Here is a 72,089-nt window from a genome sequence, read left to right as displayed (position 1 = left end):
GGACCTCTTAAGATGATAAAATCTCTTTACTCAAAGCAAAGGAACTCATACAAAAGAAGAATGGGTTATCCATTTCTTGTTATGTAATTTTTCAACAGTTCTGCTTCCTCTTTGTCATGACATATGGGGACAGGTCCTCCAGGTGAGAGAGATTCAATGGCTCAAGTTTGTAAGATGCATGAGTGCATTTTATCTATGAGGTCACAATGTGGAAAACTGCTGTTTCAAGGCACTAATCATAGGTGAATGAATAAGAGTGGTACTTTCTTCATACTTAAAGAGATAAGATGTCTTCTAATTAAGGAATTTATTTCATTTATGATAATATCCATCGCAGAGTCCAGTAATTTCCCTGTATTTTATTTTTTAAGACAAGGGATGAAATAAGAAGTATATTAATACTTCATCCAAAAAAAACGTTGGTAACTCATAAATTAATTTTCTAGATAGAGTAACCTTGCTTCTTTAAAATCCCAAACTTAGAAAAGTATCTGCCACCTTGGATGGCAATCTTTCTAAAATGAATTATATATGTAAATGATTTACCAAGGAATTTCAATTCTTTGAGAATGTAAAGGCAGCATTTTCCCCTCAGCCATGACTTTCAGTGGTGCTATGTCAAATGAGTTTTTCCGTTCTCCTAATGATGTCTTAGGCAGAGTCTATAATTTCTGATTACTTTCAGTTATTAGAACCTAGCTAAATTCAAAGCTCCCTCTGTACCTGACACAGGCTAGGTTTGGGGGCCAAGAGCCAGGAGTGGGGTCTGGGCCATGGTTTGCTTATTCATTCTTTCTGCCACCCTAGCATGTTGATTTGGTAGATGGTAGAGGGGGATGCTGGCCCCACTGCTGGGTCCAGCTGCTCTCTGGTGGGAAGGTAGAGGAAGGACAAGGGAAGTACCACTGAAACACTGTTGTGCTCACAGCACTTAATAAGCAGCAGTTGTTATGATAATAAAATGTTTTTCAGGAACTGATGTTTGAATGTATATAGCTGGATATTTATCCAAGTGCAAGTGAACAGATGGGTTTGACATGCTATTTTATAGAACTCAGAATGGCGGCCCTCTGGCTTGCCTTTGGTTTGGTCTAATAGTTGGTGACTTAGACTGATGGGGTAGACTCCTCATAGGTGGCTTCTCCCCTTTAGTTGGGTGGTGTTCAGCTCCATCTCAGTCCCCTCTGTCACTGAAGACCACTCAGAGCAATAGTCTAAGCTCCCTCTCTGCCTCTCTAGTAGTCCACACGTCCAACCCTTTCTCAGGATGGACCACCCCATCATTTGACTTGGGGGGTCTCCTGGGAAGCCCCACAGCTCTTACCCTTTCTCTGGGTTCCATACTCCTTCATGTGGAGCCATGGGTATGACTAGGATACTTCTCCCTTCTCTCAGGGGGCAGAGAGAGTTTGGTTGGGGTGGAGCTGTCCCCTACTTCTTCCAGGCCACTACCACGGTTCAAGACTTGCTGGTACAGAGTACTCCACTGGGCACTCCTGACCAAAAACTGACGACAGCTCCCTTGTGCTTGTATGCCCCCAATTCCAGAGAATTCACATCAAGTACTCTTAAGAATCCTCTCACCACCCTCTGTTCTAACTTGTTAAGCCTCCAGCCAGGGGATCAGAAGCAAGTCTCTTGCAAGTACTGCAATTTCTATAAATAATTATCCTGGGGAAAAGGAGAGAATTAAGTTAAAGAAAAGATAAAGGAGTCAGAGTTTGCTTAAGTCCTCTTCTGGAATACATTTGACTGGATCAAGAAGTGGAATAGAACCACAGTCCTCAGGGAAAGAACTAGAATGTTGTTTCAGTTCTCTTAGAAAGAGTAACTCCTAAAAAATTCACTATACAGAAGAAAAAGAGACACTTGTGATCTTCAGATTTCCACTATTTATCATAAGGTATGTGCTGTGGTTTTCTCTTTCATCGTCTCTTAGCCCTAGAGAAGAAAGTTCTTTATGCATCATGTCGTATGACACAGGAAAATATTGCCTCATGGCCCAAAGAGAACCTTCAACTGCCTTGACTTGTCAGGCATTAGTATGTCAGGATTGATGGAGTGTTCCTCAGGGGGAAATTAATGAATATGCATTCGTGACTAAAGCTTTTCATTAGTGCCCTCTCTCTCTCTCTCTCTCTGTGTGTGTGTGTGTGTGTGTGTGTGTGTCTGTCTGTCTGTCTGTCTGTCTGTCTGTGTATGGTGGTGGTTTAAAAACTTTGACTTATAGTTTGGTCAATGACTCAAGTCTAGTTAGAAAGCTAAATAACAGAACTTTCCATTGAAGAGATGGCCTAACAAACCAAAGTTAATGCAAGCATTTTATATCAACTACTAAATATATATACCTCTCTCAGTATAGGATGGCACCCCAAAAATGTTGCTGACATTATTAGTCCACATGGATACTCTTATCTTATACTTTCTTAGAGAAAAAGGCTTTTTACTCTTGTATGTATGTACTAGGAAAATTTTACTTCCATGAGTAAATATCCACAATTTTGGTGGATTAAAGTATTAACCAATGTATTGCCTTTTGGAGATTAATTAAATACTGGTTAGTATGTTGATATTATTTGCTGGCAATCTCATTAACCTCAGATATCCCTTCTGAAAGTTTAATGTTCTTTGTTTATATATAATGTGACACATCTGCAAAATACAGGTAGAAATTCAGATGTGATCACATCTCAGGTTTTATTCTTTATCATAACAGAGTAAATCAGGGCAGTAGAATTCTTCTGCTGAAGCCAAACTTTGGCTGCAAAGGACTTCTGACCACTTAATCAGAAGATATGACTTCCAACACATATTAATCTAGATGTAAATTTGTACAATAAACTAGAAATTTAATGCCAGCAAAAGGATTTTTTGTGCAGCGGGTCCAACCAATGGTTTTTCTTTTTAATTGAAGTGCAGTTGATTTACAATATTATAATAGTTTCAGGTGTACAACAAAGTAATTCAATATTTTTACAACCAGTGGGGTTTGATGAGGGTTTTCCTTCATGCCTGTAATGCTAATCACTCCTTCAACTTGACTTCTTCAAGACCTGTTTCAAGTCTCACCTCTTCTATGAAATGGAAATTAGAAATTCAAAATTGGAAGCTGTAATAATCATGGTTATGATAAAACTTTATCCACAACTAAATAGTAATCTTAAAATAATGCAGGGCAGAGGGCAGAGCTAAGGCTGGAAACTGGAGTGAGGCTGAATTTAAGGCACTTCCCATTGAGTGGAAACTGAAATATACTATTAAATGGGTGTAAATCTTCACAACCTTCTGGTTTGCAAGGCAGGTGAAAGCATACAGGGTTAGTGCTATTTGCAAAATCCTAAATCAGAATCAGTCCCATAGTCTCACACAGTTAATAAGAATAGATACTTGACTGCTATTATATCTAATCCCCCTTGTGGAAGCAGTATGAGAGCACAATGGTTAAGAAGAGCACAGAAAGTAGAGCCAGGCATTCGGACCATCAAATTCCCACACCCCTCCCCCACCACCATTGGCTGTGGAGCCTGCAGCATATCACTTCTATCTGTGAACTTCAATTTCTTCATCTATGAAAGAGGGGCAGGAATGATATATACCTCCTACAAAAGTCAGTTAACGACTAATGCCTCATCCTTGGGGAAGTTAAACAAGATAGCATGTACAGGTATGGGTAGAGTGCTTGGCTCTGTGTCTGTTTGCTGTGCTACTCTTGCTTTGAATGCTTTCCTTCCAGCTTCCAAATTCTCTCTCCATACCTACTTCAATCTCACTGCTATAAAACTACCCCTGACTTTCCCAGCTTCTCCACAAGGATGTTTCCATTCATGTGGGTGTGCTTCTTGCCTGCCTAATTTGGTTAGAGGCATCATAAAGACAGAAATACTATCAAGTCCCTTATTTTATGACTTTTCACAAGCATTTACTAAAGACTTGTTGACTTAAGTCCTTAAACGAGGTAGCAGTTATAGTATTGAGTGTCTACACGATGCCTCTTAAATCATAATGTGAACACATAAAGTTCTAGAAAATTATAAATACTAAGGAATCAAGAAGCAAATGATTTTTATTCAAGGGAAGATTATTTATTTACAAAGGCATAAAAATAGATGACACCCTGTGTAGATAATTATGAGATTTGTGTGAACTTGGCTTTCAGAGAAATGGCGTGTGATGTTCTACTTTTTAATTTGCAATTCAGTTATCCAAAAGCCCAGACAGATCTGGGTAAGTAGAGAGAAGCAAGGTAAAATGAAGTGAAAATAGCCTGCAATGGCCTGCTTATTCAGCTGTGAAGATATGCAGTAAAATGGATACTTTAAATAAAATGTATGCATTCATTATAACAAAAATGAGTATGTTCAATTAAAACATGGGCCTTTAGAGCACTACACCAAGAATTAAGAAGGTTAAAAAGCATCAAGATAGTCAAGACAAACTAGATATGATCATCTGAGTCATTTCTATTTCATCATGGCTGTCTACAGAGTTCTCCAGTGAGTAGAACTTATTGAAAATCAGATCTACCTCTGATAAGACAAGGGAACCAGAATAGGTGAATCTTTCATTTGCATGGTGAAACATAAAGAGTCTACACTATAAGTCAGAAAACACAAGCTGTCAGTCTGCTTTTGATCCCACAGAAGAAGAGGAAAGAAGGAGACTGAGGCAGAAAAAAACATTAGAAGACATAATGGCTGAACAATGTGGAAAATTTTCAACCCAATAGTTCAAGAATCTCAACAAACGTCAAGTAGAATAAACATAGCAGTAACTATATCTAGGCACATCACTGTCAACATGCTGAATGCCAAACCTTAACATCAGCTGGTGGGGATGGCAGGAGGATTACATTAGAGGTAGGAGAATAAAAATTACCGCTGACTTCTCATAAGACCCAATGAAGCCAGAAGTAAATGGGATGACATTTTTACTGTGCTGGTGTTTAGTGAGGGGGGGCTGGAGGGACTGTCAACCTAAAATTCTCTAACTAGCAGAAATATCTTTCAAAAATGAAGGGGGGGAGAGATAAATTAGGAGTCTGGGATCAGCAGATACAACTACTATATATAAAATATTTAGATAAACAACAAGGTCCTCCTGTATAGCATAGGGAACTATATTCAATATCTTGTAATAAACTATAATGGAAAAGAACATGAAAATATATATATGTATAACCAGATCACTTTGCTTTATACTAGAAACTAACACAACATTGTAAATTATACTTCAATTTTTTTAAATTCTTAAAAAAAAAAGAAATCTAATTCTTCAAAAAAAATGAAGGTGAAAAAAGAGGTTTAAAAAAAAAAAGTGATTTTATTGCCAGCAGGTCTGTACTACAATAAACATTAAAGAATGTTCTTCAGGCTGCGGGAACTAATATCAGTTGGAAACTCAAATCTACACAAAGGAATGAAGAACACCAGAAATGATACATTTAGAAACTTCTTTTGGTTGTTTTTAAAATTTTTACTTACAGGTTAATTGACTATTTAGAGCAAAAATAAAACAATGTGCTTTGGAGTTTATACTGTATGCTGAAGATGTATAACAACAAAAGCACAAAGAGAGGGTAGTAGGTGGATGCATATGGTTTAAGATTTTATCTGGGAGGGGCTTCCCTGGTGGCGCAGTGCTTAAGAATCCGCCTGCCAATGCAGGGGACGCAGGTTCGAGCCCTGGTCCAGGAAGATCCCACATGCCACGGAGCAACTAAGCCTGTGCGCCACAACTATTGAGCCTGTGCTCTAGAGCCCGTGAGCCACAACTACTGAGCCTGCGTGCTGCAACTACTGAAGCCTGCGCGCCTAGAGCCTGTGCTCCACAACAAGAGGAGCCACCACAATGAGGATCCCGCGCACCACAACGAAGAGTAGCCCCCGCTCGCCACACCTTGAGAAAGCCCACACGCAGCAACAAAGACACAACGCAGCCAAAAATCATTTAATTAATTTATTTTTTTTAAAAAAAGATTTTATCTGGGAATTGGTATAATGGGCTGTGATAAGTTAAGGATGTATATGGTAATCCCTAGGACAACCATTAAAAAAATAAATAAAACAAAGAGGTATAACTTAAAAAGCCAACAGAAAGGGGAAAATGGAATACCAAAAAACTCAATCCAAAAAAATTCAAGGACTGAGATTAGAAAAGAAACAAAAACAGATGGAGCAATTAGAAAACAAAAGCAAATAATGCCCCAGGCCAAGTGTAATGGTTCTTGGGGGTAGCTCAGTTCCTGTGAGAAAAGACCTTACAAATCTGTTATATTCACTAAATCACATAAGCATAGCTGCACACAAAATCAATAGTGATATCTATGATAACTTATACATATTAAATTAATATGAATGCGTCCTTAAGAATTCCCACTGACTATACTGCACTCGAGAAATTTTTAGGACCTTGTTTCCTAGCAGTTTCAACAAGAAGCTTGGAAATCTGCCTTGTGTCAGATAATACATCTTAGAAATAAGAACAATTTCCCCAATCATTGAGGTATTTCTGATTCTATGACTGGGAGTTCCAGTGGCTGCTTGAGACAAAAAGCTTTGGGTATCACCTTTTATTTAAGCTGCCAGGCTTAGCGTTTCTGATGTTCCAGCCTCCTGAAGGGGGCAGAGGAAGATATTAAACTTGGGAGCCAAACAGACCTGCAGCTAGGGTGTCGAACAGTCCCCTGCATGAACTCAGGTCACCCAGCAGTGGGGCTGGAAAGACAGACAATGGGCCAGGTGCAAATGTCCTCAGTGAATGTGGGAGAGTGACCTGAAGGTTGACAGATGGCAGGACTGAGGACCAGGTCACGGGTGTTGTAGACATAAGTAACGTGAGCCTCACAGCAGGGGCTTGTTTATGGTAGAAAGAGTTCCAGAGGGCACACTGGAAGAACTTAAGTGGAAGGGGAGCCGGGGGAGGGAGGGGGGGGTCTGGGTACAGTGAAATCAGATTGTGGGAGATGATGGGTGAATGGAGGAGGCATTCTGTTCCAATGAGGGAACAGAATTCTCTGTTCCTTCTGATTTTCCTTCTGCATTTCTCACATTCTTTAGAAATTGCCCTTCTGCCTGAGCTGTGCTAAGGGGAGCCCAACACGTTCTTTTGTTGTTGTTGTTTACAGCAGAGCAAGACAAAGGGGGCAGGCCACATCCAACGGGATAAAACTGAGACTCATGTGTGGGCTTGCTCCAGGTTGGGAGGTATCATTTCTACAGCTCTTCTCTGTCAAAACACTTAGAGGGCTTCTGGTTTCATATAACGAGGCAAATTCTTCCGTTACAGATAACGTCTCGGATTTAATCCCGTCACTGCTATCGTAATGTGAACACGAACAACTTAACATCCACATGCTTTGTAATCTCCATCTATAAACCATGGAATAGGAGAATGACAACGTTCCCAACTGGTGGGGAGTCTACGACACAAAGTCATTACAAACACTTTTGTGTCATGTGTGATAAAACAGAATTAGAAATCCATTTCTCCAGCTTTTAAAAACAATGTGTAATGAAGTCAATGCACCATTTTACAATGACTAATAAAATCTAATTTAAATACAAACTTTAGTAATTTATAAAATTGAGAGAAATGCCAAGGACTTACTAAGCTTTTTTTTACTTTAGTCCAAACACACGAACCCTGTTTTCTTGTTCTCTCATGACCTGTTGATAGTCATAAAAGCCAAGCTATTACCTACATCAAAAATGTTGTACATTTCTTATAGTGTCCGGAGGTGATTTTTTACTCCATCATCTTGGTAGTGTATCTAAAGAGGCATTAAATAGAAGGATTATTCTCTCCTTCATCTGCTTTGTAACTCTGAATTTCTTGTTTTTCCGGTGGAATTTAGGAAGCTTCACTTTTTTAACCTCGCAATAGCCATCAGATTAAAGAAAAGCATATATTCAACACCTAATTTTTTTTGAGTAGAACTTTCATTTTGGTACTGGAGTATAAGTTGGACTTTTATGACTTGCTGAAGGTGCTCTCAGTTTCCATTGCAGAGTTGTCCCTATAACAAGCTCTGGAAACATCTTGTTTCAGACTGCCTCATACCAGAAGCCAATCAAGCAGGAAAAGGCGAGTCCAGTTATGTGATTACTTCCCATATCCAATGTTTTGATGCTTTCGTTTTGCTTTAAGTATGGCCAATTCCAAATGCCTCTGGACTCATGAGCAAAATCAAAATAAATACACACACTGACGCAGAACAGTGGGCAACCTCTCTCACACTCAGATATAACACAACTCAATCAGACTCAGCTGTCTTCATGGCAACGGTCCTCAAAGAAGGGCTCTGTACAAAGCTTTTGAGGTTGAGAAACCCAGGGCTACGTGGAATAATTTGCTCTTACTTTTTTTTTTTTTTTTTTTTTTGGCTGTGTTGGGTCTTCGTTGCTGTGCGCGGGCTTTCTCTAATTGTGGCAAGCGGGGGCTACTCTTCGTTGCGGTGCATGGGCTTTTCATTCAGGTGGCTTCTCTTGTTGCGGAGCATGGGCTCTAGGCTCCCAGGCTTCAGTAGTTGTGGCACTCAGGCTCAATAGTTGTGGCTCGTGGGCTCTACAGTGCAGGCTCAGTAGTTGTGACGCACGGGCTTAGTTGCTCCGTGGCAATGTGGGATCTCCCCGGACCAAGGCTCGAACCCGTGTCCCCTGCATTGGCAGGCGGATTCTTAACCACTGCGCCACCAGGGAAGCGCCTCATGGTAGCTCTTGATTATGAAAAGTGCAATCCAAAAGACAGTACTCTGAGGACTTGGCAGAGAAGTTCTATGCCCATCCCTGAAATGTGCCAGAACACCCTGCACTCTGCCAACTGTGATTACACTTGGCATTAATTGAAGATGCTGAGAGCTATAAGCCTTCCTGAGTTTAGCCACCTGGAGCAGATTAAAATCTGGGTCCCGCCGGTGAGGAGGTTTGAGGGATTGGGAATACAAGGCTGTTTTAATCTTTTCCAAGTCAGGCTGTTTAGAAATATCCATACATCAAATGTTCATGGATCTCATACAATTTCCTTCTCACAGGAGAATTCAATCACCAGTAACACTAAGTGGGATTAACTTGTGGTGGAGAGCCATCTGGAGAGAGAGAATTCACCTTCCCCTGTAAATATGTTCAGAGATTTACCACCATGGTTTTGAAGAAGTTGCTGAAGGTGCTCAAAGCTACAAATGATGTTTCCTCTGAAAGCCTTGTTCAGTTGACCCAGTGAAATTAAAATGCAACTGAAGGAAAATCTAGTCCTTCCTTTGTGCTTCAATATTCCTCCGCCGCAGGAGGGTGATACCAGGATTTCAAGGACTGGCTTGAGGTCTTGCAAAGATATGACGAAAAGCCAGTGGAAACTGTCCTGAAACTGTATTGCCTAGATAAAGAGAAAGGCTCATGAAAAGGAAAGTGAGCAGAGGGAGGGACTAACAGGGAAATTACTAGGAGTCAGAATTCAGCTCTCTGGATCATGCTAGAGATAAGGGCTGCTCCCTTGAAGAACCCAGAAACGAACATAGATTAGTCTTAGAAAGTAGAGGACCCAGAGAAGCACAGAAGGCAGAGAAAGCCTTCATATTTTTATGGGAGAAAATGAATTAGCATAGTCAGAGGATAGAGAGAAGATGGCCCAGGAGGTCAAAGGCCAACCTCAAGTTCCCTGGGCCAACCCAGGTCATCTGAAATGATGCCAGTCTTCAGAGCCGTAAGAATGTCAGTCCTCTGGAAGAGGAGCTGAACCTCAGTGAAAAAAGTAAGTGCCAGCCATACCAATCTGACCTCAAAACCTCTGTGATACGGGGGCAAAATCAGATCAGGAAAATAACAGATTATTTAAAAATTGGTTTTATTAAATACTTACTATCTTCACTATTAAAATTACTGACAAACTAGACACATAGTATCTTCTTCAATTTGTAAGTCTATTATGATACAAACAATAGTGAAGCCATTAAAATTATGATACATTGATTCTGAACAATATCCATAAGCCTCTAGACTCATTTGGTGAGGCTAGCATAAGTTTGATATTTAAACCAGGCCATGGCACCGTGAGAAAGGAAAATTATAAAGTCAACTCAGTTTTGAAGATAAACGTGAAAATCATAAGTTAAATATTGGCAAACTGTCTAAAAATGTGTAAAAAAAATACATAATGACTAAGTTGGGTTGATCTCAAGATTTCAGTGATGGCTTAACATTAGTAGAAAGTCTATTAATGTAATGCTCTACATTAACATAGTAAAAGAGGACATATGGTCATCTCACTAGATACTGGAAAGCCAATGAATAAATTTCAACACTCATTCATGACAAAAACTCTTAGTAAACTAGGAATAGAAGGGAACATCTACATCCTAGTAAAGATTACCAAAAATCTACAATAAATATCATGCATACTGGAGAAATGTTAGAAGCATTTCCTTTAGAGTCAGGAACAAAAAAAGGATGCCTGCTTTCACTACATCTATTCGAAGTTTATTGGAAGTCCAAGCCAGCACAATAAGAAATAAAAGATATAAGAACTGGAAAGAAAGAAAGATGATCTAATGATAAGATTGTTTTCATAAAAAATTCAAGAAACTCTTCAAGACAAACTGTGGAATATAAGAGGAGGATTTGTCAATCTTACTGGATAAAATATCAATGTACTAAAACAGCATTCAAATACACCAGCAACAAATAATTAGAAATTAGAACATGAAATGAAACACACACAATAGCAACAAAAGTTACAAGTTTTCTACGAATAAATCTAACAAAAGATGGGCAAATCCTTTCTCAATAATAACATAAAACTGAAGAAAAATATAAAATAAAACCTAAATAAATGAAAAGCTACATTACTTTAATAAATATTATCAAAAATAGAAATTGCTCTTTAACTTGTAAATTCAATAATTCAACGCAATTTCAACCAACACTTCAATAGAGGTTTTTTTATTCTCCTTTTTTGGCCGCGCTGCGCGGCATGGGGGATCTTAGTTCCCTGACCAGGGATTAAACCCATGCCCCCTGCAGTGGAAGTGCAGAGTCTCAACCACTGGACCACCAGGGAAGCCCCATCAATAAAGTTGTTTTTATGCAACTAAATTTCACATGTAAGGTGAAATTTATTTCATTTGGATGAATGAAGAGCCAAGAAAAGCCAATACATTTTTGAAGAAGGGAGAATTATATTTGCCAGATAGTAAGGTTTAATATAAAATTATAGTATTAAAACAGTGTGGTATTGGTACAGGGATAGACAAAGAGGCTAATGGAACAGACTTTTAAATAAATAGTTTAATAAATGGACATTTAATAAATGGCTCTGACAATTGTCTCTCCATGTAGAAAAAGACAAAATTAGACCCTTACCTCACACTATACACAAAAATTAATTTCAGGTGGACTAAAAACTTAAAAGTGAAAATAAAAACTGTAAGCTTTAGAAGATAACACAAGAGAATATCATTATTATGTAAAATCCATTAAAAGAAATAAAATAGATTTTAAAAATCCATACAGGTAAAATGTTAAAACAGGGCTTCCCTGGTGGAACAGTGGTTAAGAATCTGCCTGCCAATGCAGGGGACACGGGTTCGAGCCCTGGTCCGGGAAGATCCCACATGCCACAGAGCAACTAAGCCCGTGCACCACAACTATTGAGCCTGCACTCTAGAGCCCATGAGTCACAACCACTGAAGTTCGTGCGCCTAGAGCCCGTGCTCCGCAACAAGAAAAGCCACCGCAATGAGAAGCCCGTGCACCGCAACGAAGAGTAGCCCCCGCTCGCTGCAACTAGAAAAAGCCTGCATGCAGCAACGAAGACAGAACACAGCCAAAAATAAATAAAAACCAAAAATTTTTAAATGAATAAAATCTATCTTTAAAAAATGAAACAAAATAAAATAAAATGTTAAAACAAAATATTGAGTAAGAAAAGCAAGTTGGAAAGAATGCATACATTTTGATGATAATAGTGTGTACTGTTTGTACAAAATTATAAACACACACATATGGGAACAAACACAGTAAAAGAACATAAGCAAACTGTAAAGGTAGATAAATCTGACTACTTAAAAATTAAAACTTCTGTACAAAAGATATCATGAGCAAAGTAAAAATCAAATTCACATAATGGGAGAAAATAATTAAAACCCATACAATCATCAAATAATTGGTATGCATAATAATAAAGAATTCCAACACAGCTGTAACAAAAAGAGAAACATCTAAAAGAAAAAGAGACAAGAATGCATACAATTCACAAAAATTGTGAATTGGTGGCTATTAAGCATCTGAAAAGAATCTCAACCCCATTAACAATCAGGGAAATGAAAATTAGAAATCAGTGAAACCCTATTGTGCATCCATCATATTGGCAAGAATTAGTAAATCTCATAACATCAAATATTGGGGAAGATGTGGGGAAATGGACTCATGTACATTGTAGGTACCACCACTTTGAAGAGCAATTGATGAAGTCCAAGGAAAGCTGAAGATGCATTATTCTTTGATCCAGTAGTTCCACTTCTACATGTCTATTCTAAAGTAATCTTGGGTGAACAAGGAGGTTTGTACAAAGTCGTTCATTTGTAGCATGGTAACATGGTTTGTAACAGCTGAAGAATGAAAACATCCTACTGTCTCTAAGTAGAATAATGGATATCCTCAGGTTTGTCAATACAATGCATTCTACACAGCAGTTAAAATGAATGAAGTAGATCTAAACCTGTCTGTCTGTCTATCTACGGCAATAAATCTTTAAAAACCAAAATACTGAATAATAAAATCAAGTTGTAAAAACATACTGACAGATTTTAAAACACAGTAAACAACACTTAAACTGTTTTAGAATACAGTCATCTGTATCCTATCAGTGATTCCCCCCAGGGGACATTTGGCAATGTCACAACTGGAGGAGGATGCTACTGGCATCTAGTGGGTAGAAGCCAGAAATGCTGCTAAACATCCTGCAAGGCATTGCCCAACCATCCCCTCACCCTCAATAAAGAATTATTTGACTCCAAATGTCTAAAGGACTGAGTTTGAGAAATCTTGCTCTAGAGCCATCCTATCCAAATTATATAAATGAGAATGGGGGATTGAGGCAGGAGTATATTCTTAAAAAAAAAAAGAAAGAAAGAAAGAGAGAGTATAGTTCAGGGAAAAGGGAAGTAATTAAAACATATCAACTACAGTATGTGTGAAAAAGACGGAAAGAATACACATCAAAACATTCTCAGTAATGATTTCTGAGATAGTGTTCAAGAATTGTGTTGTGTATACTTCTATTTTCTAATTTATCTAAAAGGAATACGAAGCATTGGTGAAATTAAAAATCATTTGAAGAGAAAAATTTAAAAAAAATCTTTCACCAAAAAAGTTTTCTTCCAAAATTTTATGCTTCAGATCAATTTCATAGCGCATATTTTTACATTATTTTTCTTAAGTATTAACTATTTTGTGTTCTACTTTTTCCCACTGGCATTATTTCATATAGATCATTCCATAAACCCAGATAATCTTTATATTTGAAGTTTTAATGGCTATATGATGTTTCATTGTATTACTTTGTCAAGAGTTACTTAGCCATTTCCTAGCTGCTAATGATTTTGGATCCTTCTATTATTATGAAAAGCATAAACATCTTTGCAAAAATCGAGTGTTTCTCTTTATTGAATTCTTTCCCTGGGATTTGCTCCCGGGAGTGGATTTGCCACATGGAAGGATATAATGAATTCTGTGATGCTTGGTACATGTTGTCAGATTTCTTTCCAGAAAAATTATTCCACTATTTCTACAGGCAATGCATGAGTATACTTGAGTCTCCAAAGCACTGTTAACTTTGGTTTAAAAAAAAAAAAACAAAACCTATTATTAATTTAATATGTAGGAGGTAGTATACTGGACTCTTTTAATTTGCAATTCTTTAATTATTAGGGAAGCTAAACATTTTCCCAAGCGATTGTACACTATTTGTAGTTTCCCTTGTGCAAACCATCTCCTCATATCCTTTAACCATCTGTCCAGTCAGACTTGAGTATTGTCCAAATAGATATTAATTTTCCTTAAATTCATAATAGTAAATGTTTGTAGGTTATTACAGTGTTCCCCCTGTTGTTTTCCTATTTATTTATTCAATTTGGGACTGTGACGGTTAATTTTACGGGTCAACTTGACTGGGCCACCAGATACTCAGATAACTGGTTAAACGTTATTTGGATGTATCTGTGAGGGTGTTTCTGGAAGAGAGGAGCATTGGTGGATTCTGTAAAGCTGGTGGTCCTCCCCAGAATGGAAGGGGAAACAACCACTTTGGAAAACATTTTGGTAGTTTTAAAAAGTTACACTTACCTTATGACCTAGCCATTCCATTTCCAGTTATTTACCCAAGAGAAAGCAAAGCACATGTCCATGTAAATGAGACAGGCTGGGACCTGGGACCCTTTGCTGTAGTGCTTGCACCTGGACAAACTTTCTCCTCCAGAAACAAAATACAAAGAAACTATAAGGGAGTAAATTTAACTGTGAGTTGGGGCAAATTATGAACAACACATACAAAAAGACCAAAAACACAACTGCCACTTCGGAGGAGCTGGAAGCAAAAGCAGGATGCTGCACAGGCCCCCTGCACACAGCACCACCAAAGGGGCGGCCAGCCCACCCAAGCCACCCCTCCAGCACAGCCCCTGGACCCGCCACCTACCCTCACCCCATATAAGGAAACAGCTTGCCCTGCCTCAGGAAGCGAGCAAGGGAACCTGTTACTTCTTTTCGCTCCCTCATGTTGCAGTATGAGTCCCAATAGAGCCTTGCCTGAGTTTCTTGTCTGGCCTCTTATCAATTTCTATTGATTAAGGAGTCCAAGAACTCTGGTCAGTGACACACAGATTTGCACAGAAATGTTCCCAGCAGGTTTACTTCTAATAAGGAAAAATTGGGAATGATAATGTCTATCAACAGGTGACTAGGTAAACGCATTGTTGTATATCTATAAATGGAATAGTACTCAGCACCAACAAGGAATGAACAGTTGTTACATGCAAGAACAGGAAGGGCTGTCAAATTAGTTATTCTGAGTGAAAGAAGCCAGACAAAATTAAAAATGGTTCCACTTATGTGCAACTCAAGAAAAAGCAAACTAATCTATAGTTCCATTTATAAACAATTCTAGAAAATGCAAACAAACTAAAACAGATCAGTGGGGTGGGGGGAGAGGGCATGGGGAGTAGAGTGGGAATGGGTACTGTGAGGTGGGACCAGGGGAAGAGCCTGCAAGGGGAGAGCCAGGTTTGGGGGAGCAGCGCAGGGAGGTAGGCGGTACATGGGCCGAGGGGGCCAAAGAAGGCCAAGGGGAGACGGTAGGGGCAGGAGCAGGAAGCGGTTAGGAGGAGGAAAGCGGGAAGGGCAGGAGTGGGGTAAGGAGCACAGCGCAGTGTGGTGCTTGGAGACCGGACAGGAGGGGAGGTGAGAGGAGGCGGAGCGGAGCATCGAAGACGTGGGCGGGTCCTGCGGGCGTGGGCGGGTCCTGTGGCGTGGGCCCCTCCGGGTCGCGTACAGCGTCATGGCGCGCTTCCTCTGTGCGCTCAGGAGCCTTCCTTTCCGAGAAGTGCCCGGGTGGGGGGTGCGGGGCCGAGCGGGCCGAGGCGGCCTCGGCGCGAGTACCGGACCTGGGGACGCAGGTAGGACGCGGGCCTCGCAGGCCCCGCCGCCACCTCCCGGCTTTCGGTTTCCATTCACTTGCCAGGACTTGGGAGCCCGCCTGCTGGTTCTGGACCTGGCGCTTACTTTCTCGGGAAGCTCCTTCGGGACGCCCCTGCCCGCCCACCTCCTGCCTTCTGCGACAGCTGGTTGTAAATTGGCAGGGGCGGGGAGTGGGGGGGGGGAGGTCACTGACCCCTGTAAGGATCTGTGTAAAGGTATCGGTCCTCTCTCCAAACGTGCACACACTTCTTTTTTTTTGCATAAAATGTTACGCTCTAGAGCCGGGCCTCAAGGTGTCGGCTCAGCAGCCCACCCCGCGCGCTCTCTGCTGCAGTGGCCCCTGCTCTGTTATACTGTCCCTCTTCTCCAGTTATGTCTGCTGCTTTTCGCGTCTGAGAAGCAGGCGGTTCAGACTTTGCATGCCTGTGGATCTGCTCCCTGACCTGCTCTATTTCTGTGTTTCCAGGACCCAGGGAAACGTGTGGACTAATAATCCACACCTCCTTTAACCTGATAACCATCGTTAGTCAATGGCTGTGATACAGACTAGGGAAAAGCGTGTGTATTTTCTACAAAATGCCTTTGGCTGCTCTGTGGGACTGGGGCACGTTTACATTTCATCCTTTAGTGCGGAGTCACTTGTGGAGACGTGCGTTAGCTGGCACTATATTTCAGGCCTATTTCAGGGGAATCTAGTGCCTCGTGTCCATTGGCTTTCTGGGCAGATGCCTAGCCATCCCTTCTCTGAATCCATTTGTTATGTGTCCATTGAAGACATTTAAAGCTACATATCTGTGCTGAAAATGTACCCAGTCACTTGGAATTCTTTTTATCCCCTTAAGTTTTCAAAATGCTGTGTTAAATAAATAAAAGCCCTGGCAGTGTGCAGTGGGAACTGATCCAACATGACTTGGGGCCATGGCCTTCAGAACCGCTTGGTGTCTCTAGTCAGCCAATCTCATTATTTGTTCTGTGCCTACTCTGTGCCAAGCAATGGTTTCCTGAGAACCACAGGTGATGGAAACATCACAGCTGTGCGCTGGAGCTCTTCTCATTCCCGTTTATAGGGTGGTGGTTTCAGCAGAAATTTGTCCTTCATGTTTGTACTTGGTGCTGTCAGAAACAGCCTAATGAATCGCCCTGGAATCTGAGGTTCTTCAGCAACGTTAAAATTTGGCCAGACACCAATACAGTAACTGCTAACTTATCAGACACCCCCTCCTGGGAATTCCTTCTAAGGAAGTAATTCTAAAGAAGAACAGAGTTATATATGCAGAGATGTCCTTAACAGTACTCTTAAGAACTAGAAACTGGCTCTAACCCAAACGTCCATCAGTTAAGGAATGCTTAAGTAAACCATGAAAGTTCAATTCAACAAACTAGTAGGCAACCACTGAGAATGACGGGCAGGTACTAGTTTTGTGGTTAAGGGGGTTTCAGAGTCGACAGTGTCAATCACTGACCCTGTGTCTTTGGGCACGTCTTGAACTTGGTACGCTGAAGCCTGTTTTTTTCTTCTATAAAATAAGGATAGTGATAATGGTAGGGTTGTTTTACAGAATAAATGAAAAAAAACCTAAAAACATTTTATCACAATATTGGTGCTTAGTAGGTATACAATAAGCATTTGTTATAATTACATAAGAAATGGAAAGGTTAAAAGTGCAGCTGCATTTAACCCTGTGTTGTGGACTTGGGGCCTTGTTTATATATTGGCCTAGTTATCCACGTTGTGGGGAGGACTAGTGAGACATAAACAAGTACAGAGGTTTGCTGACGGGGAAACATTTTATAGGCTATACATTTTATCACTTATAGCCAATTATCACACAAGCATTGTACATGTGCTTTTAGCAGTAAACTTAAAGCCAGCAGTGACACACCTCATAAGTCATTATACTCTGTGATAACTAGGCAATTTTTTCCATCCTGAACATTGGGGTCAAAAATGTGGTTTGAAGCAAAACAGTAGCCTTCCACTAGAATTCTTTAAATTTCTTACCCAGTTCAGCAGTATGATCTGAAAGTTACCATATGTTTTCCATATAATTTAACATGCTAAATAATCCTAGTTACTTTAATATTTCTTCTGAGATGTCTAGGGGCCCTTTGGAATACTCGAAGTTAGCTTGAGAAAGAAACTTACAATCTGTTATCAAAAGCACCTCAATATTCCTGAATAATTTTGTTCTCTTAACAGGGAGAAAGAAAACCTAATTCCAGTTTTGTACCAGCTTACTATTAATAACAAAGGTCATTTACCTAGTTAAATCCAATCTAATCTTTTTTTTTTTTTTTTTTTGGCTGCATTGGGTCTTTGTTGCAGTGCACGGGGTTTCTCTAGTTTCAGCGAGCGGGGGCTACTCTTTGTTGCAGTGCGCGACCTTCTCATTGCAGTGGCTTCTTTTGTTGCAGAGCAGGGGCTCCAGGCACGCAGGCTTCAGTAGTTGCGGCACACAGGCTCTAGAGCGCACGCTCAGTAGTTGTGGCTCACAGGCTTAGTTGCTCCGTGGCATGTGGGATCTTCCCGGACCAGGGCTTGAACCGTGTTCCCTGCATTGGCAGGCAGGTTCTTAACCACTGCGCCACCAGGGAAGCCCGCAATCTAATCTTAATCACTCCTTCAATGTACGAAATTCTTTTCTCAAAATTCCCTTTTTTCACAAACCTTTTATCACTTTTTGTATCCATATGATTTGTCCCTTTTTTTTGCCCATCCAAAAACAACCAACTGTAGGACAAATTATTATCCTCATTTTTCCTCAACAAATATATCTCCATTCTTTATACCTTCTCTTGCCGACAACACATATCCTACTTGCTTTCCACACTGAAATGCTTCCCTTATCATTTTTAGTAGCTTTAATTACATATTACAATTTTTAACCCTTAAAAGCCTTAACAAAACCAAGAAACAAGTAATTGAACTGTTATACCAGCATTTACTGATTGGCAAACTTAAGAACATATTCCATAACCTCTAAAAACTTAACATTTTTCTCATAGCATAATTTCTCTTTAATGTGGTACAAGATGTGTGTTTAATAAACCCAAACATCTTTTGAAGTTTTACTATTTAACCCAAGGCTGAAGTCTCAGGCAAAGTGGGCTGTGTTTGTATTTCAAGGACATGATAAGAGTTAACTTCAAGCTTTCTCCTATGCATATTTTTGTTCTCTCAGGGTCAGAATTCTGAAAACAGTATTTTATCAAGCCAGCTTTCTCTAACTGCATATGCAAAAAGAAGCGGTTTTGGAATTTCAAAAGAGTTTCATCTTATCCATTCTTCTCCAGAGTATAAAGAATACTGTTGTCATATATTGTTAAAAAAAATTATCTTCCTTTTTCTTTAGTCGTAATCTCATAGCTAAAATTTTTCTAATGAATTGAACCTGACCTTCCCATTTTACAAAAGACAGCAAAGATACCAATCACACAAATGAAATACACACTCACATACCAGAAGACAGAACTGTCACAATCCTCCAAGACAGTGACCCATGTGGAGTCCCAAACAAACACTTACCCAACACAAAGGATCCTCGACAGTAGACACACGTCAGAACCAACTGGCAAAATGCCCAAATGACACACTCAGTGCTCACAAATAGCCCTCAGTGTCAGACACGTCAGAACCAATTGGCAAAATACGCAGATAGCACTTCGTGCTCAAAAGAGAAGTCGGCCCGGCTGCACACCCGTGGACTTACTTGGTCATGGAGCTCGTCAGTTTGTCCAGCATGTTTCCGTTCCACCAAGGAAAAGCGTACGTTGACAGCCAGTGCCGAGCAGGGGAGAAACAGGGAGGATCCCCCAAACACATGGTTTCGGCAGCTGCTAGGAGCGTCCCCCCAAACCCCCCTCTGGGGGCCAGCGAGCCTCGAGCAGCGACTCCTCACAGCCATCCCGGCGCGTCGTCATGGCGGCTCTGCTCGGGAAAACCCCGGGAGCCAGATGTCGCGAGAGTACAGCAGCCCCAGGTTGAGAGCCAGAAACTGTAACCGGAAGTGGGGTCGGGCTGCTCGCCGCTCTAAAGCCAATAAAGAGGCTGGGTTGGTGGGACGGAAAGTTTGCTTTATTTCAGAGGCCGGCAGCCTGGCGGGGGAGGGGGCAGAGGCCTGTCCAAAGGCCGGCTCCCCCCACTGACAATCAGTGGGCAAGAGCTTTTATAGATGCGGGGAGGGGGCTACACGCAGAAACAGCGCAGTCAGCTCTGACAGTCATCTTGACGTTGGTCATCGGTGGTCTGATCAGCGTCATCTTGATTGTTTTAAGTACAGTTAATCTTCAGTTCCAGGGTCAATTTGTTCCCATTTCTTTAAGGCCAGCTCTCAGAATTGTGGCAGCTTATGTCATGGTTACAGTCTGGTCATCATGTAGTTAACTTCTTCCACCTGGTGGAGGGGGTTTAAGTATCTGTAAGACAGCTCAAAGGATATGGCTCAGAATGTTATCTATAGCCCTTGAGGAGGAACTAAAGGTCCTTGACTATACTTAATGACAAAAGTATTATTATTTCGTCTTGTAGGACTGTTTTCCTTTGTTTCTGCATTTTCTCACTTCTCTGATTAAACTTATTCTTTGGCTAAAGTTTTTCCACAGACAAAAGGCAGACTGAGGACATGGGGGGCAAGCACCATAGGGTCCTGCTCCATTTCACTAGGACACTGCGTTCTTGTGGTTTCCTTCCCACCTCTCTGCTTGTCCCCATTTCTTCAACCTGCATATTGCGGAGAGCCTCAGGGTCCAGCCCTCAGGCCTCTCTGTTCTGTCTACACTCACTGACTTGGGGATCTTCCAGTCCCCAAGATAAATAACATCTAAAGGCTGAGGGGTCGCAAAGTTATATTTTCATCCTAGACCTCTCTTGGAACTCTAAATCCATGTATCCAACTGCCTACTTGACATCTCCACTTGAATAGCTGATTGGCATTTTTAAAGTTAACAAATTCAAAACCAAGTTCCCAAACCTACTCCTCCTGTAGTCTTCCCCCATCTTTCAGAGCCCAGAAGCTGTGGAGTATGACCCTTGGCCCTTTGCTTTCTCTTACCTCCACATCTGACCCATCAGCAGATCCCCCGGCTCTACCATCAGACTGTGTCCAGCGTCTCGCTACTTCTTAGCCACTCTCCTGCTGCCACCCTAATCCAGGTTTCCACCTCTCAGCCAGATTAACGTAGCCTCTGTAATGGTTCCCCTGCTTCAGACTTTACCCTGCTTCAAATATTTTTTTAGTATATCTACCACTGATCCTTTTAAAATATGTTAGATCATGTCATGCCTCTGCTAACCTTCCAATGACTTCCAAACTCACTCAGAACGTAAGCCAGTGTCCTTACAATAGCCTTCAAGGCCCTAAATGATCTGGCCCCCATCATCTGTCTGCTGTCCCTTGTACTAACCTTCCCTGCTGACTCCACCTCCGTTGCTCTGGCCTCCTTGCTGTTCATCAGACACGCCAGGCACACCCAGCCTGGTGCCCCTCTTGCCTGCAGTGCTCTTCTCCTAGGTATTCACGTTGTGTGTTTGTTCATTTCCTTCAACTCTTTGCTGAAATGTCGCCTTCTTAATAAGGCCTTCCCTCATTATTTTAAATTGTGTGTGTGTGTATGCACACATAAATACATACACACACATCCTCACACTCTCTAATCTCCTTTGTGATTTTTGAAAAAATCATCTAAAGTTTTACATTCTTAGTTACTTTACCTCAACTCCATAAGGGCGGCGATTCTTGCCTGTTTTCTTTACGTTTGTATCCCCAGCATCTAGAATAGTGTCTGGCATATAGTAGGTGCTCTGTAAATATGACCAAATGAATGAAGAAATGAATATTTATCAAATGCCAAGGCACTGATAAATAGGGGTACACTGAACAAAGACAGTTTTTTCAGACTTTCAGCTTCTAGTTGAATGAGACATCCAGACAGATTAACCTGCAATTGTCGTGTCTATCATGGAAGCACTGAGGGCCGTGAGAACCCAGAGGAGGAGCTTGCAACCCAGACTTAGGGGATCAGGGAATATTTCTTGGAGAAGATAACATGTAAACTGAGACCAGAGATTGGAAACTTCAGTTTCTGTCGTGGCATGTAAGGATCTTAGAAGTCTTCACTCCATCTTAACAACAAGTAAAAAGCTAAACAAACTATGATGTCTTCTGGGGGAACTCAGAGGACCACAGTTGAGAGGGACTGGAGCATAGTAGAAGGGAGAAGTTGGAAGTGGTAAGCAGGGCCAACCATGAAGAGCCTTGGAAGTCACATCAAGGAGTTTGGAATTTATCTTGAGGGTATTATGTCACATTGAACAGTTTCGGGCAGTGAGGAAAAGAAGCGGTCGGAATAGGGGAGGGCATACAAATTAGAAAAAAACCTGTAATAATCTGTGCTGGAGGTAATGGTGGCCTGATCCAAGGTAGTTGCAGAGGGGTGAGAATGAGCAGATCCTAGAGTTATTTAGGAAGTAGAACCAACAGGCTTGGTGCAAGGGCAAGGGAAGAGTCATGGATGATGGCCTGGCTTTCTGGTTTGAAACATGGAATTGATGAGCTGGAGCACATGAGAGGAGGACCAGATTTGGGTTGGGGTGGAGGAGATACATGAAATTCTTTTGTTTGGGACGGTCCTAGTGGAGATATCCGGGTGTGGATTGTGTATGGATCCGGTACTCAGCAGAGAGATCTAGGATGGAGGGAAAAAATAGGTTGGGAGTCTCATCATGTAGATGGTACTTTAAGGATAAAATCTCCCAGGGCGGGGGAGGGGGTGTGGAGGGATGATAGAAGAAAGCCTAAGACAGACAGACTCCTCTAAAGAACACCAGTATTCAAGGATGGCTTGAGGAAGGGGAGCTGAGAAAGGATGCTGAGAGGGAGGAACTGGAGAGACAGGAGGATTTAGTGTCATGGAAGCTGAGGGATTAGACTCCACCAGAAAGAGAGAATGTCTAGTGTCACTTCTATGGAGAAGTAGATGGGATGAGGATGAAGTGTTCCTGGGTGTCCCTAAGAAGTCCTGCTGAGCTCTCTGAGAGCAGACCAGTGCAGCGCGTCCCACCCAGAGGCACATGATGTCAGCTGGCCCCACTGTCAGTGATGCTAGCCTTGCTTACTTGGTTGAGGTGGTGATTTCTAGACTTTTCCATTGTAAAGGTACATTTTCTTACTTGTAAAATTAATAATTTGAGGGATCACATTTTTAAAATGTGTAACTATTCCATTCTTCAACAGTCTTTTTACCCAAGGGTTTTAGAATTCCCTGATGGTTCTTGCTTGAATCCGTCTATTATTTTAGCGATTGCAAAAACGGTGATTTTAAAAATTTCATCATTCCTTCTCCCTTTATTACTTGGCATTCTGCATAATAACTCTGAAAGTCACTAAGCAGTAATAATTATCACATGAATACATTTTGCTTTGCTCCCCAGAAGCTGAGTTCCTGAAAAATTTGTGTGTAACTGAGCAATATTTCCATAGGAATATTTCAGAGCTATATTTCCATTGGAAAAAAGAAATCCCTGTGGCCTTATAAAAAGTATTTAAGAAAGGACACCTTCTAATATATTTAACAGATAAAAACCCTTAAATAAAATGTAGACAACCATAAGCAGTCAATAATATATAATACTGAAAATACCATATTGTGCAGTATTATGAACTCGTCATGAAGACACAAGTCTTCTCTTGCTGAGAGATTATTTAGGACTTTCTTTTTTGTAACCAAAAATGAAATTCAGCTACGATTTTCTGACATGTTTGTTATGTGGGTGGTGACATCACAGGTATTTAACATTTCATCTTCAGTGCTGTGGTCAAGTTACTAACCCTTTGGGCCTTATTTTCTCCTTTGTAAGTTGAGGTGTAAGCAGATGATAAGGTCCTTTCATAGTCTTAACGTTGGATGATTAAAACGTTTGGATGATTAAAACGTTTATTTATTATAATATACATTAGGCTTCCTACCTCCCTTTGGCTAGTTATTTTGTTTACACTCACTGGAAAAAAAGTTGTAAGATAGAAGCTGAAGGGAGCAGAAGAAAGGAAGACAGAAGTGGGGAAAAAACCATGAAGCATGATAATAGATTATGGTAGGTCTCAGTTTCCCGTTCAGGAGTATGTGCTATAGGAGTCTCTTATTTTTTCCACACAAAAAGAATTTTTAATAAAAGACTTCCCTTGACAAACAAAATCAGAGATATCTTTATAAACCAGCAAGGAAGAAGGGTTTAATAACCCACTGGCTCCACGATCTTTTCTCTCCAATCACTCAGCTACTCCCAGCTGCATCCTGACAGGAAACACTCCTTTGAACATAGTAATAGAAGAAAGATGAATGTCTACCCTTAGTAACCCAAGGAGAATTTATTCTACCTTATTTCATATTTCAGCTGCCTCTTATCTTCTGTGCCCCAGCAGGACTGGAAAACTAGCTCTCTACTTATTACTCATTTCTTATTAAACTAATGAGTCAATTACAGTATTTTGTACCTGAGCTTTCTGGTCTCTGTGAAGAAGGAAAGGGTGGAAGGGGGAGGGGAAGGGATGGCGTGTTTTGCTGGGAGATGGTGCACTTTAGGAGAGAGGCTAGGGAAGAAAAGGTCATTGTGCCTTACTGGGTTTTTTCCATGCAAAATATATTTTAATAATATAGAAATATATTAAAGTCCTTAACTTGATCAAAGACATCATTTGAAAGTCAGTAGCACCCATCTTATAATTTGCAATTTGTCGACCATTGCCATTAAATAAATTCTTATACCGTAGTTATTTTGAGATCCCAAACAATGCAATGAAATATGAAAAACAATTAAAAATATAAATATTTGTAGTAAAGGCATGACTCTAATTCTTTGGGGAAATAACTAAATTTTCTTAGACAAATCCAAGGAAGTCAACCTCAGCACTCTGGGCCTTGCTGTTTTAATTTTTTTTAATTCCTATTTAACAACACAGGGTCCCTTACAAAGCGGAAGCCGGTTCTCTCCAAGAGTGAGTGGCAGAAGAAGCTGACTCCAGAGCAGTTCCATGTCACAAGAGAAAAAGGGACGGAACCGGTAAGCTACACCGATCGACAGTTTCTGAGTAGATGTGTTGGGGGCAGGGCAGGACAGGTTGGAATCTATCTCGCTACAAAACCTAACTCATCCTCTGCTCTGAGAATCTGGTGCCTTTCATTGCTCTCCTTCTTCGGCCATGAATATCCATCCAGTTGTGCAAACCAGAATCCTTCCTCTGGACACACTGCCCTCCGTCGCCTCGCCCACCCATTCTGCCTCCTAAATGACCTTCCCATCACTCGGCTTCTCTCCGCTGCTCTCACCTGCAGGCTGGTCCAGGCTCCCACCAGCCCTGGCTTGTGTGCATTTGCCTCCAGCTGCTCTCCTCACAGCTGCCCTTGCTCCCCACCTTGCCATTCTCCGTATGGCTGGCAAAGAGATCTTTTGAAAACAGATCTGACCACATCACCCCCTGCTCGAAATTCTTCAGTGGCTTCCCACTGCTTTCAAAGTAAAGAGAAAAGTTGAAAAGTGGCTAATAAGGCCCTAAAGGCTCTGGCCCCTACCTCCCACCCCTGTCCTCAGATCCTGCCACTTTTCCCCCTGGTCACTGCACTCCGGCCACACTGTCCTCTTTCAGCTCTCAGACCCTGGGCTTCCCCTCAGTTCAGGCCCTTTCACCCCGTGTCCTCCCCCACCACCAACACCCCGACCCATTCAAACCTACCTTTCAGCTCTCAGCCCCACTCTCACTCCCACAGGGAAGCCTTTCCTCAGCCCCAATGGGTTTGCTTTTACCAGTACTTTCTCTTCTTAGCACTTGCCATCCTTGGTATACCCCAGCACATAACATGGTGCCTGCAGATAACAGGCACTCAAAAAATAAACCGTGGTGACTGTCGCATGACTGCAGGCCACGAGGGGGACACGTTATTGAAGCTGCCTTCAGTAATCTCAGCTTTCTTTCATTTCCTGAGAGAACAGCCCTTAGTGGTTCCTCATTATAGTATGTACCATGTTTACTGTGCTGCATTTCCCAACAAGTAGTCTGTCTTAGTCCTAAATATGACCACTGGAATATAGTTATTGAACCAGGTTATTAGATATTTTCATTGGTAAAGCAGACCCCACAGAGTGGACCACAGAGCAGCGGTTTCAAAAGTTGTAGAATATTTATATCTTTGAACTTAGCAGTCCCTGCAAAATTCAGGTAAGCTGTCCATGTGCTATGGCCGTATAACCGTGGTCTCACCCTCAACTTCGCCACCGATGCTAAAGCCGTTAGACAGGCCAGCAGATCCCAACAGATTCTGGTGAAATACTGGTATTTTTGAAAACTTCCTGTGGGTGGGATTTTAATAAAGTCTTCCAGCATTGGATACACACTAGGTTTTCAAGTAAATACTGGAATGAACAAGTGAGAAGCCCTAAATAAGTGGTAGGACTTGTATAAAACTGGGGAGGAAGGGTAAGAGGGCAGACAGAGGAAATCAGGTGAGGAGGTGGAGGAGAGATGTCATTTCATAAAATACGTCGGCTAAGCATTCTTTTATGGTTGATTTTTTTTTTTTTTAACTTACTGTGCTACCAGTTCCCTGTCACTTCCTCTGCCCACTGTCCCTGCAATGACAGAATTATATTTTGAATATTATCAGGCTGTCCAGATCGCATGAGTAGGCTTTTCTAGATCACCTTCAGGTCTGGGCAGCCCTTTGGCATGTGTTTCTCATCAGCCCAGGTAGGGAGGATGCGAAACTTCCTCTTCATTCCAGATGCCCATTCGTGCCAGCGTGGGGTACAGGTCTTCGAGGGGACAGGCCAGAAAAAGACCAGCTCACCACTGTTTGGATGTCTGCAGCCAAGTTCAGGGTTTTTAAAGAGGGAAAACATCCAAGTGTGCTGAGATGGTGGGCTCAGTAGGTTAATTTGAAATTGTCCATTATGCAGCTCCCTGAAAATGTGCTGTTAATCCTACCACGAGGAATGTGAATGTTTGACCTGTGGATTTGTCGAGGTGGGACGTCTAGAGAGGACCAAGGGGGCTGCTTGTTTCCTGAGTCAGCTCTGGGACTCGGTGACCCACCTGGTGCCTCAGCTTCTCTCCATAAAATGGGACGGCGCCTGCCACGAGCCACTGCTTGTAGATTTTCACACTAGGCTCGTGCAAGAGTTTCTTTTTCTTGACATTCCTTTGACAGAGGAGATGACGAAAGGAATTGGGCAAAAATAGCCTTTTTTTTTCCCAAACAATGAGATCAGTTTACAAAATAACATTTAAAAAAATTAGTCTTGGCTCACTCATTGCCTCAAGTCTCCTTGTGTTCCTCTTGGAACCTGCAAACTCCTTAAGCCACGATTAACATAGTAATTTCATCTAAGTAGTAACTTAGGCCCTGCGAGAATCTAGCTCATTATTTAGCATTTATTAAGTATGCAGTGGCCTAAACACCACGTGAAGCATATTAAAGGCACAACCCTAATCTCACTGAGCTTTGCTTTTTATGTATCTAAATCCTGTCTTTAATTGGAGATTTCAAAGTGCTTTAGACAGTGGACTAGATTCCTGTTGTATTAACTTTTTTGAAATGGTGACCGAGATCTTACACAATCCAGAGGTGCGGTTCTCTCGCTTTTTCACAGGCTTTGATGTTCTTGGGTGAAAGGTGCTATATAAATACAAAGCATTATTAATGTCATAATTTGAATATTTGGCACAATAAAGGCCGGTCGTAAACAAGCCTGTAGGCTTCTTCACTGGGCGCATTGTAATTTTCTCTCCAGTGATATTTGCACTTTGTCAAATTAGTACAAAAATTCCTTTATTGGGAGACTTAATCTTGGATTTGGATCTGCTGTATCATGTCCTGCCGGAATTATGAGAAACCTGAACCTGATGTATCTCATTTGCTTTCAGCCTTTCAGTGGGATCTACCTGAATAACAAGGAATCAGGAATGTATCACTGTGTGTGCTGTGACAGCCCGCTCTTCAGGTGAGATAAAGATCAAAAGGTACCAAAGGAGAGTAAGCCTCTAAATTCATACAGCTCTGTCTCCTGGGGCCTTGGATAAATACATACCCATGATGTTTTTAATCGCCCTTCTCATTTGGCCTGGTTGCTATAAGGAGGGCTGTTCATTTAAGATTCTTGCCTATCTTGATTATTTCTAGTGTTTAGAGCATTAACTTCTTAGCCTATATTCTTTCTTTCTGTATCCGCAAGAAACAGCTAAAAACAAAACAAACTTGGTGGGCACCTTAAGATAAAGCTATTAGAGGTTTTTTCCTGGGAAAGTATTTAAATAAATCTAAACCATAATGGTATTTGCTTGGCCATGTGATTAAAACTGTATCTCTCCCAGGGAGAAATGGGTTTATAATTTAATTTAGAAAATGTAGAATTTTATGAGGATAGATTCCCCACAGTGCTTGACAGTAGTGAATGCCATGCCCTCTTCTATGTAGCTAAAAGTAAATTTAATTGTCCCTTGATTTCAAAGCCTCTTTTAAGTCAATCAGGATCTGAAATCTCTCCACAAAGGCTTTTTTGTTTAGACATGCAGGAAACAGTCTAAAAAAAGTAGATTCGATGAAGAAGAAAGGAAAACATCTTTGAAGTCCTGTTTTTCAGAACTTCAAAGATGTTTTCCTTTCTTTTGCATCAACCCTAAATTGGTTTAGAATAAAATATAAATCAAGCCAGCTCTGTGAATCTTCCATTAGGCAGTGCTTCATTATGTGCTTTGGGCCTTGAGCAGACTGGGCTTTCCTAGGCTGCTAATGTGGGCTGAATTTGGAAAGCCAGACCCCGCCTGCAAGGATGAGGAACGATTAGGATTGATTTTCCTTCATGCTCACGGAAGGGCAGGCCTTTGTCCGGATTCATTCACTCTGTCGGTGGCTGGTGAGGAGATAGCAGAGATGGCAGTCAGGGGAATTCCCTGGCAGTCCAGTGGTTAGGACTCCTTGCTCTCACTGCCAAGGGCCCGGGTTCAATCCCTGGTCGGGGAGCTAAGATCCCACAAGCCTTGCGGCATGGCCAAAAAATAAATAAATAAATAATAAAATAAATCTTTAAAAAAAAAAAAAAAGAAAAGACGGCAGTCAAGCTGAGATGGCCTGGGGGAAGCTAGGAACAGTAAAATGGTTGCATATTTCTGAACCATTAGTTATTTTTTGACCTTTGGTTCTATTAAAAGGGAGAAGTGGGACCTTGAGATGGCCACACTGCTTTTAGCCAAAGAACCCGTGTTGTAAAAGTATAAAGCACGGCCTTGTGACTATGCATTAACCAGCCAGATGTTCTGTTTCCATCTTTCGACAGTGAAGGCAAAAGATGTGAGGTCATCTTTGCAAGAGCATGTTCCTTCCTACATTTGAGTCTTTGTTTTTTAACTTCATTGGCGTTCCAGTTTCTGTACCTGTAAAGATGACATTCTCTTCCTACCCAATGGCCAGCCAGGTTCTGTCAGGAAATCACAGAATGTTGGGGGCAGGTAGGGACCGGAGAGACCAGAGCAAAAAACTCTGTCTAGTAGAACTTTCTATGATGATGGAAATGTTCTGTATCTGTTCCATCCACTTCAGTGGCCACCAATCACACATGGCTGTTGAGCACTTGAAATGCGGCTGATGCGGCTGAAAAACTGAATTTTTAATTTTATTTCATTTTAAATAATTTTAAATAATTTAAACTTGAAAGGCCACATGTGACCAGTAGCTACTGTATTAGCACAGTGCTCGTCCAAATTAAGGAAGCTGAGTGACCATCCCCAAAGCAGCCAAGACTAATGAGAATACCAGCCAGTTCCCCAAAAACCCTTTCATCAAGTGGCCAGTTTAATGACCTGCCAACCTGTTTGTTTCTTTTTAATCATTTAGTTTTAGTTGCAGTTTCCATTTTCATTTCTTAAGGACTTTTGAGTTTGTTCCATTTTTTTTCCTCCCGCTGCTGCTGCTGCTGCAGCTGAGACTGAGAAAAATAAGAATATATTCATAAGAATCTTGTATGTTCCAGAATGTACTCTTCTTAAAGATGCATTTATTTATAGGAGAGACAGTGTAGTACAGTGGCTAAGTCTGTAGATGTACATCCTGGCTTCATTGCTGTGTGACCTCAGGCAAGTTTCTTAACCTCTCTGTGCCTCAGTTTCCCCACCTGTAACATGAGCACGCTAGTAGTACTGAATTCATAAAGTTGTTGGGAGGATTAACTGAGTTATGAGTTAATACATGTGAAAGCACCAGAGCAATGCCTCACACATGCCAAGCACTGGATACATGTTAGCAATGAGACATTCTTAGAGACAGATCCTTCTTAGGGCCATATACATGAATGTGTCTTTGATAATGAGGAACTCTTGAGAATTTCTTCTAATTAATGAGAATCTATAAATGAAGACTATATTCCTGACCGTGCTTCCCATTCAGGAGGGTGGCTAGCTGTAGGGATCCTTGTTTGACCTCTCATTTTCCCTCTCTCTTCTGTCCCCAGTCTCCAGCCTCAGTAACAGAGAGCAGGAGTAGAAAAGAAGTAAACATTCCTTCAAATGCTTGTACAGAGTCAAAACCAGGTGAAAAGTCAACTAAACAGTTAAGGAATCAAGTGGATGAGGGATCACTGTCTCTTGGCTGCTGGGCTCCTTGCTGCCTGCACACTTCCCTTCAGGCCAAACCAGCATGGTGCACATTCTGGGGGAGACAACTCAGAGACATTTAATCCAGGGTTTCCAAGTCAAGAGCGCTCTCGGGATTTTATCACTCCCCTGGGGACTCCAGGCTGTTGCTCCATTAACCTTGGAATTTTGTGACTTTGCCCCTCCCCTGCTTCCTCTATTCCCCTCCCTTCTCTTCCCCCCCGCCCCCCGACACTGACTCTGAAAGTGTTTATTAAAATCTACTGTGAGATCACATGTTTCATGGTCATAAATCTTAGAAGGAAACTGAGAGCCTGATGTTAGTTCCCTTTTTACAGAATATCCTGACATCCTATGTGTTAATAGGAACTAAGTAACATTGTTAACCTTTTGTGTGCTCCCATTCCTTCAAAGGAAGGAAAATTCTTCTACCATGAGGGTTGTCAGTTATCACCAAGTGCCTCTGCTGCTGTTTTGGGGGCTGTGGAATTTCCAGAAATGAAGATTAAAAACAAAGCAAATAAACATATAACAAAACTAAACAAAAGAAGCACCTCTAAGAGTACATGACTAAAGATGGTCCAGAATGGTTTTAGTTTCTCGAGGGAGGGCCTTACAATCTGCTAATCATTTAAATGTGTATATTGGAATTTCTAATTCACCTTAATATTTAAGTTTTCACTCTTAAATGATATATGATGGGCCTCTCATATTACCTGGTAAATCTCCAGATTCTGTAAATTGCATCAATAAAACTTTTATTGTTTCCCATAAAATGTTTTAAGTGACTTTTTATTAGTCTTAGATTCATTCATTAAAAAAATTATTATATTCATAATTCTCCATCAAAATTCCTTTAATGATCACTAGTTTATATATAACGTTCAGTGTGGAAAAGCTATGATTAAAAGATACTTAAAATGTTTTTCCCTGGACCAAAGTAGCTCGGATGAATATTTTTGAACCCTTGGAAAACAAAAAGGGTTGCAGAGAACCCAATCTGAATGTGCAGACACTTCTAATTGGACCCACAGCTGCTCAAATTTCATGGATACCTGTTACTACTACTAATAATGATATTTAAAAAATAATAGCTACTGACTTAAGTACCACGTGTCTGACACTATGCTAAAAACAGTAAACGTAGAAAGCATCTCAGTTAATCCTCTCAGTAACCCCATGAAATAACAATGCCATTACGATTCCGAAGATCAGGACACAGAGGCTTTGCCAAGGTTGCATAGACATAACAGACAGAGCCTGGCTTCACACCCGAGTCTCTCAGAAGTCAACCTCAGAGCTATACCTGAGCTCCTGGGATCTTTTCAGGGCTCTTCGAGGTGCTCCCTCGTTGCAACTGCGTATCCGTGAGACCACATGCTCTTCTTACTACACTTCAGTCGAAACAGCATTGCAGCAGATTGAATGCACGAGCACATATAAAGAGTCAATTGTCATTTTTTTTAAGCTAGACAGTAAAGAGATTTACAAAGTTAGAAAACAGTGCAACTCTTCGCACTAAATGTTTGTTTCAGTTTGGAAAATAGAATTATTGTTGTAAAAATAGGTTATTTATGTTAGCATGTAATGAATTTATTATTTTAAAAAATAATTTAATGCATATATGTTTTTAAAATTCTCACTTATAATTTCTAATTTGTTAAGTATTGATAGACAAAACTCATGTAAACAAAAGTTCTCAGAGATCCTCAGTAATTTTGTAGTACAGAGGGGTCCCAAGACCAGAACGTCTGAGTCTCTGTCTTACGTTAGACTCTGCTGGGGTTCGTGCTCTAAACTGAGCTTCCTTCTGTGCTCATAGTCTAGGGATTTGATTATTTGCCACTTTTCCCCCCTCTTTACTCAGTTTTTGGTGTTTTTGGTTATTTTTGCAGAATTTACAATTCATTTCTTGTCTCTCCTCCTCAGATAGAGAGAGCCATTTCCCTGCCATTTAAAATTTGTTTTCCTAGTGTGATTTAAGGGAGTCATCTTTCAAAGCACTTAGAGAGTGAGTCTCTGATGAGTAGATTTGCTTGTTGCTCTCCTCCTCCTCTTGCCAGCTCCTCTGCCACCACCCCCCACCCCCAGCATCATTCGTCCCTGTGGCGCTTCCCCAGGAAGGTCCCTGCACTGCGGTGATGACTCTGGGTGCCCAGGCTGAAGTATCACCACTTGCTCCACAGCACAGCTCCTTAAACCCTCAGAGCATCTCTATAACGTAGATGTGATTATCCGCATGTTACAGATGAGAAAACTGAGGCTTGGAGAGAATAAGCAGCCTGTCCAATTTCACACAGCTAAGAAGTGACAGAGGCAGCTCTTGAACCCCTGAAGGCAGTCAGGCTTTGAATTTAGATAACCCGAAGTTCCGGTGGCTGAAGACGGCTGTTTCATCAGTTCTCACGCTTCTCTGATACGCTAACCTCACAATGCCCTCCTTCGACCACTGTTATTTCATTTCGATTTCCCCCTTTCCTACGTTTAGAACACAGGGATTTGATCTGTTTCCTAACGTGCAACAGTTCACAAAGCTCCTCACGTTTTTAGTCCTTGAGCGGGATGACTTCGACATCCCATCATCCCATTGAGAGGGATGCCTTCGACATCCCATCATCCCATTGAGAGGGATGCCTTCGACATCAAAGGAACACGAAATCTTTGACCTGATAAGACAGCGTCTTTAATAGTGGAGACGCAGTGGGCAGACTCCTGTGGAACCAGTGGTTCACGGAACTGGCCTTGGGATCTGGCAGAGGAGAAGGGAATCGAACCGTGCTTGGTAGAAAAACGATTCGGGGCATAAAATGTTCCTTGTATGGTAATAGCAGCCTTCACAGCTGTAGTGTCATGATGTCTAACACAGCTCTGAGAAAAAGTACTGCTCGGGCACCGGATGGCCTTCGTTTTCTGAGGCTCACGGGACGTCTGGCTCTGATGAGAGTGACACAGGGATCCTGCGACGTGTGGACACCTCGTTGGGACCAGCTCGCACAGAGGTCGTCTGCAAGCAGGTGGGTGTCTTTGTTTTCTCTGATTTGTTTTCCCCAGTGCCGCCCCAAATGCCGCAGAGAGCTCGCTTGTCCTTGCATATCTGGTGTGACGGCCCGGAGCACTTTTGTCACGGAAGCACCTTGGGTTTCTCCCGTGCTGCTGGTCCCTATCTCCCATCACTCCGGGCACCGCACACCCGAGAAGGAGCCTTTCCTGGTTCAAGCCTTGCAGAGATGGGAGCAGAGCAAGGGTCTGAAAGAGAGAGCTGGCCCTTTACATTCTGTTGCACAGGGACAATCAGCAGGAAGGCCGAGCCTGGCTGGCGTCCCTACGCCCCCTTCTCACTCTGCAGCGTGTCAGCAACCGGCGGAGCGGCGCTGCAGGTGACATCAGCGCGTTATTCCTCCTGTGAGCTTGGTAGGAGAGAGTGGCTTAAATCCAGACAGCATATTCACGTAGATATCCTTGGGTGCTCAAATGTTCTGGTTTTGTAAGCAGATAAATATAGCTTAGTCTTGTCTTCAGTAAAAAACAATAATAATACACTGGCTACAAGATTACCGAGTGCTCACCCAGGGACGGTGTTAGTGCTTCAGATGTGTCGTATCAGTGAATCATCACATCTCTATTACGTAGGTATAATTATCATCCCCATTTTATAGATGAGTAAATCAAGGCCTAAGTTAAATCACTTGCTCACATTCTCACTGATAAAGGAGAGAGCTATTTACCACTACTGTGCTCTGCATCCTTTCATTTCTTAATCAAATTCTGGTACAATAGACTTTTTCCCCACACCAGTGTCAAAAACTCGAGTGGGGCGGCCATGTGGGATTCATGTCTCTGGTTTTACATAAGGAGCCTTGTCCCAGTTGAGGAATGACAGAGGCTTCTCTCCTTGCAGTGCGAAGCTCACCTTGGCCATGTGTTTCCTGATGGACCTGGGCCTACTGGTCAGAGGTTTTGCATCAACAGTGTGGCACTCAAGTTCAAACCAAGCAAACACTGACTACCTCCAAGAGTCCCCTTCCCTCGCCACTCCCTCATTTCCAAACTCAATTTTCATAATTTATGTGAATGGCTAGTTTTATTACCTACTAAACCAGGCTAAGTTTGCTGCTATCACCAAGCAAGTCACACCTTCTCTAACTTACTACCTGGAGTCAGCTCAACCCTGGCTCTGGCTTTGACTGGAATTTCACAAAATGACAGAGGGGCAACCGTTTCCATTAAATCGACTTCTGTGGGCTTTGCTTGGACCAGAGGGCATGACTCTTTGGGGACATTTGGAGGCTGATGGACAAAGCAAAGAATTCCTACAAAACCACCCTGAACGTTCCATTGCAGTTAAGTTCTTCATGGACATATATAGGTGAGAGATCAAGTGAAAAGAGGAAGGAAAATATGGGGTTAGGGCTTCCCTGGTGGCGCAGTGGTTGAGAATCTGCCTGCCAATGCAGGGGACACGGGTTCGAGCCCTGGTCTGGGAAGATCCCACATGCCACGGAGCACCTGGGCCCGTGAGCCACGATTACTGAGCCTGCGCGTCTGGAGCCTGTGCTCCGCAACAAGAGAGGCCGCGATAGTGAGAGGCCCGCGCACCGCGATGAAGAGTGGCCCCCGCTTGCCGCAACTAGAGAAAGCCCTCACACAGAAACGAAGACCCAACATAGCCAAAAACAAATAAATAAATTAATTTAAAAAAAAAAAAAAAGAAAATATGGGGTTAGACTAATTCACAGTCCCAGCATGGAAAGAAGCAACGAGGAGGAGGGTTGTGGATGAGCCATGTTTTGGGGGATCCATGGGATGCATGATATTTTTTTCAAAACTTTAGACTGTTTTGAACATTCCAGTTCCAACTTCTCTATGGGCAACTTAAGTTTCAATGGGAGTTTGCTAGATTTCAGTGATAATGAATACAAGTGGCTACAAAGTTAAACTTTAATTTAGTTCAAATAAAATATTTACTAAAATCTGTTTGCTTTTTATCTAAGTCTGTGAATTTGCTCGTTTATAAAAATGACTAAATCAAATGCCAAAAAATAGTTAGTTCACGTGGTAGTAGGTGTTTGGTTACACCAATGCTGATAGCAACTCAAGTGTTTTTTACAAATTGAGTCTTGAATAATATTTTACTGAAAGTGTTTAAATCATTTTCTTTGAGACTTTATGGACAGAAAGGAGGCTTAAGTATTCTATTTTTCTCTTTATTACTGTGTTATGCATTATGACCTCTTCTTCTAGTACTTACCCTGGAAATCACAACATCCATCCTTAACTTATTACCGTCATACTAAAATTATTAATTTTTTCTACTTTTCCAAGAATGTTAACCTTAGAACATTTTAATTTCATTAACATCCTCCCATATTTTGTGTTACTATTGTCATGTATTTAATTTTATATACATATAAACCCCACAAATCATTGTTAGTGTATATGTTGATATTCATTTATGTTTACCTACATATTTGCTGTTTCTGTTGCTCTTTATTTCTTCCTGAAATCTCATGTTTCCTTGTGGGATTTTTTTTTCTTCTGCTTGAAGAACTCTTTTTTCTTTTAGTTCATGATTTCTCATGATGAATCTTCTCAGTTTTTATTGGCAAGAAAATGTATTTATTCGCCTTTCCTTTTTTTAAAGCTTTATTGAGGTACAATTGATATATTTAAAAATTGCACATATTTAATGTATACCTTTGGGTCTCCTTTTATTTTTGAAGAATCCTTTTCCCTGGACATAGAATTCTAATTTCCCTGGACATAGAATGTCTAATTCTAAACATTTTACAGTTTCATTCAATTGTCTTATGGCTTCTATAGTTTCTCCTGAGAAATCAGCTGTCAGTGCAATTGTTGCTCCTCTGAAGGTAATGTGTTCCCCTCCCCCCACAACTGTTTCTGTGATTTTCTCTTTTTATTTGATTTTCAGCAGTTTGTAATGTGCCCTGGTGTGGTTGTCTTTGTATTTATTGTGCTTGGGGTTCACAGAGCTCTTTGAATCTTAGGTTGATACTTTCATCAGTTTTGTTATTATCTCTTTCTTTTTTTCCCTAGACTCTCTCCTTTTGAATTACACAAATTTTAGACCATTTATTGCACCCCACATATCTCTAAGGCTCTTTTCTGTATCTTCCCGTTCTTTTAAATATCTGTATTTCTATGTGGATATTTTCTGTCAACCTCTTCTCTTATTTACTAATCTTATCCTTTTGCTTGTCTAGTCTGCTGTTAAACACATCTTATGCATTCTTAATTTTAAGTGTGGTACTTTTGTAGTCCTAAAATAACCATTTGATTCTTTTTTATGGATTCCAGTTCTCTGTTAAAGTTCTCCGTCTTCAACAGACAAAAACAAAATTCTATGAGGCCTTTCCTCCTGAAATAGGTTGAACTTTTAATCTCTGCTCACAAAACTGATGAAAAACAGTGCTCTGCATTTCAGAGGCTTTCCACTTAGGGTTTTAGCACCCTGACCTACGCAGATCCCATATTCATCAAATGTGCTAAGATGAAAAGTAGCCATTTACTTAGGGTCCCCAAGTCTCTGTTATAAATGCTCTGCTCATTTCTGTGTCCCCTAGCAGAAGCCCTTTGTGGGTACAAAGCCTAAATTCTCAGGCTCTTGGCAGAGTTTAGAATTGGCGAATGATCCCAGGATAAAAGGGGCTCTGTGGGGTTCTTCCCTCTCTGGAGTTGTGGCAGACAGAATAATGGCTCCCCAGAAATGTCCATATCCTAATCCCCAGACCTGTAAATACATTACTTTCATGGTAAAAGGGTTTTTTCAGATGTGAATGAATTAAAGACCTTGATACAGGGAGACAGATTATCCTGGATGGGTCCATTCTAATCACATGAGTCTTTAGAAGTAAACCTTTCCTGGCTGGGGTCAGGGAGAGATGTGATGATGGAAGAAGGGTCGGAGAGATGCTGCATTGCTGGCTTTGAAGATGGAAGAAGAGGACCATGAGCCCAAGAATGTGAATAGCTTCTAGGAGCTGGAAAAGGCAAGAAAATGGATTCTCCCCTAGAGCCTCAGAAAGGAACACAGCCCTGCCGACATCTTTATCCCAGTGAGACTGTTTTCAGACTTCCGTGTAACTGCAAGGTAATAAGTGTGTTGTCTTAAGCCACCCAGTTTGTGGTTGGTTGGTAACAGCAGCAATAGAAAACTAGTACAGGAATCTTAGCCCCTTTATTTCTTGTTACCTCAGAACCTTTCTGTTGTCTACAGAGATAATAATTTGTAATTACTTAATAATTTATAAATTAATAAATGTAATACATATTTATAAATTAATAAATAATTTCTGTATTTTGCCTAGCTCTAGTTGTCCTGGATGAGAGTGCTGGTATGCTGCTAGCTACTCATTGCTCCTGGATAATAGCTCACAGTTTTAGTATCCAACGCCTTTTAACTTTGCCCTCACAAATGTCCCTGTGAGGAAGACAAAGACAATATGTTTTTTTGCTATTTTGTATTTGGAGTGGAAGCTCAGGAAGGTTAAGTGAATTATTCCAAATTAGATAATGCTTAAGAAGCCAAGTCAAGCCTACAACACAGGTCTCTAGACAACACAGCCAGTCCTCTTTCCATTATTATAATGTCTGTGACCCACAATCAGAATCAAGCACTCCTATTTTAAATTATTTACATACAGTTACTTTAAGTGAAAAATTTGCTGAATGTTAATAATTTCAAACAATCATGTAACCTCTACCACAATCAAGATACAGAACAATTCCCTTACCCTAAAATTAATTAATCCCTCCCCCACCCCGACCCCAGCCAACTACTGATATTTCTGTCACTAGAGCATTGCCTTGTCTAGCATTCTACATAAATGGAAATATATAGTATGCAGCCATTTGTATTTGAAGCGTTTCACTTGGCCTAACAGTTTTAAGATTCATCCATGTTATATTGTGATTTGTTCCTTTTTGTTGCTGAGCAGTGTACCATAGTCTACCCATGGGTAAACAATTTATCTATTCACCAGTTAACAGACATTTGGGTTGCTTCCACTTTTGGCTGTTACAAATAGTGCTGCTATGAACATTTATATACACACTGTTGTGTAGACTTACGTTTTCATTTCTCTGGGAGTGAAATATATATTTAACTTCATAAGGTACTGTGTATGTTTTTCCAAAGTGGCTGTTCTATTTTGTATTCCCAACAGCAACAAATGAACATCCAGTTGCCCCACATCCTTGTCAACACTTCCTTTTTTTCCCCCCTACAGATGGCCAGTTGCCCCAGCACCATTTGTTGAAGACTTTCTTGAATGTCCTTGACATTTTTACAAAAATTAATTTACCATATAAGTGTGGGTCTATTTCTGGACCCTCTGTTCCATTGATATGTCTATCCTTATGGCATTATGTTGATTAATAATTGCTTTATAGCAAGTCGTAAAATCAGATCAATATGGGTTTCCAGCTTTGTTCTTTTTCAAAATTGTTTCGGCTATGCTGGTTCTTTTGCATTTCCATATAAATTTTTAAATTATCTTGAATTATATTAGATCAGTTAGGGGAGATTGACATCATAATAATGTTTGGTCCCCCGATCCATGAGCCTGGTATATCCCTCCATTTATTTAAGCCTTCTTTAATTTTTCTTTAAATATTTTGTAGCTTTCAGTGTGTGATTCTTATTTTGTTAAATTTATCCCGAAGTGTTTTAATTTTCTTAATGACATTATAAATTGAGTTGTTTAAATTGTTTCTTGCTGTTATATAGAAATACAATTAGCTTTTGTGTTTTGACCTTGTATACTGCAACCTTGCTAAATTGACTTTCTTAGCTTTTTTCTGAATTCCCTAGAGTTTTCTGCATTCACAATCATATTGTCAACAAATAAGACAGTTTTACTTCTTCCTTTCCAATCTGCCTTTTATTTCTTTTTCCTGCTTTATTCACTACCTGGGCCTTACAGTACAAAGTTAAATCAACATAGTGAGAGTGGGTATCTTTGCTTTGCCTTGTTTCTAATTTTAGATAGAAAACATGAAATCTTTCACCACTGAATATAATGTTAGCTGTAGATTTTTCATAGATGACATTAATCAGATGAGGAAGACTCCTATTCCTAGTTGCTGAGAGATTTTATCATGAGTGTTGATTTTTATCAGATTTTTTTTCTGCATCTATTGAAATAATTATGTGGTTCTCCTATATTTTATTAATGTGGTGAATTACATTGGTTGATTTTCTAATGTTAAACCAACCTTGCATTCTGAGATGAACCTTACTTGAACATGATGTATAGTAGTATCCTTTTTGAATCCTGTTGGGTTTTATTTTCTAATATTTTGTTGAGAATTTTTATATCTGTGTTCATGAGTGATATTGCTCCGCATTTCCCTTGTGATGTCTTTGATTTTGTAATCAAGGTAATGTTAGCATCATAAAATGAGCTGGGAAATGCTCCCTCTTCTATTTTCTGAAAAAGTTTTTTTAAGACTGGTATTATTTCTTCCTTAAATGTTTGATGGAATTTACCAGTGAAGCCATCTGTATCTGAAGTTTTCTATGTGGGGAGGTTCTTAATTGTGGATTCAATTTCCTTAATTTATATAGGTCTGTCAAGTTTTCTTAAGCCACTTTTGGTAAATTGTTTCTTTTAAGGAATGTGTTTATTTCATCTAGATTGTCAAACTTGTAGGCATTAGATTGTTCATAATAGTCTCTTATTATCCTTTTAGTGTCTGAAGGGCATGTGGTGAGGCTCCTTCTTTCATTCCTAATACTGGGAATTTGTGTCTTCCATTTTCTTGATCACTCTAGCTAGAAGTTTTTTAGTTTTCTTGGATTTATTTCAAAGGGTAGGTTTTGGGTTTACTGATATTCTCTATTATTTTCTGTTTTCAGTTTTATTGATTTCTACTCTTTATTCTTCCTTTTGTTTGCTTTGGGTATAATTTATTCTTCTTTTTGTAGTTTCTTAAAGTAGAAGCTTAGATCATTGAGTTTTAGACCTTTTTTTCTTTTCCCACATAGGCATTTAAAATTCTGAATTTCCCTGTATACCCTATTTTGCCTACATCTCACAAATTTTGATATGTGTATTTTCATTATCATATTTATATGATATACTATCAACATATTTTCTAGTATTGCCATGACACCGCCCACCCCAACCCCGCCACCGCCTCTGAGTGCACCCCAGGCTTCTCTTAGCCCTGGGCTAAAATCTGGGCAGATGAGACCAGCTGCTGTGGCTCCCTTGTGCCTTCTTCAAGGAGAGCTTGCATTCTTCACTGGAGGTCATTTGCTTCTTGTTACTCTCCAGTACTTTCAGGTAGTTGCTCTGTGTATTATGTTCAGTCTTCTGGTTGTTTTCTGCAGAAGCACAGTCATCTGGAGTCACCTTAGTCATTGTTCTTGGAAGTGGAAACGTAAGACTCTCAGTTGCCAGTACTTTTCTCAGTGGTGTGTCCTCCTTTCTGGCATGGTCTCCAGAACTTTAATTGGATTTTTATTCAATGATGTTGTACATTCTTCTGGTGATATACATTCTTCCTGGCTCGCCAGGAAGCTGTACAGATTAAAAATCAATGTTTTAGAGGCTCATCATTGAGAAATTTTTCTGAAGCCAAAAGCTATTGGCCAAGTCTTAATTTAAATTTTTTCCAACCTATAACTCATGGCTATGCTCTGTGGATTCACTTCTTAATCTAAGATCCTTTAATGGGCTTGAGGGGAGTCATGAACCCCTGAAATTGTTTTTTTAAAAGTGACTTACATGTGTTTTTTTTTTTCTGGGGAGAGTTTTTTAACTTATCAGATCTTCAAAGGGGCCCTTTGCCTAACACTGATTGAAAACCACAGTGCATGTCAGTGGAGTTACGGGGCCTTGAGTATTGTCAAAGACGAGGTGGACAAGACCCTTGTTTTGACTCAATTTTCATAAAAGATTGTCATCCCTAATTTTGCTTTATTGCTTTTTCAGATGTATATATTGGCCTTATAGAACACAGAAATATGTAACAGGTGGTCTTTAACAGAGGAATTTATATTGTGATTTCCTTGATACCTAATAGCCTTTTTTTTTTCTTTTCTCATAAATTCCTAGGGAATAGGTTCCAGCAGCTCAGACGCCCCTCTGCTGGTTCTCACACAGTGGGCTTCTCTGGGTGGAGCAGGCTGGGCTTTAGTTGAATGCAGGTACCTTTGTCTTTATCTTCCTTCTTTTTCTGGTCATTCTCCTTCACGTGTTTCGGAAAGCTATCTCAGGTCTGGGAGTGCTTCATGTGCACAGAATGTACATTGATTCTCTTGGCAAAAATCTTGCCCTTGTTGGTTTTCAACGACACCAAAGGCATGCCGATGGGAGCAGTGGTGGGGCATGCGTTTTTAACCGTGCCCTTCCCTTGACATCTGCAGTATCACCTTTCTGGCAAATTCGCATGTACATGGCCAAAGAAACAACTCCAGGCTTTCTAAAGGCCTAGAGAACATATAACACGTTCCTCTTCTCTTTCCCTTGTGCCTGTAATTTTGGTGAATTCCTGGAAGATGGAGGTTCCAGCCAAAGGCCTTTTAACTCCTCTTGTGGTATGTGATGAATCAAGATATTTTGTGCTGGATACTGGCTATGAATACAACTTATGTGCTGTAGTCTGGCTCCTAAACTTTTGTGGGTTTTAAAATATATTCATTATATTACAGCCAGTTGAGATCATGTTGCAAAAATGTAAATCACCGTTAATAGCTGGTTATTATCATATTATAAAAAATATAAATCATTATTAAGGACCACAGATTCCATTTGCTGGATGTTATGCTGTGGGTTAAAAAAAGAATCGCTGGTGCCAATTTCATTAGCCTGTCAGTTGGGTTCTAATATTTTATTTTTTAATCCCTGTATAACTGTTTGAGGAAATGTATTTATTCTAGAGAAGAAAGAATTCCAGGAAGAATAGTTGTATATTTATATGGTGGCCGTTTTTACTTGATATTAGATGTTGATTTCCATTTTTGTTTTTTTATTTCCGGAGGGCCCACTCTGCTTGCCTCTGCTCCTTTTCTTTTTCTTTGCACCTGTCACAGCTTAAAGAAATTGAAGTTGCTCTAATTGTCAGCGACTATGATTCAGGCTGCTGGGTTCTCATAGCATCTCAGATATAATCTCCCAGACTAAGAGGGTGGGAAAGACCCATTCAGAAAATAATGACTAATCAGACAGGATCCTTCGCCCCATTCATTGCCTACCTTTGGAGCACTCTTTCTCAAGGTGATTTGCCTGATTTCAGGTGTGCTTGCCACAGCTGTTACATTCCCACTCTGACCATATTTTCTTTTAAGAAGCACCTTTCCTAAAAAATAGAAGCACCGATTGCTGCACTAGTCTACCCTGCTTTCTGGAGGTCTCTGCCACTCACTCCAACCAAGTACTGTGTGAGCGTTCTCACACTGAAGCACCGAGTAATGCATGCAGAGGAATAATAGCAATTTAACAGAAAATGGTTTTCATCTGCTCTCCAGGCATGTCTTTCTTTGGCCACAGGAGAGAACCTCAATCATTTTTTATTGAATTAACAACTTTATAGATTAACCTCATATCCAGGAACTTCATGCCTACCATCAAATCAGCACACATACACACAGTGTAAAAAATAAAGGAGATGTAGTCAGAAAGAAGTTGAAACCATGACTTGTTTGAATAACTACAGAGAGTTATGACTGATGAAGTGATCATTGGATTATGTACTGGTGGATTGGAGCACCTCTGCTCCTCTTTGTTCACAGCAACAGCAAGCAAAAAACAAAACAACACCCCATAATTGTTTTGAATTATATCTTAAGATCTAGAAGGAATGTCAAATGACTAGAGCAAAGAGATTGAATTATATACTTGTGTTAAAAAAATAAAATATTAAATAACATATAAACTGCAGTGCTGCAGTGAATTTCTGACACAAACCATCCGGAGCTGCACCCTCTCCACAGGTTTGGGGCATGATCCCCAACAAGACTGCCCTCGTGTCAGATGCCAGGCACATTTTGGGGGTCCCTAGGCCACCTGCACTTCTGACCAACTGGCTACAATCCAGGGGTGCTCTTACGACCCCCTCAGCTTCAATAATTCACTGGAATGACTCACAGAACTCAGGAAAGTGCTATGCTTATTATTACAGTTTTACTCTAAACAATACAAATCAAGACCAGTCAGTGAAGAGACACATAGGGTGAGGTCCCGACACAGAGCTCTGGCGCCCTCTCCCTGTGGAGCCAGGATGCACCACGGTCCCGGCACAGCCACCGGGAGGCTCACCCAAGCCTCAGCATTCAGAGTTTTTATTGGGGTTTCATTACCTAGCATGATTGATTGCATTGCTCACGTGATTGAACTCAATCTCTATTCCCCCTTCCCTACCTGGAGTCAGGAGGTTGGGCTGGCTGATATCTCGTGGCTCAAAGCTAAAATCCTCTCATCACATGGTTGGTCTTTCCAGCAAGACCAGCTCCCACCTGAGTCACCTCCTTAGCATAAAATCAGGTATAGTCCAGTGCTCATTATGAATAACAAAGACTCAGACATCCCTCGGGAACTTCCAATGGTTTAAAGGCTCCATCCCAGGAACCCAGGACAAAGACCAGACAAGTTCTTTATTATATGACTTTTAGGAAGTAACACTACATATAAAAAATTACAGGGTGTTTTTAATACTATATTCATAGCCTTAAATGCTTTTTTTATTTATAAGAGAAAATAAATGAAGTTAAAGATTCATTTAAAGAAGTTAGAAAAAAAGAATAAGGTGATCTTAAGAAAAATAGAATAAAGAAATGACAAAAGGAGACATTAATGAATTAGGAGAAAAATATAGTAAGAGTAAAACATCAAAGAAATGGGTCTCTGAAAAACAACAGTATAAAACAAACTTCTAGTAGTTAATCTAGAAGAAAAGAATATTTATCTGAACTAAAATTAGATATGAAATGCAGGGTATAAAAACAGATACAGGAAATTTAAAAATTGCTAACATGCTCTTGTAGAGCTCAACTGAAAAAGATGGGTGAAGTGTATGATTTTTGCAGAAAATATTAAGTGATCAAAATTACTATAATAAAATCTGTAATGCCCAAATAGACTAATGTGCATAGAGGACTAGAAATTATTCATAGTTGCCTGCAAAAATGACTCTGGGCCTGGAGAGTTTCATGAGCGAGTTCTTTCAAACCTCCAGTAATTCCTGTGCCATGACATAGTTCCTGGGTTGGTGGGATGAGGGAAGGGGGAGAGAAAGTCAATTTAATAGTTGGGAAAATAACGTAACAATGAACATTAAATCCCATCCAAGGTAGAGGATAACACAAAAGAAGGAGATCTATAAACCAATTTCACCCAAGAAAATAGATGTGAAAACATTAAGCAAATTTCTAACAAAATCATTTCATTGGGATATTAAAAGAATCATTTGGCTTTTACTCTGGTCAGTATGAAAAATTAAGATTCTTTGGAGGTCACTCCAGTTCAAGACAAAACAAAAATAGAACCTGCATGAAACACTCCTGTTTCCAATTACATTGCTTGGCCTGCAGGACCTAAGAGAAATGGTCAAGGCATGTTGTGGGCATGGAGGGTGGGACTCTAATAGGAAGTGAGACAGGAAGCATTCAGAAAAGGCTGGGTCGCCTGGGGGTGGAGGGGGGTTAAGCCAACATCACTCATCCATTCAGTCATTTATTTAACAAGTATTTAAGGGGTACCTGCCCTATGCTGGGCTCTTTCCTAGGTACCAGAGACCCAGCCGTCAACAGCACGACAATCTGGAGTCCTGTCCTCATTTGGAGCATCCATTCTAGTAGGGGAGACTGGCAACAGAATCAATTAATAAATACAGTAAAATTTTAGGTGGTGCTAAGTGCTGTGGAGAAAAATTAAGCCTGGAAAGAGGATAGGGCACATTGGGTGGGTTACAGTTTTAGATAGGGTGATCAGGGATGCCTCACTAAGAAGGTACCATGGAAAGACTTGGAGATGAGGGAAGCTATTCCAGGCAGAGGGAACTGCACACTGTAAAGGTTACGTGGAGGGGTGTTTAGAAACTGAGGAGACCTGTGTGGCGGAAGAGGAGCCAGAGGAGAATGACATAGGGTCTGAATACACAGTGGCCGTCTGCTCTTTCCAGTATGGTGCATCAAGTGGAGATGAACTGGGGATGCCACCCCGTATCCTTTAAGTCTTTAAGGTGGTACTAATTCCCCTAATCTTTCCCCAAAGGGACACAGAGCCCTGTGCTGTAGTCACTGTACACTGGAGAGGAGAAAACCTCGAACTTTGAGGTCTGTTGGATACGGGGTCTGAGCTGTCACTGATTCCAGGGACCCCAAAAGCACCGTGGTCACAGTGGGGATACACAGAGCACGTGGGCCTGGCCCAGATTCATTCACCAGGGGATCACTGAGCCCATAGGTCCATTAGCCGGCCCCTGAGTACTTAAGACGCATATACCTCCCAGCTGGCAGGACCCCATCTGTGGAGCAAGGACAATCGTGATACAAAGGTTCAAGCAGAAGCCTGAAACTGTGCCCCCCACCTCACCCCAACCAAGACACTGAACCAGAAGCAGGGCTACATCCCACGGAAAATGGCAGAGATTAGTTACATTTGGAAACAAATAATTAGAATAAACAACAAAACAGCAGCAAAGCCGAGGATGCAGGGCTGCTTTTTGTAGAGAGCTCCTTCTTGCTGCTCTCTGACTTTCTTCTTGGTTTGTGTATGCTCCTCTGAACCCTGGTTTCCTTTGGAGCGATGGAAGGATCTGAATAGTTCCGTTGGCTGGTATTGGACTTAGGAAAGGGTGGGGCAGACAGGTCACATTGCCACCTGCGTACACATCTTGTCCTGAATCATGAAGTTAGGCTTGGCTAAAAAACTGAGTTTAAAATGTGACCCAGTGGGCACTCGTGCCTTAAAAAGGTATAGACCTCAGTCTGAAGGCTGGTTGATGACTCTGGAGGGCTTCTTCCTGTATGTTGGAGCTCACCGTTGCTCTGAGGGGTTTAAGAAAGCCTGTCCTTAGGAATAGCCCAAGGATGTTTCTCAAGGGTTATCATGGCTTGATTCTGCCCTGGCATAGGCCGTAAACACCATTATCCATCCCCCATGATGCAAGGACAATCTGAACACATTATATCACCAGTGACCTTGAGTTTCCCAGGTCTGTCGACCCACTGACATTGTAAGGTGCCCCGAGAGACATCACTGGAGCCTCAGGACTCCAGGAAAAGGCCATTTTCTCAATACACCAGCAAGAGAGGAATTCTTCAAAGAACCGGGGCTTGCCGTCCACATCGGTCCAATTTCCTGTCCTCATACTTGCTGACCTTTCTCCCATATTAAAACTCACTATAGAGGGGCCCCCGAGTCTAGTTCTGGGGAACAGGGATGGGAGACAAAGAGACTTCTGCTCATTTCATCTGAACTGGGGGCATCCTGCGAGGGACCCTGCCTGGGTCAGGGAAGGATGTTTGTCTCAATGAAGTTACCCAAGCCTGGGTCCTGGAGTCTCCCCTGAGAGTCATGAACAAAAGAGTAATTCCTGTTGCATTTAGATGCTGATTATGGGGGAGGGGTGGTAAGATGAGGGTGGGGCGGGATATTCTTAGTAATCCGAGTATTTGACTGATTGGTAACTGCGTACAGCTTGTTTCTTTCTAGCGTGTACCCCTTGAAATCATTTTCTTTGTAAATGTTAAAAGCCATATGAAAAAAACAAAACTAACCTTGATTACCCTTCTTTGTACTTCAATCAGCAGCATGTCAGCCCCTGAATAAACTGTAATTCCTTCACTGTGCCTGTGAGGAGAACATTTAGGCCACATTAAAAAAAAAAAATCTTGGTAGGCGTCTCAAGAACAATTAGCAATTAGAAGCATCTATATTCTACGCGTTACTCCATAAGCACCGCTGCTTGATTGATTTCAGCCTCGGGCACTGCTTCGCTCGGGATCCCCACCTTCACCGATTGCCAGCTCTTGGAGTCACTGGAGGCCTCTCAAGTGTCGAGGAAGCTCTTGGTGTCCGTGAATCTCTTAGTGCATCGTTAACTTGAGAACTGGACTTGATGCCTATTCCTGGCGTCCTTCTGGGGGTCACCAGCACTCCCCTCCAATCTCCATTGCTGGGGACTAATGATAAGAAACCAACTGCCGGGGCGAGTGCTGGCGGAGAGCCTGGGACACCTGTGCTCTCCCTGGACGCCGGCCACAGCCTGCAATGAGCTTTGCCTACAGATAACATCCTATTATCAGGACTGACTGTTCCCAGAGTAACAGACTCCAAACACCGTAAAATGCCACAGAGAGAAGAGAATGAAAAGGCACTGGGTCCAACCCCTGTGCATTTTACCGTTAGACCGAATCCCAGAGAGACTGAAGTAGCTCATGACGATAGCGACACCCGAGGTTCCTGAGTCCTCACGCCAGCCTCTTCCCTAGGCAGTCTTCATGGGTGGAAATTGGGTTAGGTGGCTTCTCTAGGATGTTAAATTTGTACAACAGTTCAGGTACAATCCTGATTTCAGGCAGAGGAATGGACTTGAGGACTTTTCAAGGCCACAGTCAGGACCAGGAGTCTCTGAGAGCTGCAAAAACTGTGCTGTCTTCAGCAGTGTTCCACGTTAAGCGGGTGGCCATCCTGCATCGCCTCAGACCCACCCATCTCCCCGGAGCCCGAACACTGCGGATTGGGGCCGAGACCTGCAGCAGGGCCAAGGCTGTACGAGGTGGGAGAGGGTCCACACTAGCCAGGAGACACTCACCCTCAGACCCCAAGAGGCAGCCGATGCTGAAATTTCACATCTAGGTGCCTCTCTGGCCTCATCCTTGTCCCTATGGGTACCCCAAAAGATGTAAGAAGAGGGGGACGAAAACAGCAAGGGGCAGGGTGACCTGCACAGGGGGTGGGCACTAAGGAGAGTCACCAAGATGAGGTACAGCGGAGAAGAAACATCCTCAGCGGGAGTGGAGCCTACCTCACCCGGGCCTGGGGTCTGAGCCAGGAGTGGGAGCCCCTTTGAGAGGCCCTGGGGTGACCATTTCCACTGAGCCTAAGACATGTGTCATCCCCAGATCCTAGGCTAAACCGAGGTTCCAGGATGGGAATGACTGCAGGGGCAGAGCTGCTCCCTGGGGTCTCCTTCCCGGGCCAGAGACCCTTGGGCAATCCACAAGCAGGTGGGATGGGCAAGAGCAGCCTGAGGGGCCCCTGTCACCATGACACGTGGTGACATGGTGACCAAACCACCTCCAAAATGACTTCAGTGGATTCAGTGAAGCCTAGACCATGGTTCAGTCTCAGTTCAGCGATGCTTCCAGAATGTCTGCACAAAAAGTCACATTGTTGGGCTTCCCTGGTGGCGCAGTGGTTGAGAATCTGCCTGCCAATGCAGGGGACACGGGTTCGAGCCCTGGTCTGGGAAGATCCCACATGCCGCGGAGCAACTAGGCCCGTGAGCCACAACTACTGAGCCTGCGCGTCTGGAGCCTGTGCTCCGCAACGAGAGAGGCCACGATAGTGAGAGGCCCATGCACAGCGATGAAGAGTGGCCCCCGCTTGCCACAACTAGAGAAAGCCCTAGCACAGAAACGAAGACCCAGCATAGCAATCAATCAATCAATCAATAAATCTTTAAAAAAAAAAAAGTCACATTGTTTTGCCATAGACAGGAAGCCACCAGGAACCCAGGGACCCCCTCAGTGGTCTGCACTTAACAGAAGTGGCTCCGACCTAAAACCAAATACATGATAGCTTACGACGCCGAATAACCAATTGTAGAAGATGGAACAGTAAAAATAGTAAAAGAAAAAAAAACAGTAAATAGTAAATGCAAACAAAAAAATTCTAGCAACCTTTTATGAGCCTTTAAGCATTTTTTTCACTTACCATGATTTGTTTTTGAAATGTAGGAGTGTTTGGTTGAGGTTCATAATGTTTATGAGTCCTATGAATTTTATGTATTTTTTAAGAAAATTGTTTCCAAATTGGGGCATGTTTTTCCTATTCTTTTAAATCAGTGTGCTTACTCTGCTTGCTTAACAGTGTTTTCCATGAATTTAAATTTTCCTTTCTGGTTCTAAGTAAATCTCCGAAAGAATATTGATCAAAATGAATCTTTTGAATCACTAGTATTTTTAATTGTTAATGTTTGTGCACTTCAGAATGATCTGTATTTAAATGTACTTTCCAGTAATTTTGTCCACTTTGTCAGTTGTTTTGCCTTTTAAACTGATGTAAGTTGGTTTTCAATCAGTAATTCCTGCCTTACTGTTATAAGTCAGAGCCAGCTACTTGTGTATTCTGCCATGTGCTCGTAAGATGCGGGGAGGTGCCTGTGGGACGGGACGTTTGGGGCTGACCAGATGCTGTTAATGGAGGTGATGTTCCCGTATCTGCTTGCGTCATCCACATGCACGAACACGTTTGCTTTATAGAGTAGAGGAAGGCCTCTTGGATGGGGTTTGAACCATCCAAGGAAGGAACCCTTTTCGTGAAAATCTCCATAAGATTCTGGATAAGAATCGGCAGCCACAAGCAGACTGAGGTCTTCTGGAGATACTTTAGGAGAATAGTAGAAATTAGGGGAGGGGTCAGGAGATAGTCCGGCACAGTGTTGGGGGCGGCCCTTCCAGCAGCCTCTTCCGGTGCCCTAGCGCTGTCTCGTGGTCACGTGGGGTGGGGGAGGGGAAGCGGTCAGCACGGGTGTCCTCACAGCAGCCACCACTGATGCGTCATCGCACCCCAGGACGCTGCACCGGCAGGAGCTGCATAGCAGGGGAGGGAGCGGGCCAGCAGCCAGCCTGGTGACTGCAGCAAAGAGGCTGGTTCGTGGCTGCCTTCAAGGTCCCCTTTGGAGACTCCCCAGAACAACTGGGAGACATAAGGAGAGCTGTGTCCCTTTTAAGGTATATTTAGGGAACCTCAAATTATTGTAATTTGGGCATTAAAAGTTAATGAGACAAATGCAGCGGACACGGGTTCGTGCCCTGGTCTGGGAAGATCCCACATGCCGCGGAGCAACTGGGCCTGTGAGCCACAACTACTGAGGCTGCGCGTCTGGAGCCTGTGCTCCGCAACAAGAGAGGCCGCGATAGTGAGAGGCCCGCGCATCGCGATGAAGAGTGACCCCCGCTTGCCACAACTAGAGAAAGCCCTAGCACAGAAATGAAGACCCAACATAGCAATCAATCAATCAATCAATCAATCAAAATCTAAAAAAAAAAAAAAAAGTTAATGAGACTTAATATTGTAGCCACAGGCCAGTGAAGCCTGGATGTAGCCCTTGCACCTGTGATGGCTATGTAGCTAAACTAAAGAGAATATTATCTAGACGAAACATTTCTTACCTCTTTATTCTAATTTCAGTGGTAAAAAAAATGGCATTAGCATATTAGCAACTTCACTGAGATAGTATTTCTCAGCTCTGAGATTGGCAAAGGCCAAAAATGCAGTAACACACTCTGTCGGTGAGACTGTGGAGAAAGTTGGGGAATACAAAACAGCACAACCCCATACGGGGCAGTTTGGTGATATCTACCAGAAAACGTACGTTTACCCTTTGACCCAGCAATTTGACTTCTAGGAATTGACCCTAAAGCTGTATTGGCAAAAATAAGAAAAAGAGAATGTACAAGGATTTTCACTGCAGCGCCGTTTGTAAAAGCAAAAGACTGGAAACAATCGAAGTGTGCATCAGTCAGGAGACGGTTGAATAAGCTATGATGCGGCCACACGACGAGTACTGTTTAAAACAGGATTAAAAACAGGAATGAAGACTGTCTCCACTGCCAGCATGAAATGACCTCCAGGCTATATAACAGTGGGGAGGACTGTGTGTAGTATGCTACTTTCATCTACCAAAGACGGCAACTTCTCCAAATAAACGTTCCTTTGTAGATTTGGGTCAGAAACCATGAACATATTTTCCGTAATTATGAAACAAAATTAAATTTAAAAAATCAGTCCCCAAATAATCAAGAATAAAGTGAAACAATGAACCTAACTATCATGTTAGTGGCATTGCCATAGGGAGAGGAACAATTGTAAGTAATTTTAAAACGTGGTAATCTGACTGTCTCTCCACAATGGGCTGTTACCTAGGACAAAAAGAACTGCCAAAGAAAAAATTAAGCTATTTTCATATCATAGTGTTGGCAGATGAGCAATTACGTTGGTGTCATTGGGAACTGGGATATTTGGTGTGGAAGAGAGGAGAAACCAATGGATGATAGATAAGGTGACATAAAAAGCCTATAGTTTTCAATTTGAGTTGGAAATTCAAGTATGTAAACATATAAAACTCATTTTATCTTAAAAAAAAATAATAATTTCCTAACCCTGTCCATGAAGAGGCCTAAAAACAAGGAGCATTCCAATGAGAGGAGGCAAGCAAGACCCCAGCGTCCCTGGTCAGTTATATATCCTGGATCAAACATCCCAGACTGATCTTCCAGTGAAGATCTTGGCAGTGAAACTACTGCCCCAGCAGAAATGGCCGAGCCAGCCCAGCAGAGGCAAGAAGGCTGTTTTCATCAGCACCAGATTTGCCCCCGTCTCAGTGATCATCCCGGCTGGGCCCCATCAGTGTGATCCCAGCCAGATACTGCATTCCTGGGCCACTTGAAAGATAAGACCCTAACACAGGAAGCAGCAACAGGGAGTTGGGGACATCAAAACCAGTCAGCTCGTAAAAACTCACAGATGGCCCTGACAGAACACAGCTGCTGGCCCACGGCCGGTATGGGGACATCAGCAGCACAAGTCACAGGACGCCCAGCCTCGAGGGGCTGGAGCAGAGGTGGTTCTGTCCCCCAGGGTCAGCGTCAGGAAGGGCTTCTCCCCCCGCTCCCTGGCTGCCTTCAAACTCTCGGGCACGTCCCAGGAAACCAGTGAGTCTGCAGACTGCTTTACTCAAAACCACCAGAAAGCCTTCTCTTTTATTTTCTACTGATATATATTTGATTTACAATATTGTGTTAGTTTCAGGTGTACAGCATAGTGATTCAGTATTTTTGCAGGTTATACTCCATTACAGGGTTATTACAAGACATCGGGTATAATACCCTGTGCTTACAGTTTATCCTTGTTGCCTTTTATTGCTGAGTCAAATGCTCACAAGGAAATGTGGCATTCAAAAGCAGGATGGGATTTTTTCTAATAATATAGGAAAATAAAGAAAGAAACCAAGCACACGAACTTCCCATTTGGATGCACAGACGTGGCGTGAGCTCCTTCTCACTTTTCAACGTGAGAAGGGCCTCTTCCTTCCCTCTCACCAGCCTCACTCCTGTCTCTCTCTTAGGTCTCAGCTTCCTGTCACTTCCTTGGGAAAACCTGTAAGCACCTGGGTCAGGTCGGATCCTCCCGTTCATACACCCCAGACTCTCTGAAATCACTTACTACATTTGCAATTCATAAATTATGTAGTTACTTGTTTAACATTCTTCCCCTCTTGATGATGGGCTGTCCCCTTATGGTTTCCCAGATTCCACTCAGCCTCAGCGTCTTCCCACCTCGCTCCAGGGAGGCATCGAATGCAGGTTTAAACAGCAAGTCTCAGGTGTAGCATGAAGAGCCCCAGTCTGACATCACCCTCCCTCAGAGCAGCAGGCCCTGGAGATGTCCCCAAAGGCAGGGCAGGTCCTCTCCGTGGAGGTGATGGCTCAGAGGGGGCACCAAGGCTGTCGAGGTCACTGCTGTTTTTCCGGGACCTACATGATGCCTGGTTCACTGTAGGAGTCCAGGAAGTACTCCTTCGGATGACAGTGAATGCTGGGTGGCTGGCCATCCGGGTCACGGCTGCACAAAGTGCTTCCAACAGTGATCATTAGGATGACCTTATGTCCCGTGTGCCGGGCTGTCCTGATCTGTCAATTGTCCCTCCCTCCTAAGAATGTCCTAGTATTGATGACAATGTATTTGGACGCCCTGCGGAAGTATCAGTCAAGCCAACGTCTTCCTATTAAATAAAAACGGAGGGCAGGGGTGAAAACACCTCACTCGGGGCTCAAAACCCCTTTCTCACTTTGATCCTAGGTTCAACAAGAATTTATTCGTAAACCACCTTTATTTCCTTATTATCAAAGTAATAAATATTCAATTTGGAAAATTTAGGAAATACAGATATGCAAAAAAGAGGACATCTCAATCACTGTAATCCCAACACTAGAGATACCCACCCTAATATTCTGAGATCATTCTTCTCCCATGAAAATACATACTTTTTATCAAAATGACAGCACACTTGCAGGCGCAGTTAAGACATGCAAGTTACCAGGCAGCATGTATCCTGTGTGACCCAGAACATCTTGCTGCTGTTCAGATGATATATCTGGGGGTATAGCGTCCATATATATATACCTGACCTGGTGCCTGCTCAGCCCGGGCTACACCCCATGCAGGTGCAATCGGGCAGTACCCACCCGGGGTGCTGCCAGTGGTCGGGGTCGAGAACCAAGCCTGGAGGTCTTCCCTCTGCACGGGCCTTTCTCCCACTCCTTTTACTTACTCTGTTCCATTTTTGAAATAATACCTGGGTTTTTGTCATTCACATGAACAACAAGGACCTTCCCAAAAAGCAATAGATACAGTTTTCCTTTAAGGGGAAGTCACTGGGGTATCCAGAAGATTATCCAAATATAGGGATCGGACCAACAAGATTTCTGGAGACTCTCCTCAATCCTATATCCCTATGCGAGGATATCTAGGAAAGTGTTCTAAGAATCTGTAAACCCCTAGACATCTTAATCATTGTCAACACTTTGTGGTTACAATCAGTAGTGCTGGAACTCATATTTTGATAAATTGAAAAATGTCTCTCCTTTTCAAGACCCTTCTGGAAGAAAAGAGAACATATATATTTTTTCTCATGTATATATATTATATATATATAAATCTATTTTGTTTATAGATTCTATTATACATATGTGTGTGTATATATATGTATATTTATGTATGTATGTGTGTATATAAATTGTCTAAAAATCTCTCACCCCTTTCTTTCCTCTTAGGTCATTCTCCTCCTCTGTTGGATTTGAGATCTATTTTATAATTCAGAGTTGATCACTAAAAATACATTAAAAAGCCAAAATGCTTAATGTGTCCACCTTAAGTTTTCGGTACTTTTTAACAGTCCAGTTAGAGTTGTACCTGGGAGAAAAGAAGCAGTGGAGCTGGGGAGATTGAAGGTGGAGGAAAGACAGGGCGTGGTCGCTGGGGCCAAGTCCGGGGGAGGCCAGAGCCGGGGGGGTCGGGGTCGGGGGCGGAATGGGGGGAGGCAGAGGCGGGAGAGAGGCCGGCCCTGGTGAAGAGGAAAGGAGAGAGAGAGCCAGGTGAGCGGGTGCTAAGTCTGTGGAGGGGGCAGGAAGCTAAGACAGATGATGCCTCCAGGTTCCCCCTGTAGAGATCGGGGCAGGTTCTCGGGGAGCAGTGAAAGCAACTCTGCCCTGGAGCTGGGGACGGAGAGGAGAAGGAAGCTTCCAGACACATGTGAACAGGTTTTGTTCATTACAACAAAGGTTGGTATTTAAAACCTCCCAAGACCACTTTAAGAAAGTATCAGGGGGCTTCCCTGGTGGCGCAGTGGTTAAGAATCCTCCTGCCGATGCAGGGGACACGGGTTCGAGCCCTGGTCCGGGAAGATCCCACATGCCGCGGAGCAACTAAGCCCGTGCGCCACAACTACTGAGCCTGCGCGTCTGGAGCCCGTGAACCACAACTACTGAGCCCGTGAGCCACAACTACTGAAGCCCACGCGCCCGTGCTCCGCAATGAAGAGTAGCCCCTGCTCGCCGCAACTAGAGAAAGTCCACATGCAGCGACGAAGACCCAACACAGCCAAAAATAAATAAATTAAATAAATAAATTTATAAAAAGAAAAAAAAGAAAGTATCAGGCAGTGCGGTAAATCACAGGAGCCACAAGCCCTCTGCTCCTTCTCCCGTGGACGTGGCGGGGGGCGGGGGGCAGGGGCTCACCCTCCATCCCGGGAATCTGAGCCGCAGGGACACAGGGACTTACGTGGCAGAGGTGATGCCCAAAACGTGACTTGCAACTTGTAACTTCCGCCAGAAGCAGCTGGCGGATTTCTGCCTGGGTCTTGCCCACTCGCTCTGGGGTGGGGCGGGGAGGGGAAGGGCAGCTGCCACGTCGACAGCCGCACCCCCACCCCCGAGATTGCCAGGCGGGGAGAGGCCTCTCTGAGGAACCCGGCGGTCCCAGCCTCACAGCTGTCCCGATGTGCACTAGCCATGAGGGGGAGCCCCCATCTGGGGAGCCCCCAGACCACCGGCCCTCAGTGACCTTAGTCACCCTCCACCTGCCCGAATTCGTGGCCCACAAAACACATACGATAAAGCGGGGGGAAATCGGCTCAGCAGCCAAAGTCACCAGAACAGTAGTGTCCACTACAGCTGAGCACACCTGCCTCCTACCACCTACCAGGGCCACTCCCGGTAAATATCTAACCAAGTCGTCTCTGCTTGCACCAAGAGACACATACAAGAAAGCTCACAGCAGCGCCATATTCGTGACAGTGGCAAACTGGAAACAACGCAAGAAAGGCAAGACGAGAACTATCCATGGGCTGGATGGGACTGGGTGGAACCAGAAAGAATCAGGGAAAGGATGGCAGCAGAGAAGCCTGGATTGGCTGTGGCCTGATTGGGCGGTGGGGGGTCCCAGTTAGATGGCTGTACAGTGCTGAGTATGACACCCATTGTCACAGCTAAACACCCACTGGAAGAGGAGGCACCACCTCCCACCTCCCCCCACCAGCATATGTGAGCTAGTCTTCCCCTAACCAGCCCACTCTACTTGTATTTGCTCTGATCGTTACAGTGTTCCTGGCCTTGTGCCTGGTGATGAGAAAGAAGGGAAGGGAGGGAGAGAGGGAAAATGGAAGCACTAGGTCTCTTTCATTTAAGAAACAGGCATTTAAACAGATGATTTCAATACAACAAGACGGTGAGTGCCGTATTCCAGGTTTGCCTGTGTTGGTCACTAGATTTCTCCTTGAATACGCCACCTGTCTTCTAGAAAGGAAACTCTGTGAGAGCTGGGACAGCATTCTACTGACTTTTCAATTGCCATAGCATCCAGGCCCTCGTGCATGGTAGGTACGTCAAACCCATTTTTTTTTAAACCCATTTTTAAAAAACTGAATGGCTGAATTAAGCCAGAGCTAGCTGCGTTTGTAAGGTCACCCACGAGGTGGCCTGGAGATGATGTGAACCCTCCTCCCCTGCAGCCAGGTGAGAGGAGATACGCGTGGGGCTTAGACGAGAACACCTAGCCTCCGGTTTGCCCTGGGTCAGTGGACTGAAGCCAAGGTCTGTGGACAGCTAGATGTAGCCAAGGACAAACGCCCCTTCCCCAGCATCCCATGACACGGCCATCACAACGGGCTCCAGGCACAATGGTCCCATCTAACAACATAGCATCATAGAAAAGTGGGCAGGAAATGGCCCCCGGTCCTGGGGGCTGAGGAGGGAGTTCAGGGGACCCACAGGTGGAAGGAAATACCCAGGTAGTGAGCGGTGTCTTACCTGACCTGCTTTTGTCCTCCATGGGTCAGGCTCTCTGGACCCCTGTGATCTATATCCCACTGACCGGCTGAAGTTCAGAAACCACACATGCACGCACACACGATGAACAGAATGCAAATTGTGCATGAACTTCATTGATTTTTATCATTAAATATCTTTTATCAACCAATTTATAAAGGTACAACTAATATGGAGGGGGGGTTCCCCTGGAACTCTAAAAGGCTCAGAAATAGCTCTGTGTAGGCGTAGATTCTGATTTTCCCAAACGAAGAAAAAAAAACCTCACATGTAGGACTTATCTGAGCCAATAGAGGGCGTCACTCACCTTTACAAGTCCCTTGAACATTTTTTTTGGGGGGGAGGGGGTTGAGGGGTGGCGAGACCCTGAGATGTACTGAATCTGAATGCGCTTTTTGCTGTAGACTAAGGCAGTAGGATGTTGGTGGGATTGGTAACTAGAAAACTGACATACGAATATTGCTAAAACGCCCTGTCTCTTTTGCATGGAATAGAGCTGAATCTATTTTCTCTCTTCCATTAAGCTCTTCCTCTTGCTAGATTGACCTAAGGACATTAGCCAATTCTCCCACCCTTGGCATATAGCTGAGAGTTTCGGTTGGTAGACTGTTGCACTACATCTTTCCATTGTCCAAACAAGTGTGTTTGTTGTGTGTAACCGGGTTATACGTGGGGGAATGAGTAATTCTGGAAAGGTCCACTAGAGGGAGCCAAATGACTGCTTTAGAACCATTCACTGCCCGTTGGGATTCCTCTTTGGGAAGCTGCTTCCTAATACCTCTTGGCCACCCTCCTCCTTCCCCTTTAAAAATTAGAAGTAATCATAGCAGCAGAACTGTATATTCTGTATTTTCTTACTTAACTACCCACAGACTTTAAACAAACAAGTAATGCCGCTGTGGTGACATATTCAACAATGTGAAGATTCTCTGCCTTCTTAATAGGGAGTAGAATAATAAGAGAAATCTTGCCTTAGAAAGACCATTAACTGGATGCACAGTGAGAAATAAATCCTCAAGTATACTAGGGGGCTAGGGGATGGGAGAATGGTTTCTAAGTATAAACAATTACCAGGTTAAGCTGATCACTTTTCATATATTTTCAACTAACATTTTAAGCATCTGTTTTAAAGGGGACTTGACAGTGATATTTTTTCTTCTTATGCTGTGATAGGGGTTGGCTCTGCATTAAGAATCACCTAGACAGGGCTTCCCTGGTGGCACAGTGGTTGAGAATCTGCCTGCTAATGCAGGGGACACAGGTTCGAGCCCTGGTCTGGGAAGATCCCACATGCCGCGGAGCAGCTGGGCCCGTGAGCTACAACTACTGAGCCTGCGCGTCTGGAGCCTGTGCCCCGCGACGGGAGGGGCCGCGATAGTGAGAGGCCCGCGCACCGCGATGAAGAGTGGCCCCCGCACCACGATGAAGAGTGGCCCCCGCTTGCCGCAACTAGAGAAAGCCCTCGCACTAAACGAAGACCCAACACAGCTAAAAATAAATAAATAGAGTAGCTATTAATTAAAAAAAAAAAAATCACCTAGACAAATACATCCTTCCTGCTTCTGTTCTGCTTGAGACCTAGGAGACTGTTCATCGAGGTCAACAGCATCCTCCCGTTGGCATTGGCCGTGACTAGGCATTCTGTAGCCAGGAACTGCTGGGAAAATGGTGCCTCTGAATTTCAACCAGCTTCTTAAAATACTCCCCTTCCACTTCCCTGGTGGCGCAGTGGTTAAGAATTTGTCTGCCAATGAAGGGGACACAGGTTCGAGCCCTGGTCCAGGAGGATCCCACATGCCGCGGAGCAACTAAGCCACCGCAATGAGAAGCCAGCGCAACGCAACAAAGAGCAGCCCCCGCTGGCCGCAACTAGAGAAAGCCCGCACGCAGCAACAAAGACCCAACGCAGCCAAAAATAAATAAAATACTCTCCCTCCTTCTTGGTACCCACCCTTAAACCTTTTCAACCCACAGCCAGGGGCTAGTGGGTCCTTCTGAGATCCCACACACTTTGTAACAAATTATAGCTCCAATTCCATTATATAATTATTTTAAATCTGAATTCCTTATTAAACTGTCAAAGCTTTGAGGAAAGAATTTTGTCTGAATTTCCTCGAGAAAATTTTAGCCACAGAACCCAGCAGAGTGCAAGGCACACAGGAGTTCATCAATTTTTATGGAAAAAATAATATCCTCCTGAACAAGGTGTAAAATAATAAAAGCTAGGAGCAAGCAATGACTTTCCCTGTGCCAGCCTCTCTCTAAGCACTAGATATGTGTGAACTCATTTCATCCTCAGAAATGCCCCATGGGCGCTTCCCTGGTGGCGCAGTGGTTGAGAATCTGCCTGACCGATGCAGGGGATACCAGTTCGAGCCCTGGTCTGGGAAGGTCCCACATGCCGCGGAGCAACTAGGCCCGTGAGCTACAACTACTGAGCCTGCACGTCTGGAGCCTGTGCTCTGCAACAAGAGAGGCCGCAATAGTGAGAGGCCCGCGCACCGCGATGAAGAGTGGCCCCCGCTTGCCACAACTGGAGAAAGCCCTCGCACAGAAACGAAGAACCAACACAGCCAAAAATAAATTAATAATATTTTTTTTTTAAAAAAGTGAAACAGATGAGTTAGTTTAAAAAAAAAAAAAAAAAGAAATGCCCCATGAAGCAGGTAACAGGTACTACTACCACCTACATTTTAAAGTTGAGAAAAGTGACCTCAGATTGATGAGGAGGATTAAGTAACTTGCCCAAGGTCATGAGTGGTATAAGCCGAGACTGGGGTTTGAACCCCAGGATGGTGATGCCACCACCTGGACTCTCAGCCACATTACCATAAAGAACTATGCCCGGGAATTAGAGGTGGTTATGCAGATGTGTACCTGCATACTGACTATACCCTACGGGTGCCAATTAATTCACAATTAAGGAAAACTTGAATGGAGTAACACGCAACTTACCTCATGTCTTATGTAGGTCTAAGCTGCTGTAACAAGAAGACTCCCCCCCGCCCCACAATTCAATGACTTAAAGATCAAAATATTTATTTCTACCTCATATAATAGCCTGGAGTGAGTGTTCTGGGCCAGCGGGCAGCTCTCTTCATGTGGTCATCCAGGGACCCAGGCTCTTCCGTCCTGGGGCCCAGCCATTCCCAAGGGCCTTGTGGTCCTCTGCGGTTGGGACTAGCCCTGTCTTTGGAGAGAACTTGGTCACAGAGACACAAGTAACTGCTGGGAAATGAGGTCTCACTGGGCAGCCATGTACAAGTACAAGTAGACAAGTTCACTACCATGGAAAAAAAGCAAGCTTGATAGGAAATTAGCTGTGCCCACCACACTCAGTACTCAGGCCTGTGCCAGTCAGCATTTTATTACTCACTTTCATAAGGACAGACGTTATCTGCTCGTGAAATTAGAGGATGACACCAGTACAGAAAAGAGAAAAAATATATTGGATGATAGATGAGGATTTTTTTTTTAAACTCATAACCTTAGGAAATGACTTCTTAGATATGACACCAGAAGCACAAGCTACAAAAGAAAGAATAGATAAACTGGACATCATCAAAATTTAAAACTTTTGTGTTTCCAAGGACACCATCAAGAAAGTGAAAATGCACAGGAGAAAAATTTTGCAAATTATATATCTGATAAGGGACTTGTGTCTAGAATATATAAAGAACTATTAGAGCTTGGTTATAAAAAGACAATTAGCCCAATTTTTTTAATTGACAAACTATCTAAATAGTTTCTCCAAAGAAGATATACAAATGTCCAACAAGCACATGAAAAGTGCTCAACACCATTAGCCAGCAGGAAAATGCAAATCAAACCCATGAGACAGCACTCCACACCCACTAGGGTGGCTATAATCAAAAAGACAAATAATAACAAGTGTTGGCGAGGGTGTGGAGAAACTGGAACTCTCACACACTGCTGGTGGGAACGGAAAATGGTGCAGGCGCTTTGGAAAACAGTCTGGCAGTTCCTCAAAAGTTTAAACATAAAGTTACTTTATTCTGCTCCTAGGTGTACACCCAAGAGAAATAGAAACATATGTCCACACAAAAACTTGCACACAAATGTTCACAGCAGTATCATTCATAATAGCCAAAATGTGAAAACAACCCAAATGTCCATCAACTGATGTGATATATTTGTATAATGGAGTATTATTTGAAAAAAAAGGAATAATAATATTTTATAATAATTGTATATGGAGTATAATCTATGAAAATAACAAATCATTACGTTGTAGAGCTGAAACTAATGTAATATTGTAAGTCAACTACAATTCAATTTTTTAAAGTTAAAAATAAATTATATAACGTACTTCCGAATTTTAAAAAAGGAGTAAAGTACTAATACATCTACAATATGGATGAACCTTGCAAACATTAAGCTAAGAGGAGGAAACCAGTCACACAGACCACATATTGCATGATTCCAATTGTACGGAATGTCCAGAATAGGCAGATCTCTAGAGACAGAAAGCAGATTAGTGGTTGCCTAGAGCTGGGGAGAGGTGTGACAGTTAAGGGGTGTTGAGTTGCTTTGGGAGATAATGAAAATGTTCAAAATTGATTGTGGCGATGGATATAGTATATAGTGACTATATTAAATATACAAAAAGCCATTGAATTGTACACTTGAAATGGACTTGTATGATATGTTCATTATTCCTCAAAAAAGCTGTTAAAAAATCATGGGAATTCCCTGGCGGTCCAGTGGTTAGGACTCTGTGCTTCCACTGCAGGGGGCACAGGTTCGATCCCTGGTCGGGGAACTAAGATCCCGCCTGCCTCGTGGGAAGGCCAAAAAAAAAAAAAAAATCGTAAATGGCAAGAACAATGGGCTCCCACTAACAAATGAAATGCATCATCGCGCCAGCTCACAGACTCTGAAAACCCTCTGCACAAGTATGGGATGGGGAGAGAGGTGTTGACAGTGACACCAGGGAAAGGGGGAGGGGGCTCAGGATTGCATTATGAGCAAACAGCATGACGGAGCTGCCAGAACAGTTAAATACGCTGAGGTGAAGGCTATCCTCTCCCAGCAGAAATTCCAGGGGCTGTTTCGAGCTTTAAAGCCTGGGGTGCTCTGGAAAACAGAGCCCACTCACAGCTCTAAACTCACTACTAGGGAAAACAAGCCAGAAGATGGGAACCCTAATGGCGGTTATTGCCAAGGCTTCGATGTCAGAGGAGTCTTCAGTCCTGGCCTCAGGTGGACCGACTCACTGGTGTCAGGCCTGCCTGTGACTCGCATCACCAGGCTCGGTGGGCAGAGGCTGCAAAGATCTGAGTGGAGGAACCCCCTGCATTCAGGGCTGTTGGCTGGGGGTCCGCAGCAACAGCCCTATGACCAGGCTCCCCGTGGACGCCAGTGAAAAAGGAAGTTGGGGGATGGGGTCAGGAATCAAATGGGTTTGAAAAGAAGACAATCGTAACAGGTATACTATTTAAAAAATATCTCCCAGTGATGCTTCTTTAACAGTAAGCCCGTCTCTCTCTCCCTATACTTCCTAAAACGTCCACTTTCCTTTTCTTCATTTACACTCCACTTCTCACCAAAAATAATCTGAGGACAGAATGGAAACTTTGAGCCCCAGGAAGGACTTCATATCATTGCTCTAAGTTTTGGGGCGTCCTTTGAGCTCACTGGCAGAAAGAAAACAGAAGTGCCTGAACTGTTCTCATTTTCAGGAAGGAGAAATCATACCACATTTCCAAAATATAAAAGAGTTACTGACACAACAGCTAAAAGAATTTTCTGACGTGACTCTTTGTTTTAGTGGATAAATGTAGGTGACAGAAAATCATTTTTCAGTAAGGCAGAAAAAGCATTTTATATATTTATGCGTGTTGCTCAGAAGTTGCTGATCTATTATTTCTACCAGAAGCCCACATATGTCAGAAATGCATTTAAACAGCTTAATTTCTGCTAGAATTCACCCTAAAATAAACAAACAAATGAGCAATTATTTATGTGCCTCTTCTGTTTCAGCACTGGGGTGAATGAAGTAGATGCCAGAGAGTGAGAATAGTATTTGCGTTCTAGAAAATTCCTTGAGCCGTAACAGTAACACACAGGAAATAACTTGAACCGTGGAACAGTACAGACTTAGATGCCGGGGTGGGCGGCAGCTAGGCACCTTACCTTGGACGTATGGGGGTTCCAGCAGGAGAGATCAGTGAGAACCACAGTGGTAAATAAAGCTACGTCAGAAGGAAGGTCTGGAAAGCCAGGCTCCAGGGTTCTGACCTGCCTCCTCCATAAAGAGGGCACCAGGCTCACACCCATCCTGGAAAGGCTGGTCCCACGCCAACGAGGCCAGGGAGCAGAGACGGCAACACCGCAAGCCTCATTACAGGACAGCCATCCCCCAGAACAGATGCAGCCCCACCCAAACAAGGCAGTTTGGGGACAAAGGAGACCTAAATCCCTTGGCCACCCCCGACCCCCGCCCCTCTCAGCCACGCTGCGGCCTCAAATGGGCCAGGTGGCACCTAGGGCCAGTCTGCCATCCGCTGCTGGGAACTGGCATGTTTAATCCGCTCAATTAGAAACGTAACGACTTCTCGCTTCCGTTTGCCAGGCTGCCAGGGAGAAGGTACAGACAGCCAAGTGCGGTCCACGATGCTTAGCAAAAGCTCAGAAAGCGCAAGCCCAAAGCTTCCTTCAGAGTGACAAGCACTCTCCAGAAAAGACCCGGATGTGTCCAGCTCTTCTTCCCGCCCCGCGTGGTCCTGCCTGCGGGGGCGTGATGGCCAAGGACACGGCCTACAACCCTCCTTTCTTCATCTCTAAATCGTTGTAATAATAGATGATGTCTACTTTTGCAAAGATTAAGACAGAGCCTATAGCTGATGCCTGATGTCTGGCACTTAGCAGTTTCACAGGAGCTGTTATGATCCCGTTAATTTCTAGTATTTTTGGTCCCTCCGTCTGCTTTCTCTAGTTCCTCCACCGCCGGGAAACAATCCAGACAAAATGTCTCCTGAGATGCAGGAGAAGAGGGCTCAACCATACGACTCCCCAGCACATCAGTGTCTCAGCAACAAGTCAGGGAGTGGCCTGAAAACACCGGGGGAGTTGATAGATATTTCAGTAAACCCAGGGATGTCCCTTCCAGGATCGCAATGCACAGTCACGTCATTTCCGGGTCTTGCTCACCTTCCTGTACCTCTGCCTCACCTGGGGGAAGCAGAGAGGCAGCTGTTTTTATACTTTCTCAGTCAGCCTCCTATACTTTCCCACCTCCACCCAGGGCCTCCTCCCCCTTGGAGTCCCAGGGCACGGCAATCAAGCATGTGTGAGGAAGGGTCTACAGTAGGCAGAACAGCAGTCCTTTGAGAACACCCACACCCTAGTCCCCGCGAAGGGCACCCCCTGTTCCACAGTGGAGGGCAGCTAACGTAGCAGATGGAATTAGGGCTGATAATCAGCTGACCTTAAGACAGAGAGATGAAACAACAAATGCTGGAGAGAGTGTGGAGAAAAGGGAACACTCTTGCACTCTTGGTGGGAATGTAAATGGATACAGCCACTATGGAGAACAGTTTGGAGGTTCCTTAAAAAACTAAAAATAGAATTACCATATGACCCAGCAATCCCGCTACTGGGCATATACCCAGAGAAAACCATAATTCAAAAAGACACATGCACCCCAATGTTCATTGCAGCACTATTTACAATAGCCACGACATGGAAGCAACCTAAATGTCCATCAACAGAGGAATGGAAAAGAAGATGTGGTACATATATACAATAGAATATTATCCGGCCATAAGAAGGAACGAAATTGGGTCATTTGCAGAGATGTGGATGGACCTAGAGACTGTCATACAGAGTGAAGTAAGTCAGAAAGAGAAAAACAAATATCATATATGTGGAATCTAGAAAAGTGGTATAGATGATCTTATTTGCAAAGCAGAAATAGAGACACAGATGTAGAGAACAAACATATGGATACCAAGGGGGAAAGGGGTGGTGGTGGGATGAATTGGGAGATTGGGATTGACATATATACACTATTGATACTATGTATAAAATCGATAACTAATGAGAACATACTGTATAGCACAGGGACCTCTACTCAATGCTCTGTGGTGACCTAAATGGGAAGGAAATCCAAAGAAGAGTGGATATATGTATACGTATAGCTGATTCACTTTGCTGTACAGCAGAAACTAACACAACATTGTAAAGCAACTATACTCCAAAAAAAATTTTTTAAAAAAAGAGATGATGCTGGAGGGCCCTACGTGACCACAGGGTTCTTAAACATGGAAAAAGGAGGCAGAAGGAGGTGTGACAACGGAAAAACTGGCCAGAGAGGTCCCATGTCACTGGCTTTGAAGATGGAGGAAGGAGGGCAACAAGCCAAGGAATGTGGGAGCCTCCAGAAGCCGGAAAAGGCAAGGAACCGGATTCCCCCGTAGAGCCTCCAGAAGGAATGCAGCCCTGCTGACACCTTGATTTAGTCCAGTGAGACCTGTGTCAGACTTTCAACCTACAGATTGTAAGACAATAGATTTGTATTGTTTTAAGCCACCAAGTTTGTGGTGATTTGAATGACAGCCACAGAGAATGAATACAGTCTTCCCACTCATCATCTGGTGACATCCATTCTCCCTTCCAAGCTGTCTTTCTGACAGAGGTGGTGCGCGCTATCTCCATGACTTTTCTTGTGCTCTGATGGAACATGCCAGCCAAATGCTAAGACCCTATGCCCTGCAAGTATAGGTAAAAATGGTCGTCACACGTGCGAACCTCCGTGTGAGCCTGCTCCAGGAAGTAAGGATGGCCAAGGAGTTATTGGAGGCAGCAGTTGGGGGCATGTTCAGGGGTTGCCAAGAGCACCCATGTTCTGCCTGATCAACCCTTCCATGCTTCCCAACCTCTTCATCACCACAGACCTCATGGCCCCAGGGTTTAAGAGATTATGCATGAATTAATTTTTCTCTATTTTTATTCATCAGAGAAACATATGACTTCCAACCAGAGCTTGTAATGAGCATGAAGTAACCAGAGCTCTCACTATGATTTCAGTGAATTCCAGGTGAAAGCAAAGCCAGGAAGCTTTAGAAATCCTGCCCAGCCCAATCCTCAGGAAATGGTTGGTTTCTCTAAGTTTTTATTTAATATTTAAACTACTTGGTGAAGCCCCATTATCACCTCTATGGCTTCCTAAAGGCCCCAGATTGAGAACTACTGAAAAAGATTTCATTTGTGTGATCCATTTAGATCCTGAACTTTACACCTCAGTATCTAACTCCTTTCACCCCAGTGTTATTTCTGAGTGCCTTTCAGCTCTATGAGTGGAAGATTTTTTTTCATTGTATTGGTAGGTTTACTTCAAGGTCAGCTTAGATTCTGGTCTGCTGAGTGTATAGCAATGGAGGCATCCGTGGTGGGCCTTGGAGACTCCACAATCTGATACAGAGGCTTTCCCCAGTCTGTCCCTGGGAAGGAAGGGACTGAAAACAAATTGCCTGGAATCTCCTTTTCTGGACCATACCCTCCCACTTCAAAAAGAGTTAAAGCACGTGCTTCCTGCTCCTGGGAGTATAAACTGTTAGAACCACTGTGAAAAATAGTTTGGAGTTACCGCCTGAAGTTAAAGATACGCAGACCCCATGATCCAGAAGTTCCATTTCTAGGTTTACACTCAAAGAAATGTCCGCACATGTGCACTAAGAGACACGTACAAGAGTGCTCATAGCGGCGTTGTTCCTAACAGTGCAAACTGGAACCGTCTATAGGAGAATGCTATAAAGAGCAGTGTATTCCTACAATGCAATACTATGGAGCAATGAACGCAGCACAGTGGATGATGTGCACACTCATAGTGTTGAAAGAAAAAGAGAGCAGGTGCAAAGGAATGTTCTCTGATTCCATTTACAAAAAGTTCAAAAAGCAGCTGAAATCACAGCATTTAAGGATTCAGACTTAGGAGACAAAATTCTAAAGAAAAGGAAGTAGTTACCACAGAAGTTTAATATTCATTACTCCTGGGGGTGAGGAAGGGGTTGGTGATTGGGAGGGGACATGAGAGGGGCTTCTGGGGGACCGGCCAAGCTCTATTTCTTCACCTTGGTGGTGACCACATGGGTGCTTGTCGTGCCAAATCCTTGAGTTGTGTATCTTACACATTTTTCTGTCTGTGTGCTATGTTTCACACTTTTAAGAAGAAAAGTTTGAAATGTAAATTCTGAACTATTTCCCTAAAAACAAATTCCTTGCATTTGAAATTTTCTTACTTTATGAATTTCCATGATAAAACATATTCATAAGCATAAAAGAACATTTGAAAAACATCAGATAAGTGGGAAAAAATCACCGCTAAATTCTTTCTCCCAAAGCAAATACTGTTAATACTTTGGTATATTTCTTTCCAATCTTTTCTCCATGACTAGCTTTTTATTTATTTATTTATTTATTTATTTATTTATGGCTTTGTTGGGTCTTCGTTTCTGTGCGAGGGCTTTCTCTAGTTGCGGCGAGCGGGGGCCACTCTTCATCGCAGTGCGCGGGCCTCTCACTATCACGGCCTCTCTTGTTGCGGAGCACAAGCTCCAGACGCGCAGGCTCAGTAGTTGTGGCTCACGGGGCTAGTTGCTCCATGGCATGTGGGATCTTCCCAGACCAGGGCTCGAACCCGTGTCCCCTGCATTGGCAGGCAGATTCTCAACCACTGCGCCACCAGGGAAGCCCCATGACTAGTTTTTGATGTTTTTATTTTTCATGATAGATAGCCAGATTTATTCAAATCTATATTTTAATATCTTTCACTTAACATTATCCTGTAAGCATTTTCAAAGTTCTTACAAACCCTCATGTAATTATTTTAATGACCATGTATTTCACTTAATGGTGCATCATTAAAGGACATATCAACTTGAACAATATTTAAGTAATTTCCTCTTTTTCTATCTAAGGTAGTGTCATGGCAGAGCTTTTTCTGTACAGCCTATTTCAAATTATTTCCTTAGAATTGATCTCTAGAAATGGATTTTCAAGAGCCAAAAATAATGCCTTCCTAAGGCTCTTTATACACAACACGTCCCTTTTCCAGGATCGGAGTTCAAGGAAGTTATCAAATCCAAACAGACACATCTTAGGTCCATTTAGAATAGCTCCTCCCAGAACCAGGTCAGCTGATCTGTTGATTTCCCCAAATCGCTGCTCCAAGTCCATGGACGTCACTAACCTTGGGTTCACGCACTTTTATCTTCCCACTGAGATGCACAGCTCAGGGGCACTTTGATCACCCAGCAAGATTCCTTAAAACAGCAGAGCTATAAACTCACCTGTAAGTTTCTAAATGCTTAGAGCAACAATTCCAACAAAGTTTTAGCGTCTTCAATGTAAAACGAGAATATGAATGTCAAATTTGAAGGAATATGTGTGAGCATAAATGAGATGATGTTTTGTTTAGGGTAGGTAGTGTTTCTCCAAATGTGGTTATGGGACATTTTTAGAAGCAACCTGGTATATTAGGGCAAGTAAAGCTAGAAGCTGTAATAAACAGTGCCCCAAACTCAGTGGCTTAACAGCATGAAGATGTAGTTATTGCTCATTTCATAGTTCAGTGTGTGTTAGCATGTTGTAAATGATGGTCTTCCCACCCAGCGGCTGTGGTTCTTTCCACCTAATGTCGCTGCCATCATCCAGGGCCACAGAGTCCTCTGCCAGATCCTCTGTATCCAGTTGGCAGACAACAAGATGGGGGAAAGCCAACATAGAGGATTTTAGGGGAATTCCTTGGAGGTCCAGTGGTTAGGACTCCACTCTTTCACTGCCGTGGGTCTGGGTTCAATCCCTAGTCAGGGAACTAAGATCCCACAAGCCAAGTGGCACAGTCAAAAAAAAAAAAAAAAAGAGTGGTTTTAAGTACCAGTGCCAGAAGTGATCTACATCATTTTGCTGACATTCTATTGGTCACGACTCAATTACCCAGTCCCACACAGCTGTGAGAGAGGGTGGGAACTGTAGTTTAGCTCCATCCCAGAGGAAACGAAAATGATTTTGGTGATCTCACTGCATACCTGGAGTGGCTGTAAATATATATATATATATACATATACACACACACACACACACACACACACACATGCACACACATATTTAGTAGGTCTGGGTAGCCTCAGACCTTATGCATATCTGAAGCTACCCAGACGTACTGAATCAGAATCTCAGGGGCCTAGAAATACGAAGTTTAAACAGATTATTTTTATAGGCACTAAAGCTGGAAGCCAGAGACGGCTTCAAGGGTTCCAGCACAAACACCTCTTTTCCAAGGGCAGCCCTGCTACTGATCTTACCTTAGATGCCAGGCTGGGTACCCAGAGTATTTTGGCAAATCTTTCGGAAGCTGCAACAACTGTACCGTAAGGACTCCCAGGATGGTTTGCCAACATCCCATTAAAAGTGTGCGTAGGGCTTCCCTGGTGGCGCAGTGGTTGAGAATCTGCCTGCCAATGCAGGGGACACAGGTTCGAGCCCTGGTCTGGGAAGATCCCACATGCCGCGGAGTAACTGGGCCCATGAGCCACAACTACTGAGCCTGCGCATCTGGAGCTTGTGCTCCGCAACAAGAGAGGCCGCGCTGGTGAGAGGCCCGCGCACCGCGATGAAGAGTGGGCCCCGCTCGCCGCAACTAGAGACAGCCCTCGCACAGAAACAGGGACCCAACACAGCCAAAAATAAATAAATAAATAAATAAATAAATAAAAATTTTAAAATAAATAAAAAAATAAAAAACCTCTCCTTCAGCAGGATTCATGCTACAAAACCTTCTTTTAAAAAAAAAAAAAGTGTGTGTAAGCATGGCATTTGCTGGGTCCCTTTCTCAGTACTTTTATCCTTACTCAGACAAAGGGGATAGTGCAGGGCTACGCTGAGCAGCACAAAGAGAATCCAGCCCTCACAGCCCAAATCTATCTGCTTTAGGGACATTGTTGAGGTCACCATTCAATACATCATCATTTTATGGGGACACATGGAAGAAATTCTCTCAGGTGTCAGTATCTTAAATAGTTGTTTTTCTGTGAATCGTGAAATTTATTGCATTTCTTCTTTGTATTGGCTGCTGGGAAGTTTGGAGCCAAAACTTGAGACCACCTATAGCAAGTATACAGAACTTAATCCCAATTACATCTTATTTTTCCTACCTTTACCCCAAATATTCACATTTGCTTATTTTCTTATCTTATTAAAGTGTACATATTTGCACATGCTACTTGATATCTATTTTGAATGAGCACGTTGTAGAAATTGATTTTTAATGGTTGAATAGATCTTGTGACAGAAAAGTGAACAGAAATATTGGTTCTTAGTTTTCTGACCATGTTTTAGCCCAAGGAAAATATTCCCCAAAAATGACATGCATGAAGCCTTAATCACTGGTTTAACTCAGTACAAAGTGAGTTTTTTCTGAGACCTCAGAAAAAATTCACTAATTAAAGCCACACGTACCTTTCCAAGATCACTCTGTCCCAGTTGTCATCTCTTTTCCTGAGATGGAATCACCATATTCTGGGCCCAGAGAGAGTACAGAACCGAATTACCATTCGAAAGTAGAGTGTTGGGTGAACAAGTCTTGGCTTTGATAAATTTTGCTCTCTGTCCAAACCTTCCCACAATAATAATTAAATCCAGTGCAAAGAAAGCTAGAAAGAATTCATGTACCTTTAAGACATCCTAAGACTATTACTTAGCAAAAACTTCCCACACTGAATTTAATGAGTAACTCGTGGAAGGGACTGAGAGAAAGGTGTCCAAATATCCATTCAATTAACTGAAATGTATTAACTAAAATGTATTGAGCGCTTGTTTATGTTCCAGTCACTGTACGTTAACATGCGATTCCCATTTTACAGATGCACACACACATACACACACACGCACACGCACACACACACACACACACACACACACGAAAGAAGCTCGCACTCTGAAAGGGAGGTATTAAGAGGGTGTTGACACGTTTCTTTGAGCAGCCCCTGACAACGGCCCTTGATCTGAGGGAGGTTGCCTCGGGAGGCCGGGCCGTTACCTTCAGCACCAAGGCCAGCGCACCTGGCTCTTCTGGGATCCCTTTACCTTCCCCATTCCGGAACTCTCACATCCAGAACTACAATAAAGAAATGCTCTTTCTCAATGAAACATGCCTTCTTAATTCTTGAAATGAGCTTCATAAATGGCTCTTCATGGAGTGGTCACCGGTGCCAGCAGAAAAGCTTTTGACAACGAGAGATGAAAATGGCCCGTTTATTGGAGACCTACCCCTTCCGAACACAGGCGCCCACGCAAACCACCCCCAACACACACATACACAAACACACGCGCGCGCGTTGCCAGATGGGCTGCACGTTGGCTGAGCTCTGCTCTTGTCACTCTCAGCACCCCTTCTTACAGAGAAGCAGTTGGGGAAAGCCTTCTTTGCCTCCTACCCCAGCAAGTAGTGACTCCTGCGCCAGCACAGGCAGGGGAGATGCGTGAGGAGCACAAGGGCTCAGGACTCTGGTTTTCTGAGATTTGTGCTTCTAAGAGCGTTTTATGCCTGGGGTTTGTGTATAGCTCTTGACTCTAAGGCAAACAAACAAACAATAACAACCCACCATAAAGACTGCCCTTCCCAACTAAAGTAATACAAATCCTGTAAGGCAAACATATCAGACATTGGTAACACTATTCCCACTTCACAGATGAGGAAGCTGAGGCCGAGATTAAGCTACTTGCCCAAGATAACACAGTAACAAAGACGAACCAAAAAAGCCAGATTTCCAGTCTCCTTTCTGCTGGTCCTTCCCCAGCAAGATACATACACATATTTGCCAACTGTCACCAGCTTCCGGGTTGTGCACCCCTCCCTCTGGCCCAATTATCTGAAAACCAAAAGAGTAGAAAATCGAAAATGAGAGGGAAGTCGGCAGGGACGTGAGGCAGCTTATTGCTGCCGCTTCCTTGCCTCCTTTTTCAGAAGCTAAAATCGACTCAACTCTTCCTCGGTGACAGCCCCTCGCCTGCGGCGTGGCTCCCGGCCTCGGCGGGGGTCCGTGCAATCTGGGCGCCTCCAGCTGCCCCTTCTCCAGAGTCGCCAGCCGCAGAGCGCAGGGCCAAACTGGGACGGAGCGAGGGTGCCCGGGGTGTCCGGGATGCCCGTTCCGTTGCCGCTGCTGGAGCCGC

The 72,089-nt window shown here is 42.8% G+C and overlaps 1 protein-coding gene across 3 annotated transcripts; it reads left to right on the top strand.

The window, feature by feature from the left end:
- Positions 1 to 15,524: 15,524 nt before the first annotated feature.
- MSRB2 (methionine sulfoxide reductase B2) lies at positions 15,525 to 54,406 on the top strand. Of its 3 annotated transcripts, XM_036839287.1 has the most exons (6): positions 15,525 to 15,661; positions 24,638 to 24,738; positions 27,596 to 27,672; positions 33,183 to 33,330; positions 41,398 to 41,489; positions 42,321 to 43,170. In XM_036839287.1, exons 1-6 carry the CDS (start codon positions 15,544 to 15,546, stop codon positions 42,397 to 42,399), a joined length of 615 nt encoding a protein of 204 aa, XP_036695182.1. In that variant the 5' UTR covers positions 15,525 to 15,543; the 3' UTR covers positions 42,400 to 43,170. The 3 variants fall into 3 exon arrangements, with proteins under 3 accessions (XP_036695182.1, XP_036695192.1, XP_036695189.1); XM_036839297.1 differs by lacking the exons at positions 41,398 to 41,489; positions 42,321 to 43,170 and adding an exon at positions 54,345 to 54,406; XM_036839294.1 differs by lacking the exons at positions 41,398 to 41,489; positions 42,321 to 43,170 and adding an exon at positions 34,215 to 34,719.
- The last annotated feature ends 17,683 nt before the right edge of the window (positions 54,407 to 72,089 follow it).

Source organism: Balaenoptera musculus, chromosome 2, assembly GCF_009873245.2.
Source record: "Balaenoptera musculus isolate JJ_BM4_2016_0621 chromosome 2, mBalMus1.pri.v3, whole genome shotgun sequence".
NCBI classification, from domain to species: Eukaryota; Metazoa; Chordata; class Mammalia; order Artiodactyla; family Balaenopteridae; genus Balaenoptera; species Balaenoptera musculus.
Note: the sequence above shows the minus strand (reverse complement) of the source record. Positions and strands in the feature narration are given on the sequence as shown.

Excerpts from the sequence above, each read along its gene's own strand:
- MSRB2 (XM_036839287.1), top strand. The coding sequence starts at position 15,544 with ATGGCGCGCTTCCTCTGTGCGCTCAGGAGCCTTCCTTTCCGAGAAGTG. Across the intron at positions 24,739-27,595 it reads GAGAAAAAGGGACGGAACCG|CCTTTCAGTGGGATCTACCT; the intron begins GTAAGCTACACC and ends ATTTGCTTTCAG. Across the intron at positions 27,673-33,182 it reads TGTGACAGCCCGCTCTTCAG|CTCTGAGAAAAAGTACTGCT; the intron begins GTGAGATAAAGA and ends TGTCTAACACAG.